The 72,089-nt window shown below is 34.5% G+C and overlaps 4 protein-coding genes and 1 pseudogene across 5 annotated transcripts; 4 read left to right on the top strand and 1 right to left on the bottom strand.

Moving 5' to 3' along the window:
* The first annotated feature begins 4,305 nt into the window (after positions 1-4,305).
* Positions 4,306-8,563, top strand: LOC111988316 (histone acetyltransferase HAC1). Its single transcript, XM_065782813.1, has 8 exons — positions 4,306-4,320; positions 4,406-4,548; positions 4,643-4,946; positions 6,361-6,500; positions 6,902-6,980; positions 7,095-7,568; positions 7,915-8,132; positions 8,241-8,563. The coding sequence occupies exons 1-8, from the start codon at positions 4,306-4,308 to the stop codon at positions 8,305-8,307; spliced, it is 1,440 nt and encodes a 479-aa protein (XP_065638885.1). The 3' UTR covers positions 8,308-8,563.
* Positions 8,564-16,034: 7,471 nt separating this feature from the next.
* LOC136071467 (nuclear matrix constituent protein 1-like) lies at positions 16,035-25,145 on the bottom strand. The gene is made up of 8 exons (XM_065782792.1): positions 24,458-25,145; positions 22,086-22,295; positions 21,219-21,472; positions 20,844-21,114; positions 20,682-20,765; positions 18,030-20,146; positions 17,178-17,346; positions 16,035-16,664 (listed from the first exon to the last, which is right to left on the bottom strand). Exons 1-8 carry the CDS (start codon positions 24,680-24,682, stop codon positions 16,419-16,421), a joined length of 3,576 nt encoding a protein of 1,191 aa, XP_065638864.1. The 5' UTR covers positions 24,683-25,145; the 3' UTR covers positions 16,035-16,418.
* Positions 25,146-35,329: 10,184 nt separating this feature from the next.
* On the top strand, positions 35,330-42,742 carry LOC112024794 (protein decapping 5). Its single transcript, XM_024057434.2, is given in 10 exon segments — positions 35,330-35,626; positions 36,340-36,440; positions 37,988-38,062; positions 38,214-38,994; positions 38,997-39,020; positions 39,023-39,138; positions 40,036-40,101; positions 41,765-41,935; positions 42,042-42,152; positions 42,331-42,742. Coding segments are annotated over 10 exon segments (1,758 nt in total). The 5' UTR covers positions 35,330-35,460; the 3' UTR covers positions 42,478-42,742.
* A 5,519-nt stretch (positions 42,743-48,261) lies between these two features.
* Positions 48,262-60,960, top strand: LOC112024782 (transmembrane ascorbate ferrireductase 2). 2 transcript variants are annotated; one of them, XM_065782791.1, is made up of 4 exons: positions 48,262-48,706; positions 48,817-48,865; positions 60,146-60,345; positions 60,466-60,960. In XM_065782791.1, the coding sequence occupies exons 1-4, from the start codon at positions 48,269-48,271 to the stop codon at positions 60,769-60,771; spliced, it is 993 nt and encodes a 330-aa protein (XP_065638863.1). In that variant the 5' UTR covers positions 48,262-48,268; the 3' UTR covers positions 60,772-60,960. The 2 variants fall into 2 exon arrangements, with proteins under 2 accessions (XP_065638863.1, XP_023913187.1); XM_024057419.2 differs by lacking the exons at positions 48,262-48,706; positions 48,817-48,865 and adding exons at positions 56,600-57,028; positions 57,141-57,189.
* A 720-nt stretch (positions 60,961-61,680) lies between these two features.
* Positions 61,681-64,274, top strand: LOC112024787 (probable leucine-rich repeat receptor-like protein kinase At1g35710; annotated as a pseudogene).
* Positions 64,275-72,089: the final 7,815 nt, after the last annotated feature.

The following is a 72,089-nucleotide window of genomic DNA, read 5'->3' as shown; positions in this document are numbered from 1 at the left end:
ACAATTCTGTACTGTTCTAGTTCTTGGTCTAATAATATTCTTCTGTAGGAAATGAATGGGATTATGCCAATATGTTCATGTCTTGTGATATGGAGGAGTTGCTTCCACCAATGGTTCTTTCTCCTCAGGAGACTTCAAACATCACTATGTTTTCCAATGAGAATGAAATTTCTGATGTTGGACTGTTTAATGGAGGGCCAGGCTCTCTTCAGGGCAATCAAAAGTATGATTCTCAGGCATCAGTCAAATGCCATTTTCAACAGCAACAACTTGATCATGGTATGTTTTGTAAGTTTTTGACTAAAACTCAAGTAATTTTGAACTCTTGTATTGTTCTTGAATTAGTCATTTTATTCCATGCATTATAATAGGAAACTTATTATTTTACTTTGCAAGTAGTTTGAATAATTATTCAATGATACAAGAGGTTTCTATTTTAAATAAACTGCGCATCCAAGTTTCTTGACTTGTGACTCGTGAGTCTGGAATTTCAATAAACAGTTCATTTTGCATGTTCCAAATACTATAGTTCACTGAGCCCCTGTGATTTGGTAGATATTTTCTCAGAGACCACATGGTAATATTCTAATCTGCGCTGAACCTATTATCATGAAATTTGTGTTTTTATCTGTGCACTGGACTACCGATGCAATTTGTGATTTTTATCATTTTTTTGGTATAATGTTATATCCCATTTATAGTATACTATTATAGAGAAACATACCCAATTTTATTTCTGGATATCATTCTCAAATATTCATTTCTTTTTCCCTGTTTTAGTGATCTTTATGTCTTACTCATAGTAATGCTGTCCCAATTGGATCCGACAAAAGTTCCATTCTGTGTAGGGAATAATCATTTCACTCAATCAATGGTGCTTCCATCTGCATTCAGGGAACATCCTTCAGATATGCTGATTCCTCAACATGGCATTCACCAAGTTCCTGTGCCTTTTATGCCTATACCTTTTATGCCTAGCATGATCTCCAATGGACAGATCTCAACTCTTGAGGATACAATGCAATATTACTCCGTGAAGTCTGAAAATAGCCAGCACCAAACCCATGAGTCATATGTTCAGTTTGATAAGCCATCTAAGGCATGGTCAGAATGCTGCTCGGTTGATCAATATGAACTTTTCCATCAAAATGAATGTGAGCAACCACAGTTTCTTTCAGAAAATTTAGATGGGTTTCAACGCTTGGCTTCAGGAATTCCTACACCAACTGGTTTTCAGTCAAAAAGAACTGAAGGTAGCCTTCAAATGGATTTTTATGGTAGAGCTCCTGATAGGCCCAATTCTGGCAACTATTTTGATGTGCTGCCTCCTTTAAAACGTCAGAAGATGGAAAATCCTATGGGTACCTCTCCAAATGAAAATGAAACTTCTCATCAATTGGCTCCATTGTTGGTTCAACCATGCTCTCCTGAAGGACTAGTAAACTTGAAGCAAAAGTTTGATTCTTCTCTGTCTATTAATTCTGAGGTTCCCATGCTGGATATGGAAGACAATGTCAATGCGAATTCCAATAAATTGGGGTACAGGAGGAGTGTGCCTGTTCTTCCTATTCACTCCCAGAAGAAGTCTGAAAAGAGCCAACACCAACCCCATCGAAATGAATGTGAGCAACATCAGTTTCTTTCAGAAAAGTTAGATGGGGTTCAACACTTGGCTTCAGGAATTTCCTCACGAACTGATTTTCAGTCAAAAAGAACTGCAAATAGCCTTCTAATGGATTTTTATTGTAGAGGTCCTGATGGGCCAAATTCTGGCAACTATTTTGATGTGCTGCCTCCTTTAAAACGTCAGAAGATGGAAAATAATATGTGTATCTCTCCAAATGAAAATGAAACTTCTCATCAATCGGCTCCATCATTGGTTCAACCATGCACTCCTGAAGGACTTGTAAACTTGAAGCAAAAGTTTGATGTTTTGTCATCCATTAATTCTGAAGTTCTCATGGTGGATATGGAAGACAATGTCAATTCAAATTCCACTAAATCGGGGTCCAGGAGTGTGCCTGTTCTTCCTAAAGAGCTCTGCTTTGATCATAAAGAGAAGGAGGTAAAGGTCAGGAGTGAGATGTATCAGACAGAGCCAGAAATAGAAAATAAATCTACTGCACCAGAAACCAATTGTGCGAAAGAAGTAGAGTCTGGGAATATGAAGATAAGGGGTGTCTCCTTAACTGAATTTTTCAATGCAGAGCAATTAAAGGAACATATATTGAGTCTGAGGAAGTGGGTTGGTAAGGTGAGTACATTATACTACTGCTTTGGTTATGTTTATAACTGTTTCCATTCAGCCTTTTCCTGCATGGTGCTATATATTTCTATTATTTTTTTGGGACATCCACAATCATAGACTACATTTCTTTTTCTAGCGTCCCTTTTGTCCTTTTAGCTCCTCTTACTTGAACCACTTGAATCATGCCTATAATTCTTGTATTGATGTCTAATGTGATGGTTCTGAACTAGTAAAGGTGGCATCTACATATTATCATCATGATTTTGAGGGCCATTCTGTTATACGTTTTTAAAAAAAAGGTTAAATTACTAATTTGGTCCTTCAACTATTGGATACAGTTCAATTTGTCTCTCAAATATTAACTGTGTCATTTTAGTCCCTCAAGCATTAATTGTATCAATCTAGCCCCTCAACTTTCAAAATCAAGTTATTGTCATCTTCGGATCTTATCTCCATTTAAAATTTAACAAAATTAGTTGATGAGGTAAATGAAAAAAGGGTGTAAAGGAAAGTGTAAAAAAAATCAAAAATCAAAATCAAGTCAGTTCCAACAGGAAAAATACCCAAGGATGACAAGGACTTGATTTTGAAAGTTGAAAGACTAATTGAAACGATTCGTAGTTAAGGGACCGAATTGAAATTTACTTAGTAGTTGGAGGACCAAATAATAATTGTTAATGATGTAATTACTTTTTTCCATTTAATAGACCTTGCTTTTAAGTTCATGGGAGCACTAATATGTATATGTATCCTTTTCTAAACAGACAATACCAAAGGAAGAAAGGGGAAACAGTGACAATGTGTGTCAGTTGTGTGCATCAGGAAATCATTCTTTTGCCCCTGTACCAATATATTGTTCACGTTGTGGTGCTTGTATCAAGCGCAGTGTAATTTACTACTACACAACAGATGAAAGTGGTACACAAAATTGCTTTTGTAACTCATGCTACAAGAACTCTCAAGCTGGGAATATCAAATTCCAGGGCATTTCTGTTTCCAAGGAAGCACTTAATAAAAAAAAGAATGATGAGGAAGCTGAAGAACCGGTAAGCTAAATCTTAATTTGTATTTTTTTTTTTTTTCCAAAAAAGAAAAATCATGAAAGACTCACATCCTGTGGCTATTGCTTGCAGTGGGTTCAATGTGATAAATGTGACCGATGGCAACATCAGATATGTGCTCTTTATAATGAAAAAAGAGATTTGGAAAATAAAGCTGAGTACATATGCCCCAAATGCCTCATAAAAGAAGTAGAAACTGGGAAGTGTGTACCCTTGCCGAAGAATGGCGTTTTGGGGGCAAAGGATCTGCCTAGAACCATGCTTAGTGATCACATAGAGCAAAGACTCTTAAGGAGTCTGACACGAGAGAAAGAAGAGAGAGCAAAGGCTGAAGGAAAAAATCTTGACAAGGTATATATACAAACACCATATGAGGATAATGCATTTTTAGCAATCTTAAATTCTTGGTTATGCTTATATCGCCATCTGTGTGCATACATTTATGTTTCCAACTATCTGTTAGCTAGTATTAGATTAGAGAAAAGAAGATTAATTATTATATATTCTTCATAATGCTAACTAGGTGCCAGGAGCAGAAGATCTTGTTGTCAGAGTGGTTTCATCTGTTGACAAACATTTGAAAGTGAAGAAGCAGTTTTTGGATATCTTTGATGACGAAAAGTACCCTGCTGAATTCCAATACAGATCAAAGGTGAGAAAGAGATTGCACTTGGGGGATTTTTTTTAGGTTAATTGATTTACTTTTCATCATGTCAAATCATATTGCAGATCCTTCAGTGTCATGACCAGTTAATATTTTTCCAATAAAGTCTGACTACACTCTTTTCTCCATTTCAGGTGATTCTTTTGTTTCAAAAGATTGAAGGAGTAGATGTATGCCTTTTTGGTATGTACGTCCAGGAGTTTGGCTCAGAATGCAGTCCTCCCAATCAAAGATGTGTTTATCTTGCATATCTTGATTCTGTCAAGCACTTCAGGCCTGAGATAAAAAGTATTACTGGAGAATGTCTCCGTACCTTTGTTTACCATGAAATAATGGTGAGTTACTTTGTTTCTTTTGCTACTTGTTTTGTTCCTCTGATTGTGACTGATACAATTAAAATATAATGTGTCATTTTTTTTTTCTTATCATCAGATAGGATACCTTGATTTTTGTAAGAATCGAGGTTTTGCATCCTGCTACATTTGGGCCTGCCCACCTTCAAAGGGAGAAGATTATATATTATATTGCCATCCTGAGATTCAGAAAACACCAAATTCTGATCAGCTGAGGCACTGGTATCTCCCTCCCCTCTCTCTCTCTCTCTCTCTCTCTCTCTCTCTCTCTCTCTGTGTGTCTTGAATAGGTGTTTTTCTCCCCCAAAATTTGCAGGTATCAGTTGATGCTGAGGAAAGCAGCCAAAGAAAATATTGTGATCAATTCTACTAATTTATACGATAACTTCTTTGTTCCTAATGGAGAATGCAAGTACAAGGTTACAGCAGCTCGTTTACCATACTTTGATGGTGACTATTGGTCTGGTGCTGTTGAGGATAAGATCAGAAGTCTTGAAAAAGAAAGCCCTGGAGAGTCTCAGAGGAAATTGAAGAAAGTAATGAGAAATAGAGCTTTAAAAGGCATGGGACATGCAACTCCTTCCGGGAATGCTACAAAAGATATTCAAATCATGCAAAAAGTAAATCTCTTACTCAACTTGATTAAATTAGTCTGCATACTCAATGGAAGCTATGTTAATGTTTTGACTTTTGAGAGCCATTAAAGAATTCCACTGATCAACCAACCTAGGTCTGCATGACATTTACTTTATAAATAGGAAACATTATCATGGAATTGGAAATAGGTAGAGTATAACTTATTTATTTTGGAGATGAACAAGAGTGTTGAATGTAGGTATAAGGTAGCAGACATTGAGACACAACATGTATTCTAGACATGGGGAGATGGTTATATGATTACAAGTTTGCGTCCATAAGAACTAGATATATTAGGTATTATGAAAACATTAACTATCTCATTAACTCATAAATCTGCACTATTTTCAGCAAAGGAATCAAATTGTTTTATTATTTTCGAAACAAGTGTCAGGCACAGGTTGGCACAAGTTTTGGTGTCCAGTGTCCAAGTTTTAATAGTAGTGTTTAACACACCAAAATTTTTATTGCTGAAGTTTCCGATAAATGATATTGAAACCAATAATTGAGGGTGTGAAAAGCTTCTCACATCTATGATTCAGTTACACATAACCTTGTCCTGGTAACTTGATCATTTGATACTTATACTTTCCTAGGTGCCAGCACAACTTATCAGTGCCATGACAAGATACCACTAGCTTGGCAAAAATTGTCATGACCACAACTAGGGACGCTTAACTAGCTTTAACTATGAAGATCTTTTTTGGTGCTTACTTTTTATATCGTTTTCTAAAAGTTGATCTGCTTACATTAAGAAGCTTTTTCTGAAGTTTCTTGCCATTTTGTAATTTTGGTAAAAAGAGTCTTGTTATCAGGAAAATTTTGGTGCGAGTAGCTAAAAAAGTCTTTTTCTTTTAAAGAATTTGACAAAATTAGAACTTAAAAATTTTCATCTTTCTTGTACATTAACCAAATAACAGCTTGATAATTTTGATGAGTGAGGGGTAAGGAAAGTCAGATTACATAAACCATGCCTGAAATTCAATGTCTTGGACCTAAGAAAAGGAATTTAGTGGGCTCCTTCTATAGGTTTGGATATCTTGCTCAGGTTTTATTTATGCTTTTTATGCAATCTTGAGTTTTTTTTAATTAAAAAATAAATAAATAAATAAAAATAATAATAATAATATTTCTTCAAGGGGGACATCTTAGCGGTTTGCTTCTCTTCCTTGAATTTTAACATTCTACTTATTTTTGTGAGAACACTGGAGATTGTAGATGGTTAACTTTATACCCCGTATACATTTGATTCAAAGTTAGAACTTCCAGAAATTTAGGAAACTTTTCACATTTTCATGTAGCATTAGGCCAATAAGCTCAAAGGATGAATGAATTGTTTTTCTTTCTTTATGATTGCACTAGTTACTAATTCTTGTTTTTTTTTTCATCACTTTATAGTTGGGGGAAACTATCTTACCCAATAAGGAGGACTTCATAATTGTCCACTTACAGTTTATTTGCACACACTGCTGTGAAGTGATATTATCTGGTCACCGATGGGTTTGCAACCAATGCAAAAAATTTCAGCTGTGTGAAAGGTAACAATTTTATTTAAAACCACACTTTATCTAGCATTTTTTCCAATCCATGTCAAGAATTATGCATTTATGGCGGTTCTTTTATATTCATATAAGTTATGACATTTTTCGTGTAGCCCTACTATGCTATTTTATTTTAATGGCTCTTCCATCCTCTCAAGAAATAATTAGACGATACAAGCAATGTAGAAGTGTGGTGCAAACTGAATATTCATCAAATGTGGACTATGTAGATGCAAGATCTCAACTATGTAATATGGTGGTTATTTGCTGTAATGAAAAGTGGGTGACAATAATAAGCAAGATAATCAACAAGTTATGAATATGCATGTGTTGCCGACTTATTGAAAGGATATATAACTCTGAAATGAATTACTTTTTGTTCCAATCATATGTTGCAGATGCCATGATGAGAAGAAAAACCTCTACGGGATGGACACACATACTTCAATGAGCAAGGATAAGCATTTACTCTCTCAGGTGAATTTCAAGCCTTTAGATTTCAATCGATAGTTTTGTGAATAAAAGGTGCCAATATTTGGTACATATTCATCTCCGCCCAGACAATTTATATGGCTTTCTTGCCCCTTTCAGGTTATGGTTGATGATGTGCCTTCAGTTACCGAGGATGAAGATCTTACTTTAGATACTGGATTATTTGAAAAAAGGCACACTTTCTTGAGCTTCTGTCAAGGCAACCATTATCAGTTTGACACACTTAGACGGGCTAAGCATTCCTCAATGATGATTCTGCATCATCTCCACAATCCAACACTGGAGACCACTGAAACCAACTGCAGCAACTGCCTTAAGGATACTACGGTTGACCAGAGCAGAGGAAGTGGGATCTGCCCAGAGTTAGTCGTCAGTGCTGCATGCAATCAAGAGAAAGGACGTTCTTGTCATAATCATGAGTTGATTCGACAGTTTCCCACAACTTGTCATGGGGTAGAGACTAAAGAAGCAAAGCAAAAGACATCACATGTTCATTCTTCAACAATAAAAGAGATTAAAGAGGAAAAGCAAAAGGCTTCGCATGTCCATTCTTCAACGGAAAAAGAAAAATGCGTAAGAAGTCTCTATTATTTATTATCAGTTTTAGAGTGATGACTTAATCATGAATTTCAGAATCCTCTTGTACAGATTTTGATCTTGCCAACGCTTCCATAGTTTATTTATGCACTACACATAACAATGGAAATATTTGAATGGATTTAGAATGTCATTTTTACACCTAAAACAAATTGAAAAATGCTTTCTAACATATCATATGTACATGTACAATATTGTTTCCTTAGGGCAATTGGTTTGCGAAGGATTACGTATTCTAACTTGTAATAGTAGGCAACTGATGCTCAATACTTTTCCTTTGTCATTACAACTTAGTGAGTAATCTTGTAAATTCGTGTTGCAGAAAAGAAAATTGCTGGCTATTTTAGCACATGCATTTCAATGTGTAGCGTGTCCCTGCTCCGACCAAAACTGTCTTAAAATCAGAAGGCTGTTCCAGCATGCAAAGAAGTGCACTTCTCGGGTTCGTGGGGATTGTCAACAGTGCAGGAAGGGACGGGCGTTACTGATATTGCACTTGAGAAATTGTACAGAATCAGATTGTCGCGTTCCATATTGCATGTGTGTTATTTCTTTCATTTTTAAGTCATAAAATCTTGATTCTTATGTCATAACTCTAGTGATTTTAGAACATTCTCATTATTTGAATCTATTTACTTCAATTTCCAGGAATCTTAAGAAACATGCAGAAGCTCGAGCATTGCAAACTGACACTTGGTGCAGGGATGAAACTTAGATTTTGTCAATTAGCAAAGCACTGAAGGCTGCAGAGAACAGTTGATTCTCCCAAGTGTACAGATAGAGCAGGAGGGTTAACAACAGCAGCTGAACTGCTGAAGTATAAAATTGTGAAGAAAATTCAACAATACAGTTAGCTAGCATCAGAATAATGGTACAAATACATGTAAATCAAAATGTTTACAGTTGCTAATTATGCAGTTGGTTCAGGAAATTCATTCATGCAGTTAGATAGCAGCTTCATTATTATCATACAATTATGTGTAAACAAAAGCTTTCTCATTCATTCAAAAAGAAAAAGGTTTACTCAGTGTATTGCTTAATATTTCCCGAAATCAAGTGTGAATTTGCTATTTTAGTAGCCTTTCATACAAAGCATATCTGTTATTATGTTGTCACTAGAATCAATCCTGTTTTTTACAACATCCTTTTTACTTACTCGATTCTTTTAAGAAATATACAAGTAAAGGTGATCATATTGCTACTTGGAAAATAATCAATTTGTTTTATCTCATTCCTATGAATTTTGGGTCTCAATCAAAAAGTAAGAAAGAGAAATTTACCAGCAAAACAAAATTCGGTGCAATAGACACTTAGCAGCTAGAACATCAAAGTAGGAACATTTGTAACATAAAAAAAAAAAAATAATAATAATAATAACCAAGTGAATTTGTCAAATTTTGAAATGTGTAATTCGGTAATGTCGACATAGTATTGACAAATTACAATTTAAACCTCATAGTTAATAATGTTTTAAATCATACGTTATATTTTCAGAAATTTTAAATTAAACCTGCTTTCACTTTCAAAAAAGTTTCAACTCAAACCCTGTATCTTTTTTATGGTGACATCTGACATGACACCAACAGAAAATGCTTAAACAAATCTATCTAGTGTAGTTATTTTAAAACACGAATCTATAATGTATAATGTATACAAACTCTTTCATTCTTTCTCAAAAAATAAAAAAAAACTCTTTCATTCCAAGCTATACAACAATGTCATTTTGTTTTAGCATTCTCCATTAACGTCATGTACAATTTGTGGCTCGCTTGAATTAAAACGTTTTTAAGTGCATGGCTTAATTCTAAACTTCTAAAAGTATGGGATATAATTTGAAACAAACCCCAACTTATAAAGTTAAAATGGTCTACAAGATTTGGAATTATGTGTTGACAAAATGGGCTTCTACCCTTTTCGGGCAAATTATATAGGAAAATGCCCCCCTTCCCAAACTAAATAGGGAAATGCTCTTCTTTTAAAACTTGATTTTTAATAAATCAAGTTAGGCCCTATGGTGGCGTTTTTAAAGAGCCTATAGTAACATTTTAAGGACCTATAGTGACATTTTTTAACTCAACTTCAATGAAATCGAGTTATAGGCAATGAAATCAACCTATAGTGGCATTTTTTTTTACCTATAACTCGATTTCTTTGAAGTCGAGTATAAAAACATCACTATAGGTCCTTAAAACGTCACTATAGGCTCCTTAAAATGCCATTATAAGGCTTCAGAATTTTTTTTTTTTAACTCAATTTATCAAAAATCGAGTTTTAAAATAAAGGCATTTTCCTATTTAGTTTGGGAAGGGGGGTATTTCCCTATATTTTATTTGCCCGAAAAGGGTAGAAGCCCATTTTGTCAGTTTTAAAATGCAGATGAGAGCTTCATCATCAAGAATATATATATATATATATATATATATATATATTGCATGAAATGGGTTCAAGTTATACCTAGTGTAACTCTTATAGAGTTATACCTTTTTTAAACCATTGATTTTCATTAGATCTAATGGTTAAAAAAACACTAGTGACATGCCATATCTAATATTATTAAGTCATTAAATTCTCTTCTAAAAATAAACAAAAAGTCAATTAACACTCACCCCCACCGTTTTCTTCTTCTTCTTCTATCTCTCTTTCTTTCTCTCTCATGACTCATCTACCAAGACCTCCATAAACTCCTCCAATAAACCAAATAAATCAACAAGGGATAAAGCATTATCATTTTTCATCTTTTCAGTTCGATGTGAATTATATGCATCTGTGTAAATAGATTTCAGTGGAATTGGCAACGATTGAATTAATTTTTTATTTGACAATTCTCCTAAAGTAAACAAATATAAGTAACAAACAACATTCCCTGCATTAGCAAACCAACCGATTTATTAATTTTAATTCTTTGTGATGGGAATGTTAGATTGGATGCGAATTGGTGCTTTTTTCTTTGACTCTTTTGTATTCCTAACAGAGAAGTTATACCCTCCACCCAAAATTCCAATTAAATGAAGATACTATAGAGATGTTGTAGTCTAGTGGCTATTCCGTGTTAGATGCCCTGTATGTGAACTCAATACATGTGATAATGGTACTTCTAATAAGTCTTTTAAAAGGATTTTATGTAGCTTTTCGATACCCTGTATGCAAACTCAATACATGTAATGCTGAGCAGGGGGAAAATTGCGTTAATACCAATAAAATTACATTGTATCAGTTCTCTAGTTGATTTATTCAGTTCATTGGACGAGTTTATGGAGTAACTGGTAGATGAGGGAGAGAGAGAATGATAGAAGAAGAAGAAAACGGTGAAGGGTGAAAGTGTTTATTGACTTTTTGTTTAATTTTAGAAGAGAATTTAATGACTTAATGATATTAGATATGGCATGTCACTAGTGTTTTTTTAACCATTAGATCTAATGAAAATTAATGATTTAAAAAATGTGTAACTCTACAAGAGTTACACCAGGTATAACTTGAACTGAGCTCATATTGCATATAATAATGTTTTATAAATATTTTGCGCGTTTTTATCACTTGAAGTTTCCTAAGCCATCCATTTTGTTTGAAGATATTTGGAGGAGTTCGAATCCCTCACTTTTTTAATTCTCCCAATTTGCGGGGGGGTCTTTATCAGTTTTCTAAACCATCCATATGTACTTGGAGGAGTTCAAGTCCCTCAATTTTTTGTTCTCCCCCAACTTGGGGGAATCTAGAGGGGTCCGGTTTAGTTCCACTTACAATAAAAAAATAAGGGTCATGTTAACGAGTGCCGTAAGGCATTGATTAGCAATCCAATTAAAGAAAGTTTTTATGGAAAAAGAAAAAAAATGCAATTAATAATTTGATAGTTTTTTTCATTTCTCATAAAAGTGATATTAAAGCTTTCTTAAAATGGATTCTTAATCAATGCCCCAACGGCACTGAGGTTGGGGAATTATTATCCCTTTGGCCCTTCCCTTTGTTTGGATGCTCTAGAAATTTATGTAGGATAAAGGGAAATAAATATCTCTTTACTTTGTTTGGGTGTTTAAAATTAAGTAGGGGTATAAGAAAAGAGCTTATATAAATTGACAAATATGACTCTTATTTTCTCATTTTAAGAAAATAGAAATAAATTAACACTATAAGAGTGAAATTCAAGAGGGGCATTAAGATGGTTGAAAATATGGTGAAATTAGCTTTGGTTGAAAAAAAAAAGTGAAATTGAAATTGAAATTTTGAATGTCTTTTAATACAAGTGGAACACCTCTTCTCTACTCCCCTCCAAAGTTCAAACCCCCTCAACTCCCTCCCCTCCTAAAAAAAATAAAAAACAAAAACAAAAAACAAAACAAACAAAACAAAACNGGAGGAGTTCGAATCCCTCACTTTTTTAATTCTCCCAATTTGCGGGGGGGTCTTTATCAGTTTTCTAAACCATCCATATGTACTTGGAGGAGTTCAAGTCCCTCAATTTTTTGTTCTCCCCCAACTTGGGGGAATCTAGAGGGGTCCGGTTTAGTTCCACTTACAATAAAAAAATAAGGGTCATGTTAACGAGTGCCGTAAGGCATTGATTAGCAATCCAATTAAAGAAAGTTTTTATGGAAAAAGAAAAAAAATGCAATTAATAATTTGATAGTTTTTTTCATTTCTCATAAAAGTGATATTAAAGCTTTCTTAAAATGGATTCTTAATCAATGCCCCAACGGCACTCGTTAATATTTCCCAAAAAATAATAATAAAACTTTAATAATTATCAATCTTTCCTTTGATATATATATATTCATATAGGTAAAAACAAAAAAAAAAACAAAAAAAAAAAACAATAACAAAAAAACAAACAAACAAGGTCAGTGGTAAACTTTTTCAATTAATTAAATTCCAATCCTCCATTTTCCACTAATCGCCTTCACCCGAACAAGTTGTTAGAGTTCTATACAATTAACTATTTTCGCACTTGTATAGGGGTATGTGTACAATTTTATGAATGTGATTCAACAAAAATACCTATATTCAAATTAATTATTTCTTTCATCCTTCATATTACGAGGAGATATCTAATGAAATAATTTCATAAAACTTTCGTCTCAGGGCATATAGAACTCACAAGTGTTTTTCATAATTGTTGATAAGATTTATTATAAATAGAATAATATCTTTTTACATGATTTACCATTAATACCACTCTATTATGTATCAATCATAACAAATCATGTTACGGTTTTGAAGAATATTGTATCCTAAGTTATTGAACAGAAAATAGTTAAATTACTGTTTGAAATGTTTGTAAAAGTTATCAAGAATAAACGTCATATGTTGAAACTCTGTCTAAAAAAAGAGTAATGCTAGAAGTGTCTGCGAAGATTTAGTCTTGGTGTTGGCCTTGGCTTGGCATGGGCAAAGGGCTATCATTTCTAAACTGGACGTTCTTGAACTTGAAGTGCTCCTAGTGCTCTCTTTCAAGAAACCAAACCCAGTTAAAAAAATTATAGAATAAATAAATAAATAAAAACCTTACGTACGCTATTATAGTATTATTTGGACAAAAAGTGAACATCCCCTTAAAAGAACATGATTCCAAGACTTATATCAGTTTCACTTTTTCCTCTCAACATACCTGTGAACTTCAATGTTAGAACGTCGATGTCTCTTTAGAATTTAGTTTTATGGAACTTTCTCTCAGTATTCCTGAGCTGGGATGGGCATGAAGTGGAGCCCAAATAAACTAGGCCATTTTTTATAGGAAATAAGTTATTTAATCTTAAATGTCAAATGTTAAGCTAAAATGCAAATTACAGTTTTTAAATTTTTCTAAAATTCATTTTAGTTCTTTAACTTTACTTTCATTTAATTGAATCTTCCTAAATTTCAAATTTATTTCATTCTAGCATTTTATTCAATTCCATTAAAAAATTATCGTTGTGGGGGGACGAGGATCAAAAGCCGTTAATAAAGAAAATAAGGGCATTTCTGATGAGGGAAACTTCACAGAGAGGACTTATTTAACTAATAAGGAGTTTGGGATGTTGTCGTTGATGAAGATGCCAAGGGCTCCTACTTAACCTCGGAAAGCCAAAATCAGGAATGACGGGAGCACGGTGCAATCCCAGGAGGGACAAAGGTAACTTGGTATTAAACAAGGAAGAGAAGAAAAATGAATGACAAAACAACCATCCCCTCCGCATTAAATATATTGCAACCACTTAGCTGACCGCATTAATGAGGAAATGACCATGAACAGTGTTCCTCACAACTCATGTTCTAGTGTAAAAACCTTCTAGCAAGGTCTCAAAGGGACAAGTATCAAGAAAGTTTGGTCACAACCCTCTAAATATAAGATCCAAATGCATCATTACTAAGTTATATAAAGCCCAAAAATCACCTAGATCAGGGGAACGTGAAAATTAGAAGAGAAAATAAAATGAGAGAAAAACCATTCAATTGTACCTTTTTCCTCGAACTGAACCCAAGGATGAACGCTTAGCCAATTTTCAAGCTATTTCTAGTTGAATGTTACCACTTCGCATATAGTTTGTGGTCTGACTTTCATCTCTTGTTACATAACGAGTACTTAAAAGTTGACCTTGAATTCCATCTCTAAAAATTAATTGTGTGAGTAAACAATAACTGGATTAAAATGAACCTTAGTTATCTAATCTATTTGTCGCCCCCCACAATTGTTAGGTTTGCAATTAACTAATAATAAAAATCCTTCTAGCAAGGTCTCAAAGGGACAAGTATCAAGAAAGTTTGGTCACAACCCTCTAAATATAAGATCCAAATGCATCATTACTAAGTTATATAAAGCCCAAAAAGCACCTAGATCAGGGGAACGTGAAAATTAGAAGAGAAAATAAAATGAGAGAAAAACCATTCAATTGTACCTTTTTCCTCGAACTGAACCCAAGGATGAACGCTTAGCCAATTTTCAAGCTATTTCTAGTTGAATGTTACCACTTCGCATATAGTTTGTGGTCTGACTTTCATCTCTTGTTACATAACGAGTACTTAAAAGTTGACCTTGAATTCCATCTCTAAAAATTAATTGTGTGAGTAAACAATAACTGGATTAAAATGAACCTTAGTTATCTAATCTATTTGTCGCCCCCCACAATTGTTAGGTTTGCAATTAACTAATAATAAAAAAATATCATATAAAAAATCTATAAAATATTTATTTTAGACTTTTTTCCATTTGAGGAAAATATTTTTTTCAAAGACATTTTTTTTAAGGAAATTAAACAGAATAACTAAATTAAATAAATTTGAAACTTAGATGACTCAATTGAATAAAGATAAAGTTAAAAGGCCAAAATGAATCTCACTCAAACTTAAATAGTGTGATTTGCATTTTTAGCCTAAGTATGCGTTTGGCATGATAAAATTTGCCAGCTTATTTTATTATTCAGCTTATTATTACTACTATTCATGACCCCCCATTACACTTTTTGATACTATTCATGAGTCCCACCGTACTATTTGAACTAACTTTTACCTTTATTTACAGTACTTTTAGCCAAAAAATTTTAGTTTCAGCAAAATAAACAAATCTCAAACAGACCTAAAATGTTAATATTGTTTTATAATAATAGATGGAAAGTTAAGATTAAGTATCTTAACAAGGAAGGTAAATTTACAGTACTTTACCTTTATTTACAGTACTTTTAGCAAAAAAAATTTAGTTTCAACAAAATAAACAAATCTCGAAGAGGCCCTAAATGTTAATATAGTTTTATAATAATAGATAGAAAGTTAAGATTAAGTATCTTAACAAGGAAGGTAAATTTACAAAAATAAATGCACTATAGAATGACCCTTTTTAAGTAATAGATTCTTAAAAAAAAAAAAAAAAAAGAAGAAAGTAATTGCATTAATGGATTTAAAAAATGATCAGGTAAGAATACGGCCCATGAATCTACACAGTAAAACTTGTTAGCTAACTTCTCAAGGCAGCAATTGTGGTCAACCCTTCAGTACTAGAAGTAGGACGCTGATCAAAATTCATATCCCTGCGGCAACTCACTACTCATTTAACCTACATACATTGCTTGATTATCTTGCCTTCCATCAAGCCTCAACGACATACATAACAAAAGCACCTTTTTAACACAAGACCAAGCACACGCATATGAGAGAGAGAGTTGAGACCTGATTCTTAAAAAAAAAAAAAAAAGAAGAAAGTAATTGCATTAATGGATTTAAAAAATGATCAGGTAAGAATACGGCCCATGAATCTACACAGTAAAACTTGTTAGCTAACTTCTCAAGGCAGCAATTGTGGTCAACCCTTCAGTACTAGAAGTAGGACGCTGATCAAAATTCATATCCCTGCGGCAACTCACTACTCATTTAACCTACATACATTGCTTGATTATCTTGCCTTCCATCAAGCCTCAACGACATACATAACAAAAGCACCTTTTTAACACAAGACCAAGCACACGCATATGAGAGAGAGAGTTGAGACCACTGGGTTCAAACAATCATTCCAGAGCCAAATGAAGAGATACAAAGCATTTGATACAAACAATTGGTAAGGGTGGCAGCTGAGAGTCCAGTGTTAAATCTGCACTGGGTTACTACTAATCAAAATATCTAGGTTTGTCATTAAAAAAATAAAACACCCCCCATACTCTTAATCCTAAAAATAAAAATCAAAGAGGGCAGAGAAAAACTCATTCCCTGACCTGAATACTTCTGAATACTTCCAGTGCTTCTAACTACATTTGAATTGTTAATTCACACTACTACACATCAGGAAACTCCTACCAGCATATCTAAAAAGGTAGATGCAGTAGAGGCCATCCAAAGCGACCACTATATGGCAAACAGCATTGAGCATCATTATGTTGTGAAGAATGTCCAGAGCTTCTTTCCTATTGAGACTTCACCAGGATGTTCAGACTCTTCATCATCCTCTTCATCTGCCCCATCTACATTAGCATCTTCACCATGGGATTCACTCCTGTACTCATCTACATCACCGTACTCTTCTGGAGTCTCATTCACCTCTTCACTCATGATCGTGTTCTCAACCAAATTGTTTGTAATATCAGCAACACCAACCTGAGAGTCTGCAACTCTCTTGGACTGTGCCACAAAATTTATAAACATCACGTCAGAGAAATCAGTTCAGAAAAATTTCAGGAGCCATCAGCAACTGGAGGACTGCTCGAATGAGTGTTCCATAATCAGTTACAACAAGGATGGCTCTAACAGTTGTACTTTGGCAAAATAGTAACAGCTTAGTCAAATAAAACAGCAAACCCATGCACATCACAAATTAAAATCATTAAGAAATGTATACTCTTTAGTCTTCATTAAATAATTCTTACATTCTCCAAAAATCAGAAACACACACATATACAGAGGGAGAGAACAGCTTTTAAACTTTAGCTTTGAAATTTATGTTATTTTAAGTCCTAGTAGAAATCAAAATAAAACCCTAAATTTTCAATAAAAAAATGGAATTCTACAAAGAAATTGATTTGAACAAGGAGAAAAAAGGACCAAAAACAAGATCACACACATATGTGCAGATACAGTATTACAACAAATCAAATGGGATATAGAAGAAACCCAAATTCTTTATAATTCCCTTACCCGCAAAAAGTGAGAGCTTCCACCATTCTCACTTGCAGCTCCAGTCGAAAGTGCAGGAGCAGCTTTGGAGCGAAGAATTTTCTCACCTGTTGCTCTAACAACATCTGTCTCTTCCTTGTTTTCTTTGCTAAGTTCAGGCATGGCTCTGGCAGCTGTGACAGTAGCTTTACTGAAAGGCATTATGGTAAAGTCGGTAGTTAGTTGCTTGACATGCCACAGATGAACAAGGCATCTTCCTACATCAATTAATTGTAATATATTTTTTCTTCCTTTTTTTGGGTTATGTCTCTACAATTTAAAACTCTCATCTTTATTTCCCCCTGCTTAACTTCCAAAACTTTGAATATGCAGCCTCCTAGAGCCTAGATGGTCTACAACACCAAATAATCCCACAAAAGAGAGCATCCCTCCCTTCTTCCTTTTTTGGGATGGAAACAGACAACAGTTTTCAAAATTAAAGAAATGTTATGTCTACAACATTTTCACAACAAATTTTAAATAACAGATTGTCATTGGCTATTATGGGTGAACAAAAAAAAAAATGATTTAAGTTGTGGATTTAATTTAGGACCAATAATTTCCACCTATGATTTGTTGTGAAAATATTATGAAAATGTTGTAAACGTAGCATTCCTCTCAAAATTATTATCTAGCTGTGAGTTCAATAACCAATATTCAACAGTCTAAAAATAATCTGTTAATTTACACCGCCTTCAACTGAACAAAGTTTTTTTTCCTTTGGGAAAATATGCGTAACCATGCACAGCATGGCACATGCCCCCTCCCCCCCCCCCCCCCCCTTCCTTAAAGCAAGTTATTACCTTTACTTAAGTCATGGATGTGGGAACTTACGTTTTGGGTCTCCGGAGATTATATCGTTTTTCACCAGGAGCTAGCACAGCTGTAGTAATTTTCTGCCGCCTTGTCCTGCGTTGGCCTGCCACAACACTATCAGAACGTCCTTCACTATCATCACCATCATGCTCACTACCCATGTTTTGAGATGTTTGAGCATGGTTCCGCTTCCGTCCATTTCTTGGCAGTCTTTGACCACCTAGACTAGAATCATCACGACTTTCAGCATTATCATAGGCAGAATCCTCAGCATTCCCATTTGGATAATCATTCTCATTTTCTTCTAAAGCTTCCCCAAGTATAGCCTTTGCATCTTTGACAACTGCCTTCACAGAGCGCGTCCTATAAACTCTAGGCCTCCCTCTTCTGCGAGGTTTGTGCTGATCACCATTCAAATCAGATGGCTGGGAATCATCGGCAACTTCAGGCGCCTTACTGTTGATGTTGCTTTGATCATCAGCTGATGGATCTTGGCTGACTTCTATCTCTCTAATGCTGTTGTCAGATTGGATTCTCTGGACATCAAAAGAATCAGTTGCAACACCAAGAGATATCTCTGCCTGATTTTCGGTGCTAGATACTCTCTTGGAAGGTTCTTCCATATCAACATTCTGGCAAGACAAATGTGCCTCCAAATTTTGAACAGCAGTAGACTCAATATTCTTGATTGGGGAAAATTTGAAAATCTTGGTGGTGCACTTGCGTAGCCAAGATATAGTTCCACCAGAAACTGGAGATCTTGAGCCAACTCCAACAGGGGATATCTCACTGTTTTGCTTCTCAGAAGCAGCAACATTTCCATGACCACCTTCCTTGGCGTGAACATCATCAAGTCTAGACAGAGGAATAACCTCTTCATTCTCAATTTCAGCTAAAGACTGCAGATCAGAAAGCTCATACTCAGAGATAATTTGAGCACAGTTCTCGCAACCCTTGAGTTTTTCAACAAATGAAATGAAGCGTCGTCTCTCATTAACAAATTGGTCCCGCTGGTCTTTCAACTTCCTCCTAAGGTCATCAAGCACATCGATGTCTTTTCTCATTTCCACTTGATGCCTTTCAAGATGCTTTCTATTTTCATCAGCTTCTTGTCTTTCTTTTTCTATTTTAGCTCTTTCAAGCTTTATTCCTTCCATTTCTCTTCTAGCTACTTCTCTTAAGTAATTAATATTGTTTAATTCTCTCTCTCTTTCTTCCTGAAATAACCTCTCCCTCTCACGCAAATCTTTTTCCTTGTACTCTAACTGGTTCTGCAAATCAGTCTCAAGTTCTCTTTTTCGCAACTCAAAATCATGAAGCATTTGGCTTCTGTCACTATCAGCTTTTTCAGCAATTGCTAATTTATCATGCTCCATTTGAGCTGTAAAAGATTCTTTGGAAAATTTAAGATCTTCTAGCTCCCTTTGTATGTACTCCTGTGTTGCCAACTTCTCATTTTTTAGCTTTTCTTCTTCAGAGTGTTTCAGTTTTTCCATTTCTTCCTTCTGATCAGTCAATTTTTTCAGATCTTTCTCGATCTCAGCTCTTTTCTCATCCAGCTCTTCCCACTCTCTCTCAAAACTCTCCTTTTGTAACTTCAGATCTTCAGCTTCCTTAAGAATAAGTTCTTTCTGAAGCCGGCAGTTTTCTATTTCCTGTTTTAATTCTGACTGCAAACGAACAAATTCCAGCCTCTCTTCTTCACTTACTTTAAGCTGATCCTTCTCTTCAGCTATCTTCAATAGCTCTTCATCATTGTGAGCCCTTATCTTCTCAACTTCATCCTTAAGACTAAGCAAATCTTCTTTATCAGAAAGCATTTGCTTCTTCTCATTCTCCAAATTCTTTTCCTCAGACCTCAAGGATTTTTCCCTTTCCTTCAGATCTTTCAATTTTAATTCATGATCCTTCTCTTTCTCCCTAAGTTTCTCCCATCTCTTTTCTAAAGTCTGCTCTCTCTTTGCTACTTTCTGCTCCATGTGATTAATTTCAGCCTCCCTCTTCTCCACTTCAACAACCTTGTTTTTCAAATCATCATCCACAGATTTTCTCTTTTGATCGATTTCCAAATCAAATTCACTCTTCTTTGCATCTAGAATAGCATTATGTTCATCAAGAAGCTTTTGAATCTCAGTCTGTGGATGTTGCACAAAACAAACCAAAATAAAAATATCAGGGGCACAATTTTGAATGATAGCAATAAAATTCCAATTTGATGTAGCAAAAGTATAATGTTTGATAGACTATTTTCCTGATGCTGCAGACCTATTATTTAAAAGTTTTTCCTTGTAACAAGTGCATTAAAACAAAGAAATCAGGGGTGGGGAAAAAAAGAAAAGAAAAGAGAAATATATCTAGAACTAGGGAAGAAAAAAAAAACTCCCCCCATCTCCCCCAACAAAAAAATGTATCACCTCAGAGAATTTCCTTTAAACAAAACAAGAGTAAAGGCACCTCCTTGATATAGCATACTTCTCCAATTACCGGACCAGTTTCACCCCAAATCTACAGATTACACTGGTGCAAACACAAACTAGATAGAGCATGCAAATAACAAGACACACGCTAATTAAATGCCAAATGAAGATGACCAACGTAATAAATACACTAAACATGAGAAATCCTTCTCAAAAGAATCTTCTATTAAAAGAATAAGGTACAAGAACTCACCCTTTCTCTAGCATTGAGCTTTTCTTCTAATGCAAGTAACTCTTTCTCTTTCGTCTCTAAGTTTAATCTCACAACATCAAATTCCTGCCCAAAGTAAACTGATATATTAATACAAAAATCAATTAAAATTTTAACAATGGCTCGGCATGGTGAAATACTTGCCTTCTCTTTTAAAGTAAGATTTGCAAGCCTACTGCTTATATCTTCTTCTTTCTTTTGCAAACTGATGTTAGTTGCTTCAATCTTCTTTTGTGCCTCTTCAAGGACCTTTTCTTTCTGCTTGAAAATCCTATCATTCTCATTTGCCCTCTCCTCTCTTTGGTTAAGCATTATTTGACCTTTAGCTAACCTATCCTCTCCCTCTTGCAACTTTCTTTCCCATTCTCGCAAGTCCTCTCTTTGCTTAGAAAAAGTAGAGTCATAACCTTCTCGCCTGCCAAAAAGAGGAAATGACTTAATTAAGTAAGAACAAACTGAAAACCCACTCAAGAGCCAATAGATCCAAGAACAAGCAAAGGTCAAAAGCATAAAGCATACTCGGAGATAAAGGATAAGCGGTCCCTTCGAAGTACAGCTTCTCGAGCCTCCAAATCCTGTGATTTTCTCTCAATTTCTGAATTTTTTCTGCTCACCTCAGCAAGCTTAGCATCAGCAGCACGCAACTTTGCCTCTACCTCAAAAGATTTCTCCTCAATGCTAGTGACTAAAGCACTTGCTTCAGCCAACTTAGAATCAGCAGTGAACTTGATTTCAGCATTTTCTGAACGCATGTCACGCAAAGCCTTCTCCAGCTGGGAAAAAAAATCTCCAAACATTAGGAAACATCACTTTGTATTTTGTTTTCTAGCTAATAAAATTTAATTGCATCATGACCAACAACCTCTGAGCTTAAAACTTAGCATTTTAGATAACAAGCTGAGTTCAGGATACATATTGCTTTGTCAACAAGAAATTATATTTAAAGAATTAAAAAGGTATTTTTAGCATAAAACTATCTGCTAAGTGATGATATGGCTGGATAAAAAATAAACTATTCATGCTTATACCATTAAAACTATGAGAATAAAATGTAACAAATAATGCTTATTGTTTCACAAAACAGGAGCAAGACAAACCAAATGAGATGCTTCTTGTTTTTAAATATTTTTTTTTAGTAATGAACAGATTTAACAAGAGAGAGAGAGAGAAATAAAAAGCAGAATATCCTTATAAAGACCTGAAGAAAATATTTGGGGATTGGATTTTTACTTATGAAGAGGGGAGGTGAGTAGAAATCCATATTGATAGGTAGAAATATGGCATCTCTTGAAGAAAAAAAATTTCCAGTTATTTAGTGATGATATTGATAGGTAGCAATGATAAGAAATTTATCTATTAGAGGAAAAAAAAAAAAAAAGAACATACATCAAGCACACACTCCTTCTCAACTCCCAAGGCCTTTCTCAAATTTTCTTCTCGATTCTCAACTTCAGATATTGCAATTAAATGGGATGATTGCTCTTGTTTAAGGGCATCTTTTGCTTCTGCCAAGGCTTGCCTAAGTTCTTCATACTTAGAAGTCCAATCCTTTTTCTCAATCAAGAGAAGCCCCATATTATACTGGTATTCAAAAAGCTGTCCAAAACATCAACAAAAAAAAAAATCATGTAAGAGTAAAGCATTGTATTTATTGTAACGAATGAAACATTAAAGACGATATAACTGATAATTTGTAAAATAAAACAATAAAAAAACTACAGTGACATAATCATTAATAGGCAAGTGATTAGGAAGGTCATAATGGTATTTGGTAATGAATATGGATTGCTAACAATCAACTCAACTACGCTTTAATCCCAACAAAAGTACAGTGGCTCTGTGAATCATCACAAACTTTGAGGGAGCCCAAATGTACTCACAAGAATTGCTGACAATGTAGTGAATATTTGATACTGTACCCTAAAACATCAAAGCTTTATGTAAGAACAGGAGGAGAGGGAGGAGTGAGAGGGTGAGAGAGCAACTGGCAAAAAAATTGTTTGGTTCAAAACATCTCTTGACCACCTACCAGCCTAAATATGTTTATAAATAGGGTGTCCAGACAGTTTAGAGGGTAGATGCAGAAGCTCCAGATGTAGAATTGAAACACCAACTTCACATAATCTTCAACTTTTTGGTCAAGCGCACGTTTGGTACAGTGTAATTTTTGGAGCAAAGAATGATGTAATATTTAAAGTGGGGTATTTAAAAGAAGTTGTACTTTATAAAGCTGTATTATAAAGAAGCGCAGTTTTTAATCACCCTCCCAAATGGGTACTAACTGTGAACCCAAAAAATAAAAATAAAAAAAGCTTGGCCACAAAAAAGTCATAAAAGCGTTCTGATGTGGCTACTGTTCAAATTCCTAATGTGAGTACCTAATCCACCACCATATGTGGCAAATCATATATCCTACATAATATCCAGGTATTAATATGATGGCAATGACATAGATACTGTACAAAGGTGTGTTTAGCCAATGCAGTAGATCATATAGAACACATTCATTAAAAAGTAGATCATATCAGACACACTTACTTTACTATGCAAGAAGTTATTTCCTCAACTACGCCAGTGTTATGATCAACACACACACACACACACATAGCTGTATTCTTTTTCTTTCATTGTTTCTTTAAAAAAAGTTCATTAATTCCAAATTTCATGTAAAATCTATTTTCAGTTTCAAAGCTTTCATTTTTGAACAGTGCAGCATTTACCAGTTCTGGATCATCTTAAACCCAACCAGTATTGGCGAACCCAGCAACACCATAAACTACAGTAGCATTAACGACTTTAAGAGAACAGTGGATTATAAGTCCAAATCTTCAGTCATCCAGATTGTGAGCTCATAATTTTTTTTTTTTTAAAGATCGAAAATAACTCATAATTTTTTTTGCTTCAAAGACCATATAGAATTTGTGGTAATTACACACTTTAGGACCCATGATACAGAGAATACAAAAGAACTGGTTGCACAGCACAAACAAGGCTAATAAATGGTAATGCCTCTATCACATAATAGTATAATACAACAGGGACAGGCTCATCATTAAACCCATAAATATTGCTTAATCAAGACCTTGAAGCAAAAATGCAATTTTTAATTTCAAAACATTTTTTTTTATTTCCAACCAGTTACATTTAACATCAAGTTCAAAGTGCGAGACTCTTCTGTTTACTCTCGACAGTAAGTTTCGCACAAGTTAACCATGTAAAGGGCTAAAGGCAAAGAACAATACCCATTTCCTACTTTTTTCTATTCTCACTGTGTAACTGTCACTCCTCCTATTTGGCCCCAAGACTTCACTTTTCCCTACCTTTCAATCCCACATTCTTACTGTACAGCCTTTGCACACACACACAAAAAATAAATAAATAAACATAAACACAGAAACAAGAAAACATACTTGGGAACTAAAAGGGTAAAATTTTTCATAAATTGGACGATCTCGGTCACAAACAACTACCACACACACTGATAAATCACAGTATAACCGTTAAAAACAGTTTTAACTCAACAAGACCTTGATAAAGAAACTGTCTTTTTGTACCAAAATATAACTTAAAAAGACTCAAATCATAATAACAACAATCCAAATTCCATAAACACCCAATTAAGCAAAAGCTTTTTTCTTTTTTTTTTTTTGAAAACCCAATTAAGCAAAAAAGTTAAAAGCAACAAAAACCCACCAAAAATAGCACAAGCACAAGCACAAAAACACCCAGAAAAAAAAAAAAATTGAACCTCCACAAACCTCAATTTCAAGCTTGGAAACCTTCTCGGCCAATAATTCAGGGTCTCCCGCAGCATCAACCAAGATATTTCCCCCATTCTCCAAATTCGGCGTCGTTTCGACAAAAGCAACAGTCTTTCCTTTTCCAGCGTCAACAGAATTCGGACTCTGACCCGACCCGAGAACAGACTTCCGGGGCGTGAGAGAAGACCAACCCGACCACGCCTTCTTCTGTGGCGTAAACATCACGGTAGCAAAGTCTTTCCACTATTATCCCCTCACCAATTCCCCGAATTACAGATCTTCATATCAAACTTCAACAACAACAACAAAGAAACCGAAACCCTAATTGAAACAGAAACGAACTAGACCACCGTTCTTTCTTCTCTTTTGAATTCCAAGTCTTGAAAACGACGTCGTAGCGAAACCAACACTCAATTTCTTTCTTTTCTTTTCTTTTCTTTATTTCTCTCTCTCTATCTATAACTGACTCTCTCTCTCTCTCTCTCTCACTTTCTTAATTGTTGTGGTGTGGTGGTGGGAGAGAGTGTAATAACTAATAACAGTAACCCTAGGGTACGGGCGGACGTGAACGGAAATCCCAAATTCCGGCGAATTGTGGATTTCAAATCCGATAACGTCTCTCCAAACCCAAACACTTTTTTTTGAGCCAACCTTTTGTGATGATCACTATAACGTTCTTTTATTTTTATTTTTTTTAATTTATTTATTAATTATTAATGGACCAGACTAGAAATCCTTATGTGTAAATTACTATACTAGCCTTTGGATGTTTATATTGGGAGTGGTTTTTGGAGGGGTAGCTTGGGGATTCTGGGGTGTGGCTTTTTTGGTTTGGAACGTGAAGGTTTTGGTTGGATGACGAAAAGGGCCTCGTTTGGTAAAGGCGGTTGTGAGAGAGGAAGAGTAAATTTGGGGTGTGAGTAGGGGCAGAAGAGTAAATGAGGTGGAGTTAATGAGAGTTCCCGAGAATATACTTATGTGGAAACTGGAAATGCCACGGTGTTAAGGAGCTGTTTAAAGTTGTGATGGAGCCTTTTTTTTTTTTTTTAATTTAATTTAATTATTGATGTGAGGATGGAGGCGGTTTGGTCTTGAAGATAAGCATCTTTTGTCCCGTGTGGCTTCCTGGCCCATCATTTTAGACTAAACACACACTCTCTCACTCTCTCTCACTCTCTCTCTAAAGAGTGAGAGCTTGAAGTTGAAGTGTAGGCAACTTGGGGTACCAAGGGAGCCGATTTGATCATGGGTTAAATTGTTGGACCCCGTATGGGTTAAACTGTGGGACATGAGATTGTGGAGTGGAGGGGCCACAATGTTTTATTCGTGATGTACTTTCAGGAGAAAGGAATGATTTTTGTGAGAAAAAATAGATGGGGGGTATTTCTAGATGATGAATTTTGGTCATTTTTATTTATTTATTTCGTGATTCATTTATCTGCTTCAACTTGAGTCATGCTTGTCAACAATTTCAAAAGTTGACGGGGTTGGAGTTCTTAACACACAAAAAAAAAAATGATGATTATATTATTTTCATGTTTTGATTGCATCTTTTTTTACTTTAATTGTTTGAACATTCCCATAATCTCATTAACTCGTTTAGAAGTTTCTCTCTATTTTAGTGTAAATTTTTTTTTATTTTTGACACAACTATTTTTTAAAAATATCGGCATCATATTATCCATTTTACATGGCATTTTGTTAAAATATTGTTGTAGGGACTCAATTCAATTTAAACTGAGTGTTGGGTTTCAGCCCAATAAGCCCAAACAATAAATTTATAGAGTATGGGTCCAAGAACTAGTACTGCTTTCAGGAAAGGTTACACTCTTCAGGGAATAAGGGATATTATTGATTCTCTCTTTAAGGAAAACTCTCCTCGGCTCTCTTTCAATTGAACTCTCTTTTTCTCTCCCTTGTTCTCTCTTTCTCGTTCTTGTCAGAGATCCCTCCTGCTTTCTTCGTTTCTACATTATATACTTCGCTTCTTCCCTTATTTCCTTCGTACACGTGTAGTTCTTATCCTGGGGGTTCCTTTCTGTCCCATCCAGTCCCTACCGGAACTTTCAGTTTAGTGCTCATAAAGCTGCTTAGTTACTATTCAGGTATCACCTCCACATTAATGCGGCCAGAGTGTTAGGTGGACAGCATTTAATGAGGAGGTGATAGACTTAAGCAGATATTTTCTACCTTCTCCGACGCCTCATCAAGCTATGTACAATTTCCAGTTCAGTTACAACCTGGCGGAATCTTTCAGTCAGTACATAGGAGGTGATAGACTTAAGCAGATATTTTCTACCTTCTCCGACGCCTCATCAAGCTATGTACAATTTCCAGTTCAGTTACAACCTGGCGGAATCTTTCAGTCAGTACAAAGGTTACCTTTACCTCGGACTTTGTCATCCTCGGACGTGTGTTATACTACTGTATATAGTACCTGTTTATTCCTTTCATATCACCTACTTATCATCCTCGGACAAATGCTTGTTCTCGGATCGGGCCTTTGGGCCCTGAGCCCAGTTCTGAGGACTACTATACCTTTTTTAGCTAACGGGCCCCACAATTGTTATTCAAAAAATATTTCATTAAAATTTTATTTCTTTATTAATTTTTTATTATTCTCAAATCGTCTATCTCTTTATCTTTAAATGAATAAAAAAACCAATAAAATTTTTTTATAAAGTATTAAAAAATAGATTTGCATGTGAATAATAACCGTGTATGTTTACAAGATTACTGCAGCATCAATCTAAATTTACACAAGCTTAGATTGATTGATGTGGTTAATTTTTGGAGATGGATTTGCAAAATTTATCCCTTTTGCTATTATACATTAACTAATATAAGTGTTCTAACCCAAAAATAAAAGGTTAAATCAAACTTTATAATCTCAAATATAAAAAATTAAATCTTAAAGTTTCAGATAATTAAAAATTAAACCTTAAAATTTTTAAATCATATTAATTTAGATTTTAGACCATGGACTTTTTTTAGTGAAAATCTATGGACTTTTTGAGGATGATTTTTGGATTTGATTAAAAGAATTAGGGAACTGATTTTTTTGTTTTTATTGAGAAACAAACAGATACATACACAATTACACATGAGGAGAGAATATATATAGTTTCATTTAAAACTTTATATTTTGTGTAATGTTCTAGTTAAATTTTACAAACGGTTAAAATGAACCCCCTCATGACTTGGAAAAAATTAATATTATATATATATATATATAATATTTTTTTATTAGTTCAAAATATCTTTAAAAATGTTATTGCACACCCTGATCACAGATCAATCTAGTCCAAAACCAAACAAAAACACACATCAGTGCATCCCAAAATTTTTAGTTATAAAGTTAGTGATTCAAGAAAAGAAAAAAAAAAAAGTAAAGTCAGGGATGTTCCATATTTTTATTAGTTAAGTAGATACTTAGTGTATTATTTATGCATGAATGGGTGTGTTAATACAATGCTAATGAGTTGAGTTTTGTCAATTAGTTCAAAATATTTCTATAAAAATAAAAATGTTATACAAATTTAACAAAATAAAATGGTCACACCTATTCATATTGAAAATAGATAATAACAATTGATAATGAACTACCACGTAACAATTTTAAAATATGAAAACTTGTAAAAAGAAATTGTAAAACTCTATATATTTGTATTTTTTTTTTTTTTTTGTTTCTTATCAATAACTCAATATATTTTAGTTATTTATTTTATTAAATTTTCTTTACTTTAAGTTTCTTAATGACCCCTTTGAAATATATTCCTAGAGCCGCCTGGTGAGATGAAAGGAGAATAATACAAGTATTTACATCATTTTTATTGGTGGTGCATTATGAAGTCAAAGTTCACTGGAGTTGGTTAATAATTTCTAGACTTTAGGTCCTTTAATGATACACGTGTTTGCGGACTTGTTGCAACGTTTTTCTCTGATGTTTGTATGTTGTTTGATTCAGCTTATGATGTTTATTCAATTGTCTTTTTTTGGCGTCTTTGAAAGCATCTAAAGAACGCTTACAGTAGTCTAATCAATTTTTTTTTCTAAGCCATCACTTTTGGTAGTTCTGATAAAGAATTTGACTAGTTTGTGAAAATATCACGAGTATATTAGGAATGTTCACTGTTGCAATTATGTGACCCTACTGTTTTTGAATGGACAATTTTTATTTGAAATTAGTTATACCTAAGGTTGTCAAAATCGGGGATCTTATATAGAATTGTTGAAGATAGGTAGAATCGTAGATCGTAAGATCAAATCGTAAATCGTAAGATCTTAAAAAAATTTAGATTTAAAGCAAAAAACACGTTGACAATGGCTTTATATGTTGAATAATCACATAAATTATAAATTCATCCATAAAAAACTTATATTTGCATCATATGATATAATTTGCATGTCATATATCACTAAGTCTATGCTAACGAAACAAATATATTTAAGTTTTGACCTAATGTATTTCAATAAATGTTTAATATTTAGCAAACAAATACCAAAATATTTATCAAAACATATGGAAAATATTTTCCAAGTTCTAAGTCCCAAGATTGAAATCCAAAATAAATTAGCAAATGGAAACTAGCTAACTACAATATGAAATCCAAAAGCAAGATGAATATTAAGGTAAAGTGAACATTTAATTATTCTCATTCTAAGGTTCTTATAACAACCGTCGTAAATTCCTAATCATCATCATCCATTTCATCATCTATGTAAATATTATATATTTGTATACTAGAGCTACAAGAGACATCAAGATACAATTTCATATTCAACTATTCAAATTATATCGCTCAGCAACAATATGAGAGCATGCTCAAAAAAATTAATCAATCAATATACAAATACAAGCAAAACTGATAAAATTATATATATATATATATATAATAGTAATATTAGAACACAAATTAATATATTAATCAAATAAATTTAACAACATTATAACTTAAAAGGTATCAAAGTTAACATCAAATTCTTCATTTAGAATTGATGAAGCATTCCTTCATTTTAATTATAAGTGAACTAGCAATTAGAAAACATTTTCTTAGGTTAACATAATTTTATAAAATAAAAATCCATACCATCATAATGTAAAAAAATAAAAAAAAACCCTTAAAGCTTCATCAAAACAAAAAATTTATCCCCTAAAAAAAATTAAAAAATAAAAAATAAAAAATAAAACCAAAATTTTATGTTTTTGGTAAAATCTCATATGATCCTACACGATCCTACATACGATCTTACCATTTTTACGATCCTAATGCGATCTTAAACGTTTTGGTGAAGTGTGATTGTAAAATCGTGCGATCCTACAATTCGGATCACGATTTTGACAACCATGGTTATACCAGCCATTTCAATCCACACATTAATTTCTACACTTGCATTTTTTTTTTTTTAAGTGACGATTTATATAATATTTCAACGCAAAGATTTTTCTTTTGCATGAAAACTAACTAACAAAGCACAAAATAATTCTTAAAAGATCTTTTTTTTTAAAACTAATTCTTAAAGGATCTTGATGGTATGTAAGATGTCATTATATTTTCCTTTTTTTATTGTCTTTGGACTAAGGCCTTTTTTATTATTATTATTATTATTATTATTATTATTATTATTATATATTTGGTGTTATTTTTAATTTGGTCATTTACATTTTAAAACTTATATTCTGACCTTACATGTTTGATTATATCTTCTTATTTACACATTGTCATTATATTTTCTTATTTAAACATTGTCAACCATTTATATTAGTAATATGATTTTTTTTTTTTAGAAACTATTAATATAATAGTTAAGTGTTAGATAATTGGTGTCTATAAAGATATGTCACCAATATAATGCACTTTATGAATAGTCTAAAGCACTTTTATGATTATGCTGAAGATAGAGTTAGACGGATGGGATGAATAAAGAATATAAGGTTATAGAGAAATTACACTTTTTTCATAATAAACTATACCACATATATACCACGTTTTATACTTTGCCCCATAAACTATCAAAACATAAGATCAACCACCCAAATTGAAAACTTTGTAACACTTAAGTCTTTGCTGTATGTTTTGTTGTTAAATCTAACAAAATTTAGTATTAAAAACCCAATTAACCCATCTCTCCAAAATACCAAAGCAAAGCCATAAATTGGTCTTTTAATACTTAATTTTGTCTTACTAAACTCCAAAATAGAAGGCAGAAACATTGAAATAGAATTATAACGTTATGGATCAATTATGCATTTCGATAGTTTAGAGAACAAAATATAAAATGAAGTATAGTCTATGTATCGATGGTCGAAAAGCTTAATTTCTCCTTAATCTTACCTTCTTTATTTATCTCATCCAGCCGACCCTACCTTTAGCATACTAATAAAAGTGATTTGACATTCAGCAAAAAAAAAAAAAAAAAGTGATTTTACTGATTTCTAGACTAAAAAGCACTTTAAGTCAAAAATTAGGTGTTTGGCCACCCAAAAGTACTTTAAGGAACGTTTAAATCGAAAACAACTTTAAGGCTAAAACTAAATTTTATTTTAATAATAAAAAAACTCTACAATTTATTGTTTATTATTATAAATACATAACTTAAAGCACTATTTATTGTAATTTGCCAATCTCTAAAATAAGCTAAAATGTTTTAATTAAAACTTTATACCACAAACCTTTTACAACTAAAACCATGCAATTAAAGCTATCTTAAAGAAATGAAAAACAAACATAAACACTATTAAGGACAAAATTTTCATGCCACATGGCTTTATTTCATTGGCAACTCACACCACATCAATATTATCATGAATTTTGGATAAATCTATTTCAAAGCACAAAAGAGCCCATATTTATACAAAACGACACCAAAGCTCATGGTCTGAAACCCATGGCGATATTACCTCATCAAAGCTCATGGTTCAAGCTCATGGCACATCGTCTCATTTTTAGCTCATGATCCAAGCTCATGAGTCTCGTTGGGGGAATTTTGGGCGTCATGGTTTGGAGGGCCAAGAAGTATGTTCAGTAAAGTTCCAATGGTTCAAAGTTGATAAAGGAAACATGTTACTTGACATGTCTTCCCCAATTCTCTAAACTCTGACAGGTCAGTGTGCAATAGGTAACATCTGGTAACATCTGATTATCTCATATAAATTATATCATTATTTTCATTTAAATCAATACCAAACACATACCTAAATCTTATTGGCTATCTCTATATAATATCCATCCAACATTAAATGCTCTCCTTGCTCTCCAAGATTTGGTCACAACACAAAGAGACCATAATTAAACTTTCAAAGCTTTATCAAAATCAACCAATGAGTCAATTACTTACCAAAATTATATTGTAATAAAAACATGGACTAAACATATAATTTTCCAAAAGAGGAAACTTAGCCAAAAATACCAGCAACAACTTTAGCAAAAGCTCCAACAACTAACACATGTCCAAAAGCGACATCATTAGCCTATTAATGCTCAATCCCAACAGCTTGTTGCCATACCCAAAGAAGTAAAGATCCTATAAATGATATCTTACCATTTTCAACTAAACCATGAATTTAATGCTGAATACCTCCTCCAACAGATGACATCATACATCTGACATCATCCAGGTGTGTCAGGATAGCTACTGTTGTGTAACTGTCAACTGCTATACTGCTATAAGCTGCAACAGCTACTGCTCTACTATTGTGTCAAATGCTATACAGCTACAGCAGTAGACTTAAATTTCAAACTTTCTTCTTTTGGCTAAAAACCAAAAACCCACTATGGAAACCACTCATTTTGTTAAAAACCTTTCCTTATTTGCTAATTTTTCCTTCAACTAAAATCTCATTTCTTGGCTCTATATAAAGAGTACCAAGCTATGCACATCGCAAGACACCACTACTATCCATCCCTTTCTCACTCCCTTATTCTAAAATATCATCATCTTGCTACCCATATCTCTAACCATTTCCATGCTCCTCCATCTCTCTTAGATAACACCTATTACACACCACCACTACCCATCTTTCCCACACTCTCTTATTTTGAAATATCATCATCTTGCTACCTATATCTCTAAACATCTTCTCCTCTATTTCTCTTACAAAATCTCTTCTCTTAGAAAAAAGCATAACCCATTATCATAGCACAAAACCAATCCAGCAGCTATAATCTCATGTAGTACTATATTTACCCTCAATATTTCTCATACTTCCATATATTTTACAAACACATTCCTCACAAACTATCCATACTTCTCCTATATTTCTAATACATCTCACAAACATCTAATCTCACAAAACATACATATTTCTCACCATCTTCATACATCTTAAAAGATATCAAATACTCTTCCAAAAACATGTAACAAATGCCCTTCTCATGAAAGACATATATTTATAATACTAAAAGCCCTTCTTATGGAAGGCAATATCACTCATATTTGACCAAAAACTAAGAGAGCATTGCATAGGGAAAATCATTTAAGTACATGATAAAGGGGATAAACTTAACCAACTTAGAGTGTTGGAGCTAGAGTTAATTATGCGTACCTTGTTTCCTGGGGGCTTGGGTTTTTATAATGGTGTAGAATCAACTTTTATTTCTTGAGTAAGAAGATGTTTCCTTGTGGGGATGATCTAAATAAATGTACGTATTTTGCGAGATTCTTCCCATATAGGGATTACATTGACCAGGGTCAATCGTAGGGTGCAAGATATTTCCATTTAAGATTCCTTAGAGTCCACTTAAGCCATGTGGGTGCCACGTGGCCTTGATATCCGTCCACCTCGTGTTCGTGTAGCTATAATCCATCCACTATGGAGGATCATCCGTCATGTGAACTGTCTGTTCGGTGCCTCAATCCGTTGTCCTGTTCCTATGTTTTGACCACCTATTATCTCAGTACCATTGCCTATGGCAGGCTTGTTTGAACGAGTTTGTCTACCTTAACTTTTATCCTCTTTAAAGACTATGCTTTTCCATGTACTTTTACGACTTTAGAATTCAACTTGGAAATAAGGTCATGTAATTTTATATATGTTATAACTAGGAGAAAAAGTTTTGTAAGTTTCTATTATGCATTCTATTATCATGTAATTTTAAATTCTTAATGGAATAAAGATATATTTTTATTTATTTTCCTGATTTTCTTGTTTTTGTGCCTTAAAAATATCAAGTGGTGGGTCTAAATATAAAATCTTTAATATAAGGTTTAAGAATATTAGCCAGCCATCACCTTGAGACTCATTTTATGATGTTTGGGTCATGGATTCATGCACATGTATTTAATCATATCCATTTATTTTTTAATCTTAGAAGAGACATTTTGAGTAAAAATTAAAATTTTGGATAATTTAAGAATGTAGATACAATAGTATCATGTATAATTCATAAGTAAGAAATAGCATTTTAAATGACTTGATGTCATGTATGCATGAAAAATCATTATTAATGAGTTTTAGCACAAGTAACCACTCCTTGCTTAATAACATCAAAGTAAAAAGTAAAATTAAAATTTCTAGACTTTGAGTAACTTACACACCAATAAAAAAAAAATCATAGAAAATAAATAAATATTCATGAAAAAAATAATACTCTTCATTTCAAATTAAACGAGCAGAGAATACATTGTTCTTTTAAAAGAAAAATAAAAACATAATTCCTAAAACTCATTTGATAAAGATTTTCAATCAAATGGCTTTTGAGAAATGTCAAAAAAAAAATTTTTTGTTTAATTACAATTTTAATCCTCAAACTTTATCTCACGTTTCAAAATGGTCACTATTCTTTGAAATGTTTTCATTTTATTCCTTATACTTTTAAGTTATGTAAGAAAGGTTCTTACTCTTAACTCTTACTTTGATTTTGAGTCCAAATTGTTCAACAAAATCCCATGGATTTTGATATAAATAAAGGGAGGAAGATATTCATTATTAAAAATTTCAAATACTTTGTTTGCTTCTTTTATATCTATTTGGAAATATTGAAAATCAAAACAAGAGTTAATAATAAAAAAAGGGTGTTAATAAAAGGGCCATTTTTGAAATAAACTTAAAAGTATAAGGACAAAAATGAAACATTTTAAAGGATGAGGACCATTTTGAAAATATGGGCAAATGTTGAGGATTCAATGTGTAATGAAACTTAAAAAAAAAAAGTTGCAATAGGATTTAAACTTATAATGTTATAATGTCTACTCCTCAATTATTTTCTAATTAAATTAATTTAAATGTACTTTGTGCAATATTCTCGAATCATCATATGGTGATTCATATGTTGTTAAAATATCCTAAAATTGTTATTAGAACTGTGTTTATGACATAGTGTTTTTTTTTTTTAAGGAAAGATTATCTTATTAGATGATCTTACGAGATCTCCTCTCATATCATGTATTCATGTTTGGACTCACATGTTATGAGAGGATTCACATAAGAATCTCTTTCATTGTTTAGGCGAAACTCATTTCCATATTCATTTAGGAAAATTGTTAATTGCTCAACCAAGATAACATTTGGTTCCAACTACTAATAAGAAGATGACATATTTCTCTTCATGTGCAATATACGCAATTTGCTTGGTTAGTTGGGTTAAATGGGTCTAATATCATTTCTTTAGTTGTTGGAATGCAAGGCTTCGAACATGTATGAAATCATACTCTTTTTCTTACTCAATGAGTATAAGAGAAATGAACATTACAATGTCCATCAAACTTTTTCTAATAATTATTCACTCATTTATTGTTTTTCTTCCGTCAATTATTCATTCACACGTCATTGGCAAATGGCAACATGTATTAAAAAAAAAAGAAGAAGAAGGAAAAAGTAAAACAATTTTTTTCTATAAAAAAAAGAAAAGGAAAAACGGTCTGTTTGGGCCACTTGCCCTGAATAGTGAATACCAATCAGTAGGGTAGGGTTGTGTTATTCTTGCTTTCTTTTGTTCTCTCTGTTACTCAAGAAAAGGAAAACCCAAAGCAAACCTTAAATCATAGTCATAGCAAAGGCCATGGCATCAGCAGCAGCAACAACAGCAGAAGCTCCCAGATCTTCAAGTGGGTCCGCTGATTCTTATATCGGCAGCCTTATTAGCTTGACTTCCAAGTCCGAGATTCGCTATGAAGGCGTTCTCTTTAACATCAATACTGACGAATCCAGCATCGGCTTGAGAAATGGTATGTCTAAAATGAATTTCATATAATTTATACATGTTGAAGAAAAAATGGAGGATTTTGCTATCTGGGTCTGTGTTTTTCTGGGTTTTGTGGTTGGGAGTTTTAAGTTCTATGATGGGTTTTTGTTGCTTTGTTATGGATATATAGATTGCAGTATTTTTGTATAAGTATGTATGTATATTGATGAGTTAAATTTGGAATGTGTATTTTGTATATATAATTTTTTTGATGAATAAGAGATTTATTCAACCAGTAGGAACCCTGCATAGTGGGTACATAAAAACAAAGAAACTAGCATCCATGCTGCACACAAACTAAAACTGAGAACACAAAGCAACTTGCAAAACAAGGCAACGTAATAACTCAACACAGAAAGTGCAGCATTGTGCTGCGAGACAGACTAAACATGAACTCAAAATAGAATAAGGAAGCCTCGACAGCCTGCACAGAACATGGTTCTGAAGAGAATTATTCATCTTAGATCTTGCTACAGAGTCTGACTCTGACATTAAAGCTAATTGCCTTAAACAAAACCTCTTCACTTTTTACGATCCAGTTGGGAACCCTTTCATTCCTATCCCTCCAAATATGGTATATAGTAGCTTGCGAGGCCGGCTTGTAGAGAATATGCACCAAATGTGGAATTTTTAATAACTGTTATGTTTTTCAAGAAGCATATTGCATTTTATGATTTATATTCATTGAATTTGCAGTGAGATCATTCGGAACAGAAGGACGAAAAAAGGATGGTCCTCAAGTTCTCCCAAGTGATAAAGTTTACGAGTACATCCTCTTTCGAGGAAGTGACATCAAGGTGTGGAGAATATTGATAGTGAAATTTATGTGCTTTGCATATTGATAAAGCAATGGCTATGTGCTAGTGAACAACTGAGGCTATAGAAGTTGATTATGATTACAGGGTAGAGTCTGAAATTTAGATTGTAAGTGGCTCTATGGGATGACATGCTAAAGCTTCAGACTAAGATGAAATAATTACAAAAAAAAATGCTTATATTATTATCATTGTTTTTGTTTTTGTTGTTGTTGTAACATTTGTGGTTGGAAAGAGTGATGTCTCTTTTGCTGGAATTGTTCCTTTCTCCATCATTCTGGTAACCAGAATGGTGGTAAACAACAATTGCATTGTCAACTGGACTTTATGCACAAGATTGTAATTTATGCTTCAAAACATTTATTAATACTTGCATATCTCAGATTTTAAGTGGCTCTATTGGAGACATGCTAAAGCTTCAAACTTAGATGAAATAATTACAATACAACTTGCGTATATCATTATTCTTATTGTTGTTGTTTTTGTTGTAAAATGTTTGGTTGGAAAGAGTGGTGACTCATTTGTTGGAATTGTTCTTTCTTCATCATTCTTGTAAACAGAACTGTGGTAAGAAACAATAGCATTGTCAACTAGATTAGATGTGAAAGATTGTATTTTATGCTTCAAATCATTTATTGATACTTGCACATATCTGGTAATTTTGCTTTGACAATCCAAAAAATTGGGCCTTATATTGACTTGAATTTCTTCCATGCACGTCAACAACAACTACAACAAGAAGAGAAATAACAGCCAAGCCTTTGTCTCAAAACTTTTTGGTTGGCTATGGATGCTCAACAAACTTACTAGGGTTGGCCACATGTATTAAGAAACAAGAAAGCTCAAGTGCTAGAGCTTCCATGTGTGTCAACATTAAAGCCAAAGTTAGTTTGCAGGAAACCATTTTGTGCAAACTGAGATTAAAGACATTTGACCTCTATATGGTTGTTTGTGGATTTTTTTTTTTTGAAAAATACCAAACTGCAGACTGAATCCTCCCCCCCCGGTACAGATTTTAATTATTGTTTGCTGCAGTTAAATTTTGGTGCAATTAGTGTTTTTAATTTTTAGAATATTTATTAGACTTTGAATACTAATAGTTCATTTCTAGAAAGGTTAGAATTATTTTTACACTTCCCATAATAGCCTTTGTCAATTGTATTTATTACAAAAAAAATATAATTTTTATATATTTTTACTTTTCAATGTTAAAATAAAGGATAATGTTGGGAAAATAAAATAATAGGGTAGGGGGGAGCTTTTAGGACACTCCCTTAGTGCATTTTCAAGTAGGACTATTGTTTAGAGATGGAGGGAGTAGTTTATTTCTGGCCTAAATTGCAATGACATCATCCAGGAACATCTGTGATCGAGCAATATAGATTGAAAGTTTATCTGCATTGCAAACTGGTCTTATTTTCCTTTCCAAGTGAAAATTTTTGTATGGTACATTTCGTACTTATCTCAGCTCAGCCTATTATTGTTGTTGAATAGTCTCAGAATGTAGTCTTTTGTGCATCTGGTTACAGGATTTGCAGGTCAAATCTTCCCCACCACCACCAGTTCAGACAACACCTATACACCATGATCCTGCAATTATACAGGTAAAAGCAAATAAAATAGGCTGCATTTGAAATGTGAAATGTCACCAGATTGGAAGAGCTACTATTACTCTAATTTGGTTATCTCTCAGGCCTGAGTATCCATGTTTGATGCAGTTCTACTTAACTGACCTTCATCTTTTTCCTCATGCAGTCTCATTATCCTCAAGCAGCAACAGCATCTACCAGTTTACCTCCTCCTGGTGCTGGTTCTATTCCAGATCTTAATGCCCATACTTCACAAATGGGTCTTCCTAGGCCGACATTTCAAGGAAGTCTTCCTTTATATCAACCCAGTGGAACTTTATATCAACCCAGTGGAAGTTTAGGGTCATGGGGTTCATCACCTCCTCCTCCAACCACAAATGTTACTGGGCTTGCCATGCCAATGTATTGGCAAGGATATTACGGGTCTCCAAATGGGTTTCAAGCCCAACAGCAATCTTTGCTTCGACCCCCACCTGGCTTGTCAATGGCACCTTCCATGCAGCAGACTATGCAATATCCTGTTATGAGTGCATCTCTGCCTTCTGGATCTTCCAACTTGTCAGCTTCATCTTTGTCTGAGTCAACCTCTCCTTTGTTGCCACCCCTTAGCGGTGGCATCCTGAATTTGCAGTCTTCTATACTTCCTGCTCCATCTTCTGCAATAGTTTCAGATTCATCAAGTTTGATTACTAATAAGGCTCCAACACAATCTCTTTCTACTGCTACTCTGAGCACCAGCTTGCCATTGGTATCTCCATTGACTACTGTTTTGGATAAAACTGCCATTTTATCATCAGTCCCTGACAAGCCGAAAACAGTCCCTAGTCCCGTGATGCCATTTATAAGTGTGTCTGAATCTGTAACCTCCGTATCTGGAACATCAAGTTCAATTCTGAATGAGGGAGCAACTCCCTCCTTGGTAACCCCAGGCCAGCTTTTGCAGCCTGGCCTACTGCAGTTTCTTCATCTCAGCCTTCACAAACGCTCAGAGGGATGTTGAGGTTGTGCAAGTGTTATCGCCAGAATTGTCACAATCAACAGCAGAAGTTCAAGAACCTATATTGCCTTTGCCTTTGCCATCTGAACAGAAGGTATTCTTGCTAATATTTGACAATTTATTGCAGAAATCTTCCATCCCTGCTTTAATTAATGAACTTGGACAACTTTCCATAACTCATACTTTTTTTAGCCACACCTTTGGCCTTGGAAGATTTTTATATTTTATTTTGGCAAGAGAGGGTGAGAGGGGGGGGGGGGGGGGGGAGTTCTTCAAGGGAAAGAAGAACTTTATTAGTTACAGCAATTAGGATGACATTGCAGAGCAAAGCAGTCCCCCTTAACAAATAGAGCTATGAAATTCAGCCCTAGAAGAACACCCCAAATAGAAAACTAAACAGCCCATGAGATATCAACTTATTCACATTGAGTAGAAACAGCATTAAAATGGGAATGAACTAATTTAATGGTGGATTAATTAAATATAGTATGTCTACTGTTCTTAGGATTTTATCTATTCCACATCTTTAAGTGTTACTTAAAAGTAAATTGTCACAATTGACCTAAATATTTAAAGAAAGAAATAGGGCCCCTCAATAGCAGACAGTGATTTCGGCAATATTTGAATAGGTTCTTTCTTTATCAGCTTGCTGCAACAGCACATGACATACATAATTGCCTATTGAGCAGATATTCAATGTGAATGTCTGTGTAAGGCTGTAAACCCATATTATGACACTGCACTTTAGCTTATTGTCCATAGGCATGATTCCTAGTCATGTTTATTTAAGTAAAATTTTCCAAGCACTGTGATTATGGAGAATGATAGATGTTTACATTAGGAGCAGAGAATATAGAGGAAAGTGGATATGTGAATTCCATCCAACATTTTGGTTGCATGCGGTCAATTTGGAGTTAATACATGGCTAAAAAATATGACATGCAGTCTAACAAGTGCTTTTTTATTGCCAATTCTCCCCCTTTCCATGTAGCTACGTGGAGCTCCTACCTATCATTATACTAATAGAGGAGGACGTGAAAGAGGAAGAGGAAATGGGGTATGTGCTGCTTTTCTATTAGTTCTCAGATTGTCTTTGACGCTGTATGTTGTAGAATTTAGATAATCTGAACCTTATAGAAGTTGTGTGTTCCATAATGAAGAGGAAAACAAATGGAAAGTTTCCAGAAAAAGTGCTGCCAAAGCATGTGCATGCTTCAAATTTCTCTCCAACCTTTTTTCTGCGTTTCTCTTATTCGGTATGAAACTAGTTGAAGAGCAAACCACATGAAAAGTTTGTGAAAAGAGTGCTGCCAAAGCACGTGCATGTTTCAAATTAACTACAAGTCATCATCATTAACTAGTTGTAGTATCTTAATTATCATATTTGGTATCAAATGTATTCATTTGTTCACTGTGTCTTGTGAATCTGCATTTGTGTGTGAGAGAGAATTGTACATATCTAGGGTCTGTTTTGATACTGTTTATTGCTGAAAACACTATAGCAAAAGAATTTTTAAATGTGCGAATAGTGCCAAGAAAACACATATGCGGATAGCAATGCAAACTCGTTGCTATCCAAACCCAGCCCTAGTGTCTAGTGAATCTTATTTATATTATTTTTAAGTTCTGGGGTCAAGCAAGAGCCCTGAATCCCATGAACAATCCCATCCCCTGCCTGATACCGCTATAAGCCTATATGACACTACTCCTAAGCATCAGCTGACAAATATTGGTGTTACACGTGCCCTTTGTCATGTGTTATTCCTATGTAAGAAAGCTAATTTTTCTGACCAACATCTTTAACTTGTTCTCCCATTGTCTCATTAAGAGAAGGGGAAAAAAAAGCAAGAGGACTGGTAAATTGATGCACAAGAATCTTCCTTGAACTAATGCTCAAGGTTGCATGTAAACTGAAAAAGCTTGGTCTTACTGGGTTCCTTTGTCATCCATTGTTTCTGTTTTGAACAGAAGCAGTTGCACTGAGCTTTCAGTTTCTTGTCACTCATTTTGCCAGCCAAAAAGTTTTGAGTATATAGACCTTTCATTTCATGTCTAATAAAATTTCATATACACTTGGTTGCACAATTACACAAGTAAATTGTGCATGAGAATCTTTGGGATGCTCAAAAACACATGAAAGTTTTGGTTTTTACCATTTGCTGATTTCTAATGTGTTAACTTGAAGTTTGAAAGAATATATATGATATTACCTGTTTTTAGGTGAATCAAGAAATATTGCCTGATTCAACTGGTAGCATGTAGATGAACTATTTACCAATGAACTCTAGCTGTATTTCATACCTCCATAACCCATTGGATGCATGTGTAGCTTGCCAATTAAAGAGATTATTTGAATGAATTAAGTTGAGTTATCCAAAATCATATGTTTTAGTTCAGAAGTTTCAAAAAAGCGCCAGTATTTAAAACATTATAACATATTTTTCTAACTTTGAGTCATTAATGATGGTTTGATCTATGTATTTGTGAACATGAATTTATAATAACTGACTGAATTTTGAACTGCTCTCATGCTTTTGTAACTCTCACATACACAGGTGGTATGCACACAGACAAACTTAAACCTCTTTGCCTGCGTAGGAAAATACACCTTTTATTTTAGGGCACTGCACTTTTGAACTGGATTGGTTGTTTGGTCCCACAAATATTGCAAGTTGTTTATTTTGCATAGCTTTTGACTAGTTGAAAATTTGGTCTTGCAGATTTCACGTCCTGTGACTAGATTTACAGAGGAGTTTGATTTTACAGCAATGAATGAGAAATTCAACAAGGACGAAGTTTGGGGTGATCTTGGTAAAAGTAATAAAGCTCAAGAAGATGCAGAAAATTTGGAAGATGAAGATAATGGTGGGGAGACAAATAATGAGGCCAAGGTAATGTGATCCAAGTACTCTCAAACTCTCTCTAAAAAAATAAAAGTTAAATGCAAGGCCCAGTTGTTTATAGTGTTGGCTATTGTTTCTACTTCTTGTTCTTCAGCCCGTTTATGTCAAGGATGACTTTTTCGATTCCCTGTCTTGTGATGCTCTTGATCGTGGATCACGTAACGGGAGGACCAAATTTTCTGAACAACTGAGAAAAGATTCTGAGGTATTTTTTACCTTTCCATTTCCCCATGTGAAAGGATTTTATTTTATTTTTTTAATTTAAGAAATTAATTTCATATTAGAGTATTTTTGAATGTTGGTTGGATCTGCTGCTTTCTTTGTCAGCATCCAGGGTTTGGTAATATTTATTTAAATTTCCTTTGCTGATGATGATCATGCAGACATTTGGCTATATGCCAAGGCATTGGGGTAATCGAGGAGGCCGTGGAGCTGGTCGAGGTGGCCGATCACGTGGTGGTTACTATGGAAGGGGCTATGGCAATGTTGGGAGGGGTCGGGGATATATTTATTCTAGCCGTGACACCTAGTAAGCACCGGCTTCTCACAGTATCTTTTAGAACTAACCTTAAGTCCATTAGTGTGCCCATCTACTCAAGAGTCTTAAGAAGGGCTGTGTTTGTACCATTATGCTGCTTACACCTGTGATTGTGCTAAAAATATGTAAACCCTGAGGCAGAAGAGATTTTCTATTGCAGTGTCAACAAAACATACCTATGCCTTATGCAAAATCAATTGTTGTAATCCAACTTTTTCTTGGTCTTATTGCATGGGAAAAAGAATATTTCAGGTCCAGCAGCTGTTATTTAAGCATATAAATGAACCCTCCTGTCATTGCATTACTAGAATTCACTCTTGGGTATTCATATAGGGCCCCCCACCTTCTTTTTGGTTCCAAAACTTACATACCCTACAAGACAAGTTATTCCTCTCTGAAATTCTTTTCAATGCAAGGCTTTTATTTGTTTGTTCGGCTTCTGGAGTGAATATGAGAAACTTCATGAGCGTTCACAAGTTTCTTTGGAACTGTCGGTCCCATTTACAATATGCTTTACCTTTTCTTTTCCAGCATCCTATGCCCCTAAGCTCCTAAGCTTTATCAAAACAAACTTGTTGCCCAAATCCTTTTTTTTCTCTTCAAAATGTTGAACCATGGTTGTGGCTTTTACCTTCATATCCAATGTGACCAAAGTTAATTTTGATACTAGTTGACATACAATGCACCGATGCAGTTAGCAATGGGGTGATACCGTGAGCCGCAACAAACCAATGGTAATTCACAAGTTCCCAAAAACAAAGGCAGATGCCCACTTGCCTAGTTCAAAAGATTAATTTAAAAAAAAAAAAAAAATCAGCAAGAATTTTATTTGTAACAAAATCGAATTTTACAAAAGCTGAGTTTGGTTCGAGACAATTATTTCAGAAAAGAACTAGCAGATCATAAGATTATCAGAAAATCAACTGGCAGATAATAAGATTAACTAGTTTCAATATTTTAAGGCGATGTTGTTTTTGTTTAGTAGTTTATGCATGTGTTTTTTTGCAACAAAACAAATAGTTTTTGTTTTTGTTTAATAGTTTATGCTATCTGTTTGCAAAAAAAAAAAAAAAAAAGCGGTTGGCTATGCGTGACTTCTTGTTAATTTGGGCTTGCAAATCCAAGATAGCCCTCTCGTGCCGTGGTCTGTGGCTTGACCATTGATCTCAAGGACAGGGTTTTCTGTGCTCTTGTGGTGGGAAATAGCATATCGTAACACTTATGTATTGACAAAATGCAATAACATGTATTATTATAGAGGAAAATTATTTTGAATCTAGATTTTTTTTGAATAATTTCACGATCTCTTCATATGTTAACCCCACTCCATGACACATCATCCACACCTTCTCCAAGTCGTCATCATAGATTCCTCTCTTTCTATCTTGTGGTGTACACATGGTTTTTTAATAAAAAATTCTCACAATACTTTTTATATATTAGCAAAGAAATAACAAAATCTCACTTTTGTAATAGAATAAAAATATATAATTAGATAGAAGTATATATAATTAGCTACATTGTCTTATACATGAAGTATGAACATGATCCTTTTTGCCTAAAGATTCAATTTCTGTTTGAAATAGGAGAGCTTCTTTATGGCAAGTTGTGCAGTTTCTCATTGTGAAATAGGAAGTCTAATAAGCAAGGTTTTTAAATTCGGACTGGACTGTACGGTCCGACCCAGTTAATCGTGAATTTTTACCTATTGCAGTTCTTTTAACTCAAAAAACCTCTCAATGCGAAAAAAGCGCGAAACCGTTTGAATTGCGACTAGACCATACGGTTCTTTGAACCGCAGTCGGTTTTTACAGTTTACACGGTTCTATTTTTTTTTTTTTTTTTCAGATCTAGAACCAAATAATTTCTAAAAAAAAAAAAAAATTAGAGAAGAAGGAGAAGAGGAACAAAAAGACAACGAAGTAGGGGCGGTGCCACGAAGCAGTAGCTTCTTCTTCTTTCTTCTTTTTCTTCTTCTTCTTCTTCTGTTTGTCCGTCTCCACTACTCTGCAATAACTAGTCTCATTTTCGAGTCTCTATTTTTGCTGAACACTGCTATGTAACTTTTGTTATATGTGGTTTCTCTTTCTTTATTTTGAATTTCTTTTTAAAGTTTCCTAAGCCTCCACATGACTACTGACTGGCACTTGCATTGGAAATGTTGAAGACTTTGAATTTTTGAATAAAAAATGAGTTGAATGTATCAATCATGATTTCTCTTTTAGCTTTGAGCAACCTTGAGCCCAACGTGATGTAACGTGACATAATATACATGTATTGCCAATTTGCCACAAGCCCACAAGTTCTTATATTATAATAATTATTATAATAATAATATTATTATTATTATCAAGGTTTTACTAAATAACATATAAATAAATAAATACTATATCTATATTTGCTTAAGATTTAATTTTTAAAACCATAAGCAATAAGTTCTATTTTTGTTTGAAATACACAAACCATAACTTCATTTATAATCATTCCAAATTCTAAGTTGTGAAATTTTTAGCCTCGAAAATGCATATCTCTAATAAAAACCTCAATAAACCCAAGTTTTTACTTCCTCTTTCCAAATCCTTCAATTCCTAAATAAAATTTTTTTTCTCCCGATCTAAGCACTGGTGGAATCTAAGTCAGAAAATTCTCTTAAAAATGCTTTCGAAGTCGAGCTACTTTGCTGGAAAGCCTCAATCTATTTTCCGTTCTTAATTTATTGTCATCGTGTAGCTAGCCTCCATTGGATTCCCAAATATGGCCTCTGACTTGCGAGAGATTGATAATTTTTTTTTCCTTCTCTATCTTACACCTATATATTAGCAAGTGTGAAAATTTGTGTGAGCGTTTGTCCACACAAAACTTATTTGGAATAGTTTTTGAGATTAAGAAGGATTTATTTATTTATTTGGACATTTTCATTGTTTTCAATTTTTCTTAAAGAGTTTATTTGTTTTTATTTTAATAATATTTCACACTCTTAGTATCTTACTAAATTATCTTGGAAGAAAATTAATTCAATTTATTACATGATAATTTAAATAATAATCCACACACGCCCATGCATATATATATATATATATATTCAGTTGCATTATCTATTTAATATAGATGTCATATTTTAAAATGACTTAATAGGTCATTTGATCAAAATATATGTTGGAGTGGTGGAGTTTGGATTTGACTTAAAGAGACATAGTTTATATACATATAAATATGTGCACATGAACATACATCTATATTTATGACTAATATGAAATATAAAAGAGTTTAGATTTGACTTAAGAAGACATAGTTTAGACACATATAAATACATGCACATGAACATACATCTATATTTATGACCACTATGAAATATAAAAAATCATTCATGTGTGTATTAAGTCATATTTTAATGTAAGAAAAAATAATAATAGCATTTTTATTATATTTGTCTTTAAAAATTAAATCATGAATACGCATTTTTTTTAATAAATTTTTTCAAGTTCAAAATTTCACTTATGAATGAAAACTTATTTTTAGTAGTTAGATAAACGCTACATACACCTTTTATTTTTTATTTTTTATTTATTTTTGATATGGATAACATACACCTTAAGTAAATATATATTTCATAAAAAAAGCGAACCAATTTCATGTTGTCACTCCCGACCAATTGTTGGGATTAAGAACCTACTTCAAACCAAGACCCTAAATTTTTTGTCCTTTTTTGTGATTTTTTATTTTATTTTTTATTTTGGTCTCATAAATTAATTTAGAGTAAAACTTTATCTTTTATTTTTCTTTTTGAAACATTTTTCTATAATCCTTTTAACAAACAAACCCAACAACCATAATTTTTTCAAACTTTATTCCATAAATGATGAAATCAATTAGATAAACCATAAATCACAGATTATTGTTTCTAAAAAAAGGAAAAAGAAAAGAAAAGAAAGATTACTATTTATTTATTTTTGGGCTAATAAGTTTTGAAAGTCAACCGGATGAACCAATACAAGGTTAAGAAACGTGAGAAGCCAACATGGTGTTTTGACTATTCCGTGTACTTTACTGACATTAATCAATCCATCAGTCTTGCCGTTAAAGCTTTGAAACTCCGATACCCTTCTTCTCCGATTCACTTTATAGATATCCAAATTCCAAAACCAGAAAAACCCCACCCCACGAAATGCTCCTCTCATTTTGAANTCTCTTTTTTACGGTTCAATGAATGGTTTGAGTTTTAAAACCATAAGCAATAAGTTCTATTTTTGTTTGAAATACACAAACCATAACTTCATTTATAATCATTCCAAATTCTAAGTTGTGAAATTTTTAGCCTCGAAAATGCATATCTCTAATAAAAACCTCAATAAACCCAAGTTTTTACTTCCTCTTTCCAAATCCTTCAATTCCTAAATAAAATTTTTTTTCTCCCGATCTAAGCACTGGTGGAATCTAAGTCAGAAAATTCTCTTAAAAATGCTTTCGAAGTCGAGCTACTTTGCTGGAAAGCCTCAATCTATTTTCCGTTCTTAATTTATTGTCATCGTGTAGCTAGCCTCCATTGGATTCCCAAATATGGCCTCTGACTTGCGAGAGATTGATAATTTTTTTTTCCTTCTCTATCTTACACCTATATATTAGCAAGTGTGAAAATTTGTGTGAGCGTTTGTCCACACAAAACTTATTTGGAATAGTTTTTGAGATTAAGAAGGATTTATTTATTTATTTGGACATTTTCATTGTTTTCAATTTTTCTTAAAGAGTTTATTTGTTTTTATTTTAATAATATTTCACACTCTTAGTATCTTACTAAATTATCTTGGAAGAAAATTAATTCAATTTATTACATGATAATTTAAATAATAATCCACACACGCCCATGCATATATATATATATATATATTCAGTTGCATTATCTATTTAATATAGATGTCATATTTTAAAATGACTTAATAGGTCATTTGATCAAAATATATGTTGGAGTGGTGGAGTTTGGATTTGACTTAAAGAGACATAGTTTATATACATATAAATATGTGCACATGAACATACATCTATATTTATGACTAATATGAAATATAAAAGAGTTTAGATTTGACTTAAGAAGACATAGTTTAGACACATATAAATACATGCACATGAACATACATCTATATTTATGACCACTATGAAATATAAAAAATCATTCATGTGTGTATTAAGTCATATTTTAATGTAAGAAAAAATAATAATAGCATTTTTATTATATTTGTCTTTAAAAATTAAATCATGAATACGCATTTTTTTTAATAAATTTTTTCAAGTTCAAAATTTCACTTATGAATGAAAACTTATTTTTAGTAGTTAGATAAACGCTACATACACCTTTTATTTTTTATTTTTTATTTATTTTTGATATGGATAACATACACCTTAAGTAAATATATATTTCATAAAAAAAGCGAACCAATTTCATGTTGTCACTCCCGACCAATTGTTGGGATTAAGAACCTACTTCAAACCAAGACCCTAAATTTTTTGTCCTTTTTTGTGATTTTTTATTTTATTTTTTATTTTGGTCTCATAAATTAATTTAGAGTAAAACTTTATCTTTTATTTTTCTTTTTGAAACATTTTTCTATAATCCTTTTAACAAACAAACCCAACAACCATAATTTTTTCAAACTTTATTCCATAAATGATGAAATCAATTAGATAAACCATAAATCACAGATTATTGTTTCTAAAAAAAGGAAAAAGAAAAGAAAAGAAAGATTACTATTTATTTATTTTTGGGCTAATAAGTTTTGAAAGTCAACCGGATGAACCAATACAAGGTTAAGAAACGTGAGAAGCCAACATGGTGTTTTGACTATTCCGTGTACTTTACTGACATTAATCAATCCATCAGTCTTGCCGTTAAAGCTTTGAAACTCCGATACCCTTCTTCTCCGATTCACTTTATAGATATCCAAATTCCAAAACCAGAAAAACCCCACCCCACGAAATGCTCCTCTCATTTTGAAGTTTTCTCTTTTTGTTACCACCCATTAGATCTCGTTGTTAAAACTACTCTGCTTCTCTCTTCTCTCTATCTCTACGGTTATAAAGGAAAAATGGCGGTTCCAGTGGTCCGGTTCCCAATCTTCCCAATAATAAGAGTGATCGGTGTGATAGTAGCCCTTCTTGTGCTGACGTGGAACCTCCATTACAGAGGAGGCTTGGCTCTTATCTCCGATAACAAGGACCTCATTTTCAACGTACCCTCTTTCTTTTTTATATTAAATTTTGGGTTTTGATGGGTTTTTATTTTATTTTATTATGGGGGTTGGTTTGGTAAAAGTTAATTGTTTGTGATGTGATTTTGTAGGTCCATCCTGTTCTAATGGTGATTGGGCTCATACTTTTTAATGGCGAAGGTGAATTCTAATTGCCCTTTTTTGCTGTTGTTGTTTAACTTACCAGTTAGCTATAAATTGTTTGTTTTGAATGTATTCTTTGGTTGATTTTAACTTGCTAATAAATTTTTTGAGATATTTTCCATGTTGTATTTATATTCTATAGCTGTTTCAAACAGAGTTGATGTATTATTATGTATGGTACATTTTTTCCTGAGAAAGAGTACCGGTTTCTATCGTGTAATTTCAATTGCATTGAATTGATTACTGGCCTTCGTACTATAGTGGTGTTTTTGTTAGCGTATAGTTGTGATGTGTGATCGCCCATAATATGGTTCACCCTCGCATATACAATGACACCCACTTGGTGGATGGTGTTGCTTCATAAGCATATCGGTATGAATTATTCAATCAGTGTTTTATTAAACGATTGTATCTTGTAGATAAGATATATCTTTTCATGTCTACCATCAAGAGGTATAAGGGAGTCTATAAATGTCAAGAGCCTTGTAGCTCTACTGGCACCTCCTAGTGTTTTCAATGGACTTTCGGGGTTCAAATCCCCCTTCCACCATTTTAACTATCGCAGAGAGTATAAATAGATGGGCTCTCATTTGTTTCATAAACCCATTATTCTTTCTGCAAACATACTGCTTGGCAATTATTATCACCACCCTCCCGAACTGGGATTGCCATCCACATTAGGGACCTACAGGTTGAACATGCTTTGGTAAAGTTAAGAAATGTGCTCTAGTTTAGAGGATGCTTCTCTCAATTAGGATGAAGTGGAGTGGGCGTTTTCATGGGTTCAAGATTCACTAGTGCATTTATAACTTACTAATACAACATTGTGATATATTTTTCCCAATATGTTAATATTCTCTGGTTGGTTCTAACAGAAGCTGATATTTTCTGTTTAGTATGTGTTGCTGGATGGAAGTTTTTTTTATCATCTTAGGGTGAAAATGTATGACTTTTCTTTGTCTCTGAATAAAGAGAGACTGTAAATTGAGATGTAATTCCTTCCTTTCTATGTACATGGATGTAGAGAATGCCGTTCTTCTTGTGTTCTGTTGACATGTTGGTTTTCAAGTTCATGGCCTTATTTAGTTGTGTAACTTATAGATAGGTAACTATCTTTATCTGTAAATATCTAGACTATGAGAAGAAGATGATATTGTTATTGTTGGATGCTGAGTTATAGTTGTAATGATTGGTGGTATGAATCTGCTTCACTTTGATGTGTTTGCAGAATATGAGACGGTAGATTACTGTGAGCAAGTCTATTTTCCATTTTTCCTAAATGCAGCCTTTGGAAATGACAAAAGAAATTTTATTTTTACAAATTTTGGGGCTTAAAGAAATATTTACACAAACATATTAGCCAGCAAGACATGCAGTCCACACAAACACAACATATAGTGCTTGTTCATTGAAATATCTCCTCGATTTGGCTTCCTTAAATCAAATTTGAAACCAACTGTTAATCCCTGCCTAATAGTTAATTTGAGTAATTTTTTTAAGGCCAAAATGCAAATTGACCCTCTAAGCTTCACATTTTATTATTTCAGTCCTCTAAGTTTTAAGAATAGTCAATTCAGTCTTCCATTAGTCTTTGTTAAGTGTTGCTGTCTACTTACCAAAACGATGCCGTTTTGGATTTTTTTTTTTAAATTTTATTTTATTTTATAAATTTCTTAATTTCAAAAAATTGAAAAACGTTATTTAAAAAAAAAAAAAAAAAAAAAAAAAACTAAAGCGCAGGGACGACATCGTTCCCTGGCCCACTGAATATCAAAAATCATCCCCACCCCACCGATACTCTCCTGGCTTTACCACTGGGCAGATTATGCTCCTTTAAATGACCCATTTGTGTACATATGGTTGTATGTTTGCAGTAAGTTGAATCATATTGATTGGAGTTTTTGGTTGACCAAGATTGGGGTTGATTAGTTAACACTGTTTATTTGTTCTCTAAGTGTTTAAACTTAAATCTGATCATGCCTGTAGTCCTCGGACCAGATGATCTCAGATTAGTTAACACTGCTTATTTGTTCTCTAAGTGTTTAAACTTAAATCTGATCATGCCTGTAGTCCTCGGACCAGATGATCTCAGATTAGTTAACACTGTTTATTTGCTCTCTAAGTGTTTAAACTTAAATCTGATCATGCCTGTAGTCCTCGGACCAGATGATCTCAGATTAGTTAACACTGTTTATTTGTTCTCTAAGTGTTTAAACTTAAATCTGATCATGCCTGTAGTCCTCGGACCAGATGATCTCAGATTAGTTAACACTGCTTATTTGTTCTCTAAGTGTTTAAACTTAAATCTGATCATGCCTGTAGTCCTCGGACCAGATGATCTCAGATTAGTTAACACTGTTTATTTTTTCTCTAAGTGTTTAAACTTAAATCTGATCATGCCTGTAGTCTTCGGACCAGATGATCTCAGATTAGTTAACACTGTTTATTTGCTCTCTAAGTGTTTAAACTTAAATCTGATCATGCCTGTAGTCCTCGGACCAGATGATCTCAGATTAGTTAACACTGCTTATTTGTTCTCTAAGTGTTTAAACTTAAATCTGATCATGCATGTAGTCCTCGGACCAGATGATCTCGGATTAGTTAACACTATTTATTTGGTTAATTGGTTAATATTACTTTCTGGCCTCTCTGAACTTTCCTAAGTATAATTACAAAAGGTTTTATCCGTTGTTTGTTATATACAGCATTAAACAAGTTTGTTCTTTATCGGTGACTGCTATATGAAGTCTTCTTCGGACACGATATTGATTGTATAAATTATTTGCAAAGCGAGAAAATCATATTAAACTGCGAACATCGGCATCCAAATAAAAACTAATCCATTAATAACAATCATGGTTTACAATCTTCTCAACTGCAAATAAATAAAAATAAATAAAATATCTAAGTCTACGTTGGGACTTCATGGGGAGGATCCGAGGGTAGTTTCTCCCCTTCCAAAAATTCACCTTTTCCTTGCTGGGGCTCAGTGGAAGAGACCTGATCACCTAACAATGGAAGACCCTGGCTAGGCTCAAGGGTAACCGAGGGATTTGGCTCATTCAAAGGCAGCTTCCAGCAGCATCCAGTGCTTTGCCCCAAGTCATGTCACAGTAATCCCGAGCAACTGAGGCAAATTGCTCGGTGAGACCTTTTTCTGTTGTCTCCACCCCCAACTGATAAGACGCCCTCTTCTCAGCTTCAGTGGCCTCCTTAGCCAGCTGGGCGTCCCTCTGAGCTTCCTCGGCAGCCTTTTTAGCCTTCAGCAGCTCGGTACGAAGCTCCTTGATGGCTTCCCTTTTTGCTGCCAGATTTTTCTGGGCTTCACTTAGCTGCCTGCGCTGAGACTCGGCCTGGGACTCAGCGTTCTTCAGACCAGCATCAAGGCTATCCCTTTCTTGGGCTACTCCTTTTAGCTGCTCCGAAAGCTTAGAGATCTCTCCCTTCAGGCTGTCCAAGGCTCTCTCTGCCTCGGACCTAGCTTGGGCCTCGGCCTGGGCTTCCACATGGGTCTTGCGGTTCCATTCTTCAGCCACAAAGACCTGCTGGGTGATCTGAACAAGGTGACAGTGTTAGTATACAAACATAGAAAATCCACATTATAGCCAAAGGGGTGAAAGGGGTATACTTACCATGGCCAAATTCCTCTTCAAAGACATGAAGAGTTCATATTGGCTGAAACGCCTGTATGAATCCATGTCTCGGGGTAGAAGTAGAGTTTGCTGCAGCGCCTCGGCTATCAGTGCAGCACGACCCCCGTCGTAGTTCCTGACCGAGGTCTCCCAGGGAAAGGGGACGCCGTCGAGCTCTAGCCGAGGGGACCATATGCGTTGTCCTCGGCGCACCTCGGCCAGTGGAGGCTCCTCTCTGCTCTCCACTGAGGATGCCCTCTTTTAGTGGGGCTCTTTGACCACCTTCTGCTGCTTGTTTTTGGGTGGCAGCCCCTTCTCCTTGTCCTCGGGCTCCATCGGCCTCTTTTTCTTTAGATCCGGTATAGGTTTAAGAACCGGATCAGGAACTTGTGGGGCGGGAGGAGGTGGAGGCAAATTAACCGCAGGGCGAGAAGTCCCTGTCCCTTTGACTTCAATTTTATTACTCCTTCTCTTTAGGAGTAGCCTCAGGTCGGACATCTCTTCCTCTGAAGAGTCCTCAGGGACTGTAGTCAGCAAGAGAGGAGGTCGGACACAGGACTGTCTGTCAAGTTCCTCTTCGGAGTCCGAAGGAATTACGTGGATACCTCCTTCGCTTTCCCCTTCAAATTTGAACTTGTCAATTTGTGCGTCCAAGGAGGTGGACGAGGAGCCAACCCTTTCTCTCACGGTCGGCTGTGCAAGGGGAACTTGCTGAACTGGTCGGATGAGCAGTGGAACACCTTGGGGATTGGGGTGTGGAACCGGTGCGAGGTCGTAGGGCGCTAAAAAATTCTTCCGAGCAACGTCTATGCGCTGCAACCTATAGTCACCCTGAGTAATTGCATTCCCCGCTGGCTGGACGTCGGCTTTCTTGGGGTGTAACCAAGTATGAGCGGAACGGATCTCAATTGTCCGTCTTCGCTGACGTATATCTCCGAGCGCAGTAGGTAGTTGAGGGCAGGCACGTTGATAAGGCTCAGCCGAGGAGCAATATGTACCTTATCTGTAAAACAAACACACCAGTTAGATCAGAAATCAAACACAAGGATAGACAAAGGAATAATAAAGGAAAGAGAAAGCCCTAAGACTATGGTTAAAGACCCTGAGTCCGAGAAGGCACACCTGGCTCTCCTGGCTCGGTCGGACAGTGTAAACCGTCATGCCATGCGCCCGAGACGATCAAGTAGTCGTCTTTCATTCCCTTATTTGATTTAGGAAGGCAGGAGAATAGCCTCACGACATCGGAGCGGGATTTAAGGTAATATCCCCCCCCCCTTTTTGGCCACGACACTCATATAGGTATGCTAAGTCGTGCCAAGATAGCCCTAGGCCTAATTGTTCATTTATGGCGTCAAAGGCCCCTAAAATCTTAAAGGTGTTGGGCGCACACTGGTCGGGAGAGAGCCTATGATTACGAAGGTAGTTTAGGGTCACGGGACCCATAGGAAGGGTTATTCCCCATTCGATGAAGGCGATCATAGGAATTATGACCTCTCCTTCTTGTCGGTCCAACAGTAGTCCCTCTGGGGGGCAATACCTCAGATTTACCCCCTGTGGGATATGGTGGGTTCTCTTGAACTCCTCGATCAACATCGGACTATCGACGATATATTGGAATTTACCCATTTCTAAAAGACTGAACGAAACAATGAGGAAGATGGTGTTAATGGAAGGAAATGGTAGCCGAGGAGGAAATAAAGGTTCAGGAGGCACCGAGACTTACACTAGCACGAGTAAAGCGAATTCCCTAACTCGAAATGTAATTTGGGGTGGGATCTTGAAGGCAGAAGACGCAGAAATCCGAGTGGGCGTGAAGCGCTTTTGAAGAAAGGAACTCTCCGGAGGCTCTGAGAATGCTCTGAGTGTTATGAATGTGTGTAAAGTAAGAAAAGTAACTGCCTACAGAGGTTTATATATGGGACAAATGGAGCGATATCATTCATCTCGCTCGAATTACGAGGGCAAACCCTACCCGTTTGATCAATAATCCACCGTTGGATGCAAGGGACACAGCCGCCTGAAGTAGTTGATGCGCTACTTTGGGAAGGAGAGATTTACAGCGGTAATAATAAGGCGCGTGTCTCCACAATCTCACGCGTGTAAACAGGGGCATTTATGACTTTTTACTTCGGTTGATTTCTTTTGTTTTATTTTATTTTCATTTTTATCCACTCATTCCCGCGTATCAAATCAAAATCTTATTCTTTCCTCCTGTTTGCGTGGGAAAAAATAAAATTTTGAGGGGCTATTGTGGAGGAAAAGGGGGTCAGGCCCAAGTTAATGGGCCGAATACCCACGAGAGGACTGTTTCACATCCGAAGAGAAGGATGCGGAGAATACAAGGCCCAGAGTGGAGTGAAAACCTCTTGGTGGAGGACCATCGCTGTCCGAGGAGGATATCTCCAGTCCGAGGAGGACATCTCCTGTCCGAGGAAGATGTTTTGTTCTGATATGATATCGGAGACTAATTGAGTAGGGGAAAAGCCTGATTGACTGTCCGAGGACTCCACCTGATCAAGATAAGCTCAAAGCATATTCAGGAACGATAAGGATGGGGAAATATCTGAGGGAAAGGCTGCTGCCACTGTATTCAATGCATTGCAACAGCTTTTCTGGCCTCATTTATGTGGAGAAGACCTCTGAACAGTGCATCTTAACCTACCGCCACTCACACAGAGATGAAAAGAAGCTGTCTGACGTGACAGGTACTTGAGCACGTTCATGGATGGGGAGCACGTGGACGATGGAGATGAGGGTGAGAGTGACTATATAATAGAGTTGAGCACCTGTCAATAAGCCCCAGAACGAGAGTGAAGAAAAACAGAAGAGTGTTTCAAACAAACTATCAATGCATTCAATTTGATTAATGCACAGTTGTAATGGTTAAAATCCATTGTTATTAATCCCTTGCTAGTTCTAGTTCTTTGACCCACACTCTACAAATTAATTGTCTTTGAGTTTACGTAAAGAAATAGAACCCTACAAGAAGGATTTATTTATTTATTTATTTGGACATTTTCATTGTTTTCAATTTTTCTTAAAGAGTTTATTTGTTTTTATTTTAATAATATTTCACACTCTTAGTATCTTGCTAAATTATCTTGGAAGAAAATTAATTCAATTTATTACATGATAATTTAAATAATAATCCACACTCGCCCGTGTGCACACACGTGCATATATATATATATATGCAGTTGCATTATCTATTTAATATAGATGTCATATTTTAAAATGACTTAATAGGTCATTTGATCAAAATATATGTTGGAGTGGTGGAGTTTGGATTTGACTGAAAGAGACATAGTTTATATACATATAAATATGTGCACATGAACATAGATCTATATTTATGACTAATATGAAATATAAAAGAGTTTAGATTTGACTTAAGGAGACATAGTTTAGACAAATATAAATACATGCACATGAACATACATCTATATTTATGACCACTATGAAATATAAAAAATCATTCATGTGTGTATTAAGTCATATTTTAATGTAAGAAAAATAATAATAGCATATTTATTATATTTGTCTTTAAAAATTAAATCATGAATACGCATTTTTTTTAATAAATTTTTTCACGTTCAAAATTTCACTTATGAATGAAAACTTATTTTTAGTAGTTAGATAAACGCTACATACACCTCTTTTTTTCTTTTTTCTTTTTTATTATTTTTTATATGGATAACATACACCTTAAGTAAATATATATTTCATAAAAAAAGCGAACCGATTTCATGTTGTCACTCCCGACCAATAGTTGGGATTAAGAACCTACTTCAAACCAAGACCCTAAATTTTTTGTCCTTTTTTGTGATTTTTTTAATTTTAGTCTCATAAATTAATTTAGAGTAAAACTTTATCTTTTATTTTTTTTTTTGAAACATTTTTCTATAATCCTTTTAACAAACAAACCCAACAACCATAATTTTTTCAAACTTTATTCCATAAATGATGAAATCAATTAGATAAACCATAAATCACAGATTATTGTTTCTAAAAAAAGGAAAAAAAAGAAAAGAAAGATTACTATTTATTTATTTTTGGGCTAATAAGTTTTGAAGGTCAACCGGATGAACCAATACAAGGTTAAGAAACGTGAGAAGCCAACATGGTGTTTTGACGCTGACTATTCCGTGTACTTTACTGACATTAATCAATCCATCAGTCTTGCCGTTAAAGCTTTGAAACTCCGATACCCTTCTTCTCCGATTCACTTTATAGATATCCAAATTCCAAAACCAGAAAAACCCCACCCCACGAAATGCTCCTCTCATTTTGAATTTTTCTCTTTTTGTTACCACCCATTAGATCTCGTTGTTAAAACTACTCTGCTTCTTCTTCTTCTCTCTATCTCTACGGTTATAAAGGAAAAATGGCGGTTCCAGTGGTCCGGTTCCCAATCTTCCCAATAATAAGAGTGATCGGTGTGATAGTAGCCCTTCTTGTGCTGACGTGGAACCTCCATTACAGAGGAGGCTTGGCTCTTATCTCCGATAACAAGGACCTCATTTTCAACGTACCCTCTTTCTTTTTTTATATTAAATTTTGGGTTTTGATGGGTTTTTATTTTTATTTTATTATGGGGGTTGGTTTGGTAAAAGTTAATTGTTTGTGATGTGATTTTGTAGGTCCATCCTGTTCTAATGGTGATTGGGCTCATACTTTTAAATGGCGAAGGTGAATTCTAATTGCCCTTTTGTGCTTGTTTGTTTAACTTACCAGTTAGCTATAAATTGTTTGTTTTGAATGTATTCTTTGGTTGATTTTAACTTGCTAATAAATTTTTTTGAGATATTTTCCATGTTGTATTTATATTCTATAGCTGTTTCAAACAGAGTTGATGTATTATTATGTATGGTACATTTTTTCCTGAGAAAGAGTACCGTGTTTCTATCGTGTAATTTCAATTGCATTGAATTGATTACTGGCCTTCGTACTATAGTGGTGTTTTTGTTAGCGTATAGTTGTGATGTGTGATCGCGCCATAATATGGTTCACCCTCGCATATACAATGACACCCACTTGGTGGATGGTGTTGCTTCATAAGCATATCGGTATGAATTATTCAATCAGTGTTTTATTAAACGATTGTATCTTGTAGATAAGATATATCTTTTCATGTCTACCATCAAGAGGTATAAGGGAGTCTATAAATGTCAAGAGCCTTGTAGCTCTACTGGCACCTCCTAGTGTTTTCAATGGACTTTCGGGGTTCAAATCCCCCTTCCGCCATTTTAACTATCGCAGAGAGTATAAATAGATGGGCTCTCATTTGTTTCATAAACCCATTATTCTTTCTGCAAACATACTGGTTGGCAATTATTATCACCACCCTCCCTAACTGGGATTGCCATCCACATTAGGGACCTACAGGTTGAACATGCTTTGGTAAAGTTAAGAAATGTGCTCTAGTTTAGAGGATGCTTCTCTCAATTAGGATGAAGTGGAGTGGGCGTTTTCATGGCTTCAAGATTCACTAGTGCATTTATAACTTACTAATACAACATTGTGATATATTTTTCCCAATATGTTAATATTCTCTGGTTGGTTCTAACAGAAGCTGATATTTTCTGTTTAGTATGTGTTGCTGGATGGAAGTTGTTTTTATCATCTTAGGGTGAAAATGTATGACTTTTCTTTGTCTCTGAATAAAGAGAGACTGTAAATTGAGATGTATTTCCTTCCTTTCTATGTACATGGATGTAGAGAATGCCGTTCTTCTTGTGTTCTGTTGACATGTTGGTTTTCAAGTTCATGGCCTTATTTAGTTGTGTAACTTATAGATAGGTAACTATCTTTATCTGTAAATATCTAGACTATGAGAAGAAGATGATATTGTTATTGTTGGATGCTGAGTTATAGTTGTAATGATTGGTGGTATGAATCTGCTTCACTTTGATGTGTTTGCAGAATATGAGACGGTAGATTACTATGAGCAATTCTATTTTCCATTTTTCCTAAATGCAGCCTTTGGAAATGACAAAAGAAATTTTATTTTTACAAATTTTGGGGCTTAAAGAAATATTTACACAAACATATTAGCCAGCAAGACATGCAGTCCACACAAACACAACATATAGTGCTTGTTCATTGAAATATCTCCTCGATTTGGCTTCCTTAAATCAAATTTGAAACCAACTGTTAATCCCTGCCTAATAGTTAATTTGAGTAATTTTTTTAAGGCCAAAATGCAAAATTGACCCTCTAAGCTTCACATTTTATTATTTCAGTCCTCTAAGTTTTAAGTATAGTCAATTCAGTCTTCCATTAGTCTTTTGTTAAGTGTTGCTGTCTACTTACCAAAACGATGCCGTTTTGGATTTTTTTTTTTAAATTTTATTTTATTTTATAAATTTCTTAATTTCAAAAAATTGAAAAACGTTATTTAAAAAAAAAAAAAAAAAAAAAAAACTAAAGGCGCAGTGGAACGACATCGTTCCCCTGGCCCACTGAATATCAAAAATCATCCCCACCCCACCGATACTCTCCTGGCTTTACCACTGGGCAGATTATGCTCCTTTAATGACCCATTTGTGTTCATTTGTGTACATATGGTTGTATGTTTGAAGTAAGTTGAATCATATTGATTGGAGTTTTGGTTGACCAGGATTGGGGTTGCTAATCAGGTGGGAAATATTCCACTTGATTGGGCTTTAGGAGCTTTCATCCTACAGAATACAGAGCACAGCTAGCTTGGATTTAGAGCACGTTGACTGGATCTCTAACATTGTGATGAATCACCTACATTGCTCTCTATAATTGCAATCTTTGTTATTTTGATGTTTACAGCGTGGTCTGTGACACCTACACTGCTCTTTCTCCCTCAGTCCCTCAAATTTCTCAGGTCACAGACTGCTAGGGTATCAGAGGGGGTGGGGATGATTTTTGATATTCAGTGCGCTAGGGGAACAATGTCGTTCCCTTGAGCCCTTTAGTTTAGTGGTTTTTTTTTGGTTAAAATTTAACTTTTTAAATAACGTTTTTCAGTTTTTTGAAATTAAGAAATTAAAAAAAAAAAAAAATCCAAAACAGCGTCGTTTTGGTAAGTAGATGGCAATATTTAATAGAAGACTGAATTGACTATACTTAAAACTTAGAGGATTGAAATGACAAAACTCAAATTTAGAGGACTAAAATGACAAAATGTGAAACTTAGAGGGTCAGTTTTGCATTTTGGCCTCTTTTTTATTTATTAAGTTACCATATAAGTTATAATGTCCCAGATTTTGATTCTCATGCTTTCCTAGTTGATTTTTTGAGTTAATAAGAATTTGTTAAATTAAATGATTGAATGATTGTTTATGTTTGATAGTGTAGATAGATATTCTCTCTTTCTCTCTCTCTCTCTGAGAGCAGCTTGTAATTCTTCTTGCATCTTGTGCTTTGGTGCATTTCCATATGTTTTATTTTTCTGTTGAAGAACAGGACAAGTTCTATTTAGTCTCTGTGTTGCTTGCTGGCCTTAGACAAGTACTGAAGTGGCAATTAACTAGAATATTGTCTTTGGTCAAAAGTAGGCATTATTAAATGTGTGAAGACATTAACTAAATATGGTTTCTGAAAGGAAACATTTCTGTAATGTTGGTTTTCTAAGAATTCTCTTGTTTTAAATGTTTTGTATGGATTTTTGCAGCCATGCTTGCATACAAGACAGTTTCAGGAACAAAAAGCTTCAAAAAATTAGTTCATCTCGCATTACAATTCATTGCTCTCTGTTTAAGCATTATTGGTGTATGGGCTGCTCTAAAGTTCCACAATGATAAGGGGATTGACAATTTTTACAGCCTGCATTCATGGCTGGGCTTAGCTTGCCTTTTTCTCTTTGGCATTCAGGTCTTTTTCCATGATATTGAGTTCTGACCTCTTTTTCATTACCAGTATACTATTTTTCTTGTGAACTTAGCTTCTGCAATCACAATAATCTTATTTCCTTTGATTATTTCTTTTGCTTAGTGGGCTGCTGGATTTGCAACTTTTTGGTATCCTGGTGGCTCAAGAAATAGCAGAGCAGCACTGCTACCGTGGCATGTGTTCTTTGGAGTTTATATATATGCCCTTGCCGTTGTTACCACTACTACTGGTATTTTGGAGAAGGTTACATTTCTTCAAACCAATAAAGTGATATCACGATATTCAACAGAGGCTTTGCTTGTCAACTCTTTGGGTATTTTGATAGTTGTACTGGGCGGTTTTGTTACTCTTGCAGTTGTTACTCCTGCCAATGGAAAAGGTGATGCTCCCAGGAGATCAACAGAGTAGGCACAATTTGTATGTTTATATGATTCGTAAAAGTGACAAAGAGGTATTTTTATTCACTTTTACTTACAGGGTCAGTTCTTGTCACCAAATGGATGTATTGGTCTATTTTAAGAAAACATCAGTTATTATCTGTGTATTCATACAAGTTTTAAAAAGTGCTATTACTTTGGCGTTGGTTAGCCTTAATCATTTTTTAAGTGATTATCCTAAAGTGTTAAAACATGTGTTCTGGTGGTTTAAGAGTTACCACAAAATCGTACAATCACGTGTGTGTGCGTGTGTGTAGTATAAGACCATTACTAAAAACAATGTATTTAAAGTCACTTAAAACACAAGTTGCTTGAAGATAAAGTGCTATTTGGTGACCAAACTAGCTACATGGCGCTACTGCTCTTTAAGAGATAAAGCACAAATAAAGAAGCCACAAGAGACTTTCTTTTGCCTAATTAACAACACTTTGTGCTATTTCTTTCAATATTATAATTTTTTTTTTCTTAATTACATGCATTTTTTCTTATTACTATAACTAAAAAATAATGATTTTTTTTTTCCTGAAAATTATCCAATAGTTATTTCTATGCATCGCACGGGTTAGCTAATTCGATTAAAATTCAATTTAGTCATATATCTTCATTCATTTAATTCAATTCTTCAAGTTCAACTTTATTCAATTCAATCCTCTGGTAGTCTCCGTCAAAAATTGCGAATAGTAATTAGTATATTGCTTAATCTTACCCTGTAAAGCACTCAAATTAAATTTGAATTGTGACTGGTTGAGTCAACTTGACTAAGGTATTTTTCTTCGTCAAGGTAAACTCAACTCAAGTAAATTGAATTAATAGGCCCTATAACTCAACTTGTGCGTGTCGATAGAGTCATCTTGTCCTTCTAGAGGGGGAGAATACAACCATGAGGGATGCGTCCAATGGGCAACGAGTTAGGTTCATTCCAAACATGAGGGTTGAAGGTTGATAAAGAGATGACACAGTGAAGCAAATCATATCAAATGACATAATATGAAAAGTTAACACCTACAATTATATATATATATATATATATATATCTCATTCGAGACTCACATAAACAAGACTAATAGTTTCCTCCCTTTCCTAGAGGACTTAGAAAGGAAGATAGAAACTTTACTTTCCATTACTTTGAATCACCCCCAAGTCCTCCTCCCTCTCCTTCTGGAGGACTTGGAATGGAAGATTTCTTGGGATATCCCCCTCCCGAATCTCCCCCAACCATTGTTGGCTCCACAAAGATTAAGAAAGTCACAATCATTCTTTGCGTCTCTCTATTACACTTAGCCTCTTATTACTCTTTTTACTTGTAGTTGTGTTCCTCTATTGCCGACGCTGTAAGGTAACTAGGAACACTCAACATGAGTCTAAACCACCTAGGAATGGAAATTTATTCTTAATATGGAATTATGGTGAAAATATTGCATATGAAGACATCATTAATGCAACTGAGGATTTTGACATCATATATTGCTTTGGAACCAGGGGTTATGGCAGCGTTTACAAAGCAAATTTACCCAGTGAAAAAGTGGTTGCCCTAAAATAACTTCACCGTTTAGAAGCTGAGGATCCAGCTTTTGACAAGAGTTTCAAGAATGAAGCCAAAGTCTTGTCTCAAATTCGTCACCGTAACATTGTGAAGCTTTATGGGTTTTGTCTACACAAACGATGCATGTTTCTAGTTTATCAATACATGGAAAGAGGAAGCTTATTTATTGTCCTAAGCAATGATGTTGAAGCTAAGGAATTAAATTGGAAGAGGCGGAAGAACATCATTAAAGAAGTAGCACATGCTTTATCTTACTTGGATCATGATTGCATCCCAACGATTGTCCATCGTGATATGACTACCAACAACATTTTATTGAACTTGGAATTGCAGGCTCTTGTTGCAGATTTTGGCATAGCTAGAATCCTAAGTCCTGATTCCTCCAATTTAACCAAGCTCGCTAGCACCTATGGATATATAGCACCAGGTGAATATTTTGTTTCTATATGCACAAACTCACACTATTAAAAAACAATAGATTAATTAATGATCATATGCTCAAATATTTATTAGAAATATCAAATTGGTGACATGTTCCTTAGTGGATGCCTAATTGTCATAATATAGTACGATATTCCTAAGAGGTTACTTACAACTTTCAAGTAGTTTAGTTGTGCTCACACTTTTTTGTGTTATGTTTTAGAATTGGCCTACACCATGGTTGTGAATGAAAAATGTGATGTCTATAGCTTTGGTGTGGTGGTGCTAGAAACAACTATGGGAAGGCATCCGAGAGAGCTTATTTCCTCATTAGTATCATCATCTACTCAAGATATGATGCTGAAAGATATCTTAGACCCACGCCTCTCACCTCATATAAACCAAAATATTGCTCAGAGCGTGGTTTTAGTTGTAACGCTAGCTTTGGCATGCCTACGTTCCAATCCTAAATCTCGCCCCACAATGAAACATGTTTCACAAGAATTTCTTGCTCGAAGGTCACCATTGTCGAAGCCCTTTTATGCAATTTCAACGCAGCAGTTGATGAATCAAGAAATATATGTGGTAGACAAGAATTAGGAATGGTTTAGAGATGTGATGCCAAGAAGGTGGGTAATCTTTTTTTTTTTTTTTTGGATCTTGCTGTGGCTATTTAATTATATTATTGCAAAATGGATTATGCCATCTATAGCAACTAAGTAATTGGATTTTAGTGGACAACGAAGGAATTTGTATCATGACTTCCTATATATACATATACAAATTATACAGACTGAACATAAAAGCATAATAAAGGCTATAAATAAATATAATGGTTTAACTCTTAATGAAAAGGCAATGGATTTTTGAGTTTAAATTAGTTAAACTGGTAAGTCTCTTATAGTTGAATAAAATATTTGAAATAGGGCAATTGATTTGTGATTTCTCTAAAAATATTGGTGTTGCATCTTGTGTCCAACCGAACCTTTAGGCGTAGCAGAACATGATTCCGCTTGCTATTACCGTTAATATCTGTACTTTAGAAATCACAATTGATTTCAAGGTTGTTAATGATGTTGTGTAGCTAATAAAGGCTTTTATAATGGCTTCCTGTACTACTCTAATTTCTGATTGCTTGCAGGTCTTTGATGCCCCCATCTTTAGCAGGTGCGGTAAATAAAGCTATCCATGCCTCCATGGAAGGAAAATAACACTAGCACGGACCAATCAGCTAAGGGGCGGATCAATGAATAATGGTTTTGTAACTTTGTTTTATTTTTATACCCAATACCACTGTTCCCCTTCCCCCTACGACCTCACCAGGATGTCCTAATAAGTTGTATTTTTCCAGGAATGCTAATGCAAATGTGTGACTTTTTTTGTTTTGTTTTTGAAAGAGTGAGTAGATTACTCATCCAACAGCAACTCTTCCCTTCATAAGTTACTAGAAACAGATATGATACCAGATATTTTCATAAAAGGATTCAGCTAATTACAGCTCAGGAAGTAAGATTCACTACAATTTATAAAATTTTACAGGGGCCTCAAAATTGTGAACGTAGTGGCTAGGCCAAGAGTGGCTACAAAAGGTTCAGAAAAATGCACATTGTGAGCAAGTGAGAGTAGACTTAGTCACTTGAATTGAAGGAAAAACAGCTTTACCATTTTTTCCAATCTCAATTCTATAGAGCCTATCATTTAATGAAAGCAGCTTCAAAATCCAAAAATATGCATTGTTTTTAAATAATATAGATATACATCGTTATTTTGAAGAATTAAGCTAAACCTGACTAATAAATTCATAGAGGTATCTCTAACATGACTACCTAACAATTTCCTCTCTGTCGCAATTTTTAAAATAGGATTATCTCCTATCCTTGCCTACAATTCAAATACTAACTCCAAAACCACAGCAAATTAACAAATATATCAAGAAAACTCTGGAACAAGTCATTTTTCTAAATCAAATTGCATAACAATTGGTTGAAGATAGAAAAGGAAGTGCCTGATAAGGCTCAGATCTGTGGTATGGATCTCTTGGATTTGGATCTAGTGCTATTATCACACCACGATGTAAGAGTTTTTTTTTAAAAAAAAATAAACGGCAGACCGCAATGTAAGAGTTTTTTTTTTTTTTTTGAGAATCAGCAATGTAAGAGTTAATTGTATCGTTTGTTTTATTTATTTTTTCACGTGGGTGTGCTATTGCACCGGATCTCTTGTGCTTAATCTCCACCAATATTAGCAAGTCTTACATCTGAGTACATCCAAATGTCGTGGGTTTGAGTGGTGTGGGGACAGTGACCACACTTGTGATCCTCCTTTTTCAATTAAAAAAAAAAAAAAACCTTGCGAGTGAGAGACCGTCAGTTTTTCTCTCTATCTTTGTTAGTTTTCAATTTTTAGCTGAAATAATGTTTTTGGGTAAAAACTTTACACTAATTAAATTAGTGAAGTACTTGTGCAATTCCCAATATTAGTGTATAGATTTGAGATTATCATTATATGTGTGTGTATGTATACTCTGGATTATAATGATCTGATACTTCCTCTTCTCTCGTTCATGATGAATTTGACTAATTAAATTCATAGTGGGATTTGGCATAATATTCTCTCTCTCTAAATGTTTAAGGAGGTCGCAATAAATCAATAAATATATATATATATATATATAAAAGCAAAGACTTCATGCAGGAGAGCATAAGATTTTACCATGTGGCACACTCTTTGAAAAGAAAATTGAAATACTCTTAAGCCACAGGATAAGAACAAAAAAATAGAGACCTTTTTGTTTCTTTGGTTTAACACTTGCAAATAAAGTATAAAGATTCTTTGTAAGACTCTTTGTTCCTTTGGTTCAATGTTTCAAGACAAACCTATTACACTTCTACTCCTTTACATATATACTTGCCCACAACCCTTCATAAAATCTCATCTCAAATACATCCTGACCAAGAATGATATCATTTATCTTCAACTTTTCAATAACACCCCTAACTCCCATATGATCTTAACCCATATGAATTGGCTATGACCAATGAAGAGGGCTTGCGCTTTTTATTGAGTGGCGACTGCTTATGGTTTTGATGTTGAGGTCAGACGTTGTGGGTTTTGTAAAAGTTGTGATTAGCTTTGGGTCTTTGGGTGTTTGGTGTGGAGAAACCATAAATTTTTTTCTTTTTTAGAACTAAAGAAAAATAGAAAGGAACTTTCTAATCGATTATTGATGAGATTAGTTTATTATTATTATTATTATTATGTTTTATAATTCATAATTTATAGATTTCTTTGTTGTTTTTTACTACTATTTAGTGCAATATCCACAAGACGATAAAAGTAAAATTCAATGATGATTTTAGAGTGTTTTTTGTGGATTGTTTGTTTGTTTGTTTTTTGTGTGTGGAAGGCTAGCTAATGGCAATTAAATCTTGATATATGGAAAAAAATTTAATTAATTTTTCTTTATTTTATTACATTCTCTTTATGACGGTACTTACAAATGATTTCTCTTCATTGAGATAATGAAATGGGTGTATCAAATTTGGGGCTTAGTATTTTGTTGTGAAAATGGAGTAGTTGAGGAAGTGTTTGGAAGGTTGCTTGAATTTATATATATAAAATATGAAATAAGAAAATTGAGTTTCAAAGTATTCTACAATATTATGAGAAAACATAAATATTATACAACAAAATGAATATTATAAATAGGTATTACAAATCATAAAAAAAAATTATTTCAGTTTTATTTTTTCTTTGAGAAGATAATGCATGTGTTATTAAGAGAGCCTAATTGATTAAATTTAATGTCCAACCTTTTTTTTAGAGAGTTTCGACCTAGCTATAGTGTCCGCTTCTGCTGACAGCTTTTTATCATTAGACCAAAACACCAATTGGTTTTTGATGTAGGCGGGGATTGAACTTCAGGTCTTTTATTCAATTATCAGAGACTATACCAGTTAAGCTAACTAGAACCCACAATTTAATGTCCAACCTTAAATTTACGTGTCACTAAATTATACTTAATTGATATTCATCTTAATTTATAAAAAATTGAGATAATTATCATCCCATGCAAATCTTGGTAGAACTATTTGAATATTTACAATTGAAATAACTAAATTGATGACTAAATCATATCAAACTCCTTAAACAGCCCTACAAATATAGGTACGCTCCTTTGAACATCAAAGCACCAAACTTTTGAAGAGCTTCGATCCATTCACAAAAGCCTAAATTTTTTTTTTCATGCGTTTGTCTCTGACTTATATCCTTGAAGAGAAGAATATAAGAATAATAATAATAATAAACAACTTTCAAGTCAAAACCAGTTTTGAAGAGAAGAATAAGAGAATCTTCCTTTGCTAAAGATTTTATATGAAAAAAAAATTGTTCTACTCTTAAGAATTCAATGATAAAGAATTGCCCATACTATTTAGTCAATTTTTTTTCCTCAAATTTATTGTGTACAATATTCTTAATGGTTAAAAATTTGTGAGATAGCCACTTCTTCGTCATTCCTATTTTTATACTCACTATGCCAAATTTAATGATTTTTATTTTTGTACTTAGATAACTTTAAGGATAAATTATTAATTTGGTCCTTTAACTATTAATTGTGTCAAGATCACCCATCAACTATTAGTTATATGAATTTAGTGTCCCTAATTTTTGAAACCAAGTCAATTTTGTCCCTAAATTTTCACCTTTTATTTATATTTAACGAAATTAATTATTGTGAAATATAAGACATGTTATATGGTTATTACGAAAAGTATAAAATTTCAAAATCAAATAAATTTAAATAGTTAATTTTGTTAAAATTTAAACATAAAGGAGAACCAAAAATGAAATTTACGATGAGGTTCTAAATTAACACGCTTTTTTTTTTTTTTTTTTTGAAAGGGAAATGAGATATCATTAACCCAATAGAAGAAGTACAACAGAGCAAAGACAACACACCTATTAGCCAGAGCCTGACTGAAGCAGGGAATTTAAAAACAAAGGGAAATCATCTTTCCATACATGACTAACATTGTTCCATTTTGCAAGCTGGGCGAACCCATGAGCAGCTCCATTAAAAGCTCTTTTCACACGTCGAAATATGCAGCTAGCAAAAGAAGATTTTGCACTCTGAATCTCTTGAATTAAATGACCAGCTTCACCTCCATAATGGTCCTGTGAAATAGCTTGAATCACTAGTGCCGCATCTGATTCAAAAATAACATTAGAAATGGCCAACTCTTAAGCCAAAAGTACTCCTTGCTCCAAAGCAAAGAACTCGGCCCACTTAGCTGGATAACACAAATGCAAAGCCTTGCACAGCGCTGCAACCACCTTGCCTCCATCATTACGGACAATCGCACCAACCCCAGAAAAGCCACTGCCATCTAAGGGCGACGCGCCATCCACATTCACCTTAAAATACCCAGGCAGAGTGGCCATCCAACCATCATTTGCATCTTGCTTCACAGAACAGAGCACATCGTTGGCTTCGTGGAAATCCTCTAGCACACTTCTTGCCAAATCCCATACTTGCAGAGGAGAGAAGCCCTTTTCATTATGCACACACAAATTCCGATTGTGCCAAATTGCCCAAGCAATAGCAAAAAAATAATCTAAGTGCACAACATTGGGGCTTGAGCAGAATTTAAGCACAACATCAATAAAATCCGTAGCATTCACCAGTAAATTCAGGGGGCAGTCTTGCCAAAGAGACCATACAGAAAGTGCAAAATCACACAAAATTAACGCATGAGTGAGGTTTTCAGTTTCTTCCCCACAGACAGGACAGTCACAACCCAAATGCAATCCTCTTTCCGCCATGTTCACATACACAGGGAGGCCATTTACACAAGCTCTCTAAGAGAAAATCTTGACCTTTGGAGGGAGCTTTAGTTTCCACAATTTCTTCCAAATGATACTATTTGAGTCTCTTGAAGAGCTTTCCCCCAAATCCTTATCAGCCTGAAGCTTAGCAGCAATGAAGTACGCACTTTTGACGGTGAACACCCCTCTTTTGTTCCCAATCCAAATAAGAGAATCCACCGGCAAACTCTGACTTAGGGGTATTTATAGTATAGTGTTTGCTTCAAAAGGCAAGAAGGGCATCCTTACCCCATCGGGCTTCCACCACTTAGTCTCTTGGTCAATGAGAGAGGAAACCATGGGAAAATCCCCAAATTCTCTAGGAGGAGAGATACTTTGAATGTGGAAGGAGTAGGGAGCCAAATGTGAATTAAACGCCCATTTCCAACTCTCCAACGGGTTCTGCTCTTAATGACTTCAAGACTTTGAAAAATACTTCGCCAAGTGTACAAGGGACAACTGCCAAGGCTTGCATTTAGAATGTACTCATATGGGAAATACTTTGCCTTTAAAATATGGGCTGCTAAGGAGCATGGGTTTGTAAGAATCCGCCAAGCCTGTTTTGCAAGCAAGGCCAAATTAAACGCATGCAAGTTACGGAAACCCATTCCCCCAAGGGATTTAGGCTGGCACATTTTCTTCTAACCAACCCAAGCAATCTTAGATTCCTGCTGCTTCTGACCCTACCAAAAGCTTCTCACATCTCTTTCAAGATCTTCACATAGGCCCTTTGGAAGAAGGAAGCAACTCATAGTGTAGGAGGGGATGGCTTGAGCCACTGCTTTAATTAGAATTTCCTTACCTCCCATTGAGAGAAACTTACCTTTCCAGCCAGCCAGCTTCTTACCAACCTTCTCTTTTATCTCCGCAAAGATTTGCTTTTTTTATCAACCAATAATGGAGGGGAGACCAAGATACTTTGTATGCCGAGAGTCATTCATAGGCCCCAAAATGCCAAAGATTTCTTCCTTACGTTCTTGAGAAGTATTTGGGTTGAAAAATATTGAGGATTTCTCGGTGTTGTTCTTTTGCCCTGAAGCAAATTGATAGATTCTTAGAATTTCCTTCAACTTATTGCATTTAGCACCATTGGCATTACAAAAAAGGAGGTTGTCATTGGTAAAGAAAAGGTGGCTGATTTTTGGAGCCCTCCTACTGATGGATATACCATTCAACTGCTGGCATCTTGTCGCTTCATTAATCAGGGCAGAGAAGCCTTCAGCACAAAGCAGGAATAAATAAGGAGACAGAGGGTCTCCTTGTCTGAGACCTCTGGTAGGCACAATGCATCCATGAACCGAACCATTTATAATGATTGAGTAGGTTACCGAGGTTATGCACTTCATCACCAAACCAATCCAAGACTCATTAAAGCCCATCTCCTCATTACCTTGTCGATAAAGGACCATTCCACCCTATCAAATGCTTTGCTCATATCCAACTTTGCAGCCATAAAGCTATCAATCCCACCTCTTTTGTGTTTTATATAGTGAATAATCTCATAGGCCACCAAGACATTGTCAGTGATGATTCTGTTAGCCACAAAAGTACTTTGATTCTCTGAAATGATATATGGAAGAATAGCTTTAAGACGGTTAGCCAAAGTTTTAGAAATAAGCTTATAAACAAGATTACATAGGCTGATAGGCCTAAAATCAATCATTCTCTGAGGATTCTTGTTTTTTGGCACAAGGGCTATATTAGTTTTATTGATTTCAGCTATAGACATATCAAAATTAAGTACATTTAAAACTAAATTGGTTACATTATTGCCTACAATGCTCCAATATTTTTGGAAGAAAAATGCAGACATACCGTCAGGGCCAGGAGACTTAGTGGGATGAAGCTGCTTAAGGGCAGCAAGAACTTCTTCTTTGGTGAAGCTTCTGGTCAGCTCCATGTTCATTTCTTTCGTTACCTTAACCGGGATGAGATCAGTTACTTCTTCAATCTGATTCGGCTGAGAAGTAGTGTAAATTTCCTCAAAATAGGATACAGCAGCCCCAGCAATACTATCTTGATCCCCACACCAGCTATCAAATTTATCCCATATGCCCAATATAGTATTTTACTTCCTTCTTTTCGAAGCCCGAGCATGGAAAAACTTCGTGTTCCTATCTCCCTCCCGGAGCCAATGAGCTTTCGACTGTTGACACCAATAGATTTCTTCACTATCTATAAGATCATTGATGTCTTTCCTCACCTGATTTATTTCCTTACCCAATTGGCCATCCCAATCCAATTGCACAAGATTACTAAGTCTTTTCCTTTTCTCCTGTATTTTCTTTAGGATATGCCCAAAAGTGGCAGAGCTCCAAGACTTTAGTTCCATGGCACAGGCCTCCAAAGCAGCAGCCATACCTTCTGCCGTATTCACATTGCCCGCATTGCTCTAAGCATCCTCAATAATGTTTCTACATTCATCATTTTTAGTCCACATAGCCTCAAAGTGAAAGCGGTGAGTACGAGGCTGTTTAGGGGCTTTAGAATCCGTTACATATAATGCGCAGTGATCAGAAGTTGAATCAACCAGGTAATTAACTCTGACCTCCCCAAACCTGTTAGTCCAATCACTGGTTGCAAAAGCCCTATCCAATCTCAAATACACCCTGCTGTCACCAGACTACATGTTATACCAAGTAAAATCCGGCCCCAAGTATCCCAACTCTTTGAACCCACAAGCATTAATCACATTTCAGAATTTATCCATCTGACTCTGTGATCTTACAGCCCCACCTAATTTTTTGTCCATTGATAAAATCTCATTAAAATCTCCAAAACAAAACCAAGGGAGCTGAGATTGATTCTTTAAGAACTCCAACAAATCCCAAGACTGTTGCCTCATGTGAGTTTGGGGGTGACCATAGAAGCCAGTGAAGCGCCATTTGAAATTTGAGGTCTCCTCTGTAATAACAGCATCAATGTAGTGGCTGCCGAAACTTTTGATCTCTAAGTTGATTTCTCTTGTCCATAGGAGAGCCAACCCCCCACTATTAACATGCTTAATAGTCGTATAAAAAAAAAAAAAAAACACGCTTAATAGTTAATAGTATGATCACCAAATTGAACTTTACTTAATAATTAGAGGACTCAAAATTACTTTTAATTTTAACAATTTAACGAGGATAGGACATTCAGCCAAAAAAAAAAAAGACTAGAATAGGACCCAAAAAAAAGCATTCAATTCACGCGGCTTTGCTGAGTTTTGAAATATCAAAGAAATGCCTGGCATTTTCTTTGCAAATAAAAAGATTCCACACGGCAATTATAAATGACTCGCATTTTTTCCAAGCTCTCATGGGTCCCACCCACATGCATCAGGAGACTGGAGATTGAAGACCGCTCCATGCCAGAAATACAATTGTATAAAGTCTAAAATGAACTAATATTTGTAATCGGAATAAACAATTATTTTGCTTAGTAAAATTGTACTGAACTAAAACAATCATCATCATTAGTTA

The sequence above is a fragment of the Quercus suber genome, unplaced genomic scaffold (genome assembly GCF_002906115.3).
Source record: "Quercus suber isolate HL8 unplaced genomic scaffold, Cork oak 2.0 scaffold_316, whole genome shotgun sequence".
In the NCBI taxonomy this organism is placed as follows: Eukaryota; Viridiplantae; Streptophyta; class Magnoliopsida; order Fagales; family Fagaceae; genus Quercus; species Quercus suber.
This window is presented reverse-complemented; position numbering and strand designations above follow the sequence as displayed.

Coding starts and splice junctions, on each gene's coding strand:
- LOC112024782 (XM_065782791.1), top strand. CDS start 48,269: ATGAACCAATACAAGGTTAAGAAACGTGAGAAGCCAACATGGTGTTTT. Junction 48,707..48,816: donor ACAAGGACCTCATTTTCAAC/GTACCCTCTTTC, acceptor GTGATTTTGTAG/GTCCATCCTGTTCTAATGGT. Junction 48,866..60,145: donor CATACTTTTTAATGGCGAAG/GTGAATTCTAAT, acceptor GGATTTTTGCAG/CCATGCTTGCATACAAGACA.
- LOC111988316 (XM_065782813.1), top strand. Junction 6,501..6,901: donor AAATTTCAGCTGTGTGAAAG/GTAACAATTTTA, acceptor CATATGTTGCAG/ATGCCATGATGAGAAGAAAA. Junction 6,981..7,094: donor ATAAGCATTTACTCTCTCAG/GTGAATTTCAAG, acceptor TGCCCCTTTCAG/GTTATGGTTGATGATGTGCC.
- LOC136071467 (XM_065782792.1), bottom strand. CDS start 24,682: ATGTTTACGCCACAGAAGAAGGCGTGGTCGGGTTGGTCTTCTCTCACG. Junction 21,473..22,085: donor AGAAGGAGTGTGTGCTTGAT/GTATGTTCTTTT, acceptor TTTTTTTCCCAG/CTGGAGAAGGCTTTGCGTGA. Junction 17,347..18,029: donor AATCTCCGGAGACCCAAAAC/GTAAGTTCCCAC, acceptor AATGCCTTTCAG/TAAAGCTACTGTCACAGCTG.